Consider the following 72,089-nt stretch of genomic DNA (forward strand, 5'->3'; position numbering starts at 1 on the left):
CTCCTTAGGAGGTAATTTTCGGTTGTCCAGCGAATGTGTGGGGTGACCCTAGACCCATAAAATTCTTAGATATCGATTATCCTCTATTGGTTGATTATTTGTATGAACTTACTAAAAGCTTGTGTTCTATTCACCAACAGATACACGAGGCACTGCCTTCAATACCTGAGGGGCCTGGGCATACAATTCAGCCTGGTGACTAGACGTTAATACGAAGCTTTCAAAGAAAAGGTAGCTTGGAGCCAAGATGGATAGGTCCCTACCTGGCCCTCATCACAACGAGGATGGCAGTGAGGGTGGAAGGTCAGAAGAGCTGGATTCGTGCCTCTCATTGTAAGAGAGTGCAGTTACCTCTTACCTACGATTCCTGGGTGCGAGAGGGCATCGGGGACCACAAAACAGAGAGGGTCCCACAATTCCTCTCGTATTATGGGTTTGCAGAAACCTAGTGGGAAATATTGCAGTGTCCAAAACCTTAGGAAAATTAACAGCATAGTGATTCCATATTGTCACGTGGTATAGAATCCATCTGTGATTCCATTCCAGATTCCTTGTGATGATGAAGGGTTAACCATGATTGGTCTATGTCAGGCATTTTTCTCTGTAACCAAGTGCAGTACTTGGGCCATCAGATTGAAAAGGGCAAGAGGAAGGTGTCACCAGGAAGAATGGAGGTGATCAGGAAGATGAATCCGACTAGTAAAGCAAGATCAGAATGGTTTTGGAAATTGTCGGCTATTGTTGACATTGAATTGCCAACTTTTCACCGATGGCGAAATCTTTCCATGTGCTAACTCACAAGGATGTGTGTGATCCGGTGCCTTGGGATAACGATTGTCGACTGTCCTGCCTGGAGCTGAGAGAATGCCTGTGACACGCTCCAGCTTTAGGAATGCATGATTACAACTAAGTGTTTTCGCTGTTCTGCCATGAGAGGGAAGGTTGTTCTCCAGCTGTACTGACCCAGACACATGGAGGAACCCATAGACCAGTGGCCCATTACTCAGCTACTTAAGATCCTGTAGCTTCAGCATTGCCTGGATGTCTCAAATCCGTTGCTGCAACAGGTGTCAGTATTGAACGATGTGAGGGCATTATATTGGGTCATCCTCTTCCAGTGTATGTACCACACTCAGTTGAGCTTCTGATGATGAAAACCAAGACACAGCACTTGACAAATAGCAGATTGACAAGATACGGGCAGGTGCTTCTTGCCACTGAAAATTTAACCCTGAAGTTATGTTCTTTGTTAAATTCTGCTTTCTTGTCACCCATTCCAAGTGCTAATGGGAAAGAATGTGAAGACCATGACAGTCTGGATGTCACTGAACTATGTACGAAACCAAGACATGACATTGTTGATGAGCCATTGTCAGATCCCGATCAAGTCCTTTTTGTTGATGGCCCATGATTAAGAGACAATGAAGAAAATCCAAAAGCAGCATTTGCTGTCTGTACAATCTCTGGAGTGCTGGAAGTGGCTTGGTTACAGGAAGTATATTCTAAACAAAAATTGCCAAAATCATTGCCTTGAAACACGAATGTTGAGTTTCTGAACTTATCCAAGTCACGATCTTTATTGATAGCCAATATAGGTTCGGTGTGGTTTATGATTTTGGACAGCTATGGTCTCAGAGAGGGTTCTTGACATCCTCTGGTTCTCTTATAAGAAATGGGGACTATGTGAGACAACTGTTGGTAGCGTTACATTTGCCAACGGAAGTGGCTGTTGTCAAGTGCGCAGCCCATGGAAAGGGGAATGATTTTCTAACAACTTCAAATCGATATGCTGATGAAGTTGAACATTACTGTGCCTTTACTGCATGTGTCTTTAATGGAGAATATACTGGTGAGAGTGCACAGAAGACCAATCTCCAGCGACGGCCCGTGGAGGGAGTTACGGTGGGGCAGGAGGGCGGGGAGGGGGAGGGGCAGGACGGAGGTTGCTAAAAACCGGCATATGGATAATTGCAGGTAAGTAAACAATTTAATTAATAAAACGAATTTCGTAGTGCGCCTTGCATCGCAAAATGCAATGCAGTGCGAGCTACGAAATTCGTTTTATTAATTAAATTGTTTACTTACCTGCAATTATCCATATGCCGGTTTTTAGCAACCTCCGCCCTGCCCCTCCCCCTCCCCGCCCTCCTGCCCCACCGTAACTCCCTCCACGAGCCGTCGCTGCCAATCTCAATATAATGTTAGCAGCTTCAGACACTATGAATGACATGAGGCGTTTGGGGATGGAAGTTGCACAAGACAAAGAAGAGGGTTGGGTCAGAGCAGGCTGCGGGGAAGGAAATGATGACATTTGGGTGTCAACTGATGATAGGGCATTATTGTCGGATTGTTTGCTGCACCGAATGGCAAGGCAAATTCATGGAGAAGCTGACATCAGAAGGGATGCGATGATGAGATTGTTCAGGAAGACTTGTTTCAATTCAAGGTTTCGACTGATTGCAGAGGGAGTGTGTCATTGGTGCGTCATGTGTCAGAAAATGAAAGCAGAGAAAAGGACTGTTGTTGCCTTCAGCTATATAGGTAGGTCAGGGGGTCCATTGAATCGGATACAAATGGATCTTGTCAAGATGCCTGTGTAAAATAGTTTGAGGTACATTCTAGTAGTCATGTGCATCTTTCCTCTATGGGTCGAAGCTTACCCGACTAGGAGGTGTGATAGCCTTACAGTAGCAAAGTTATTGCTAAGGGAGCTCACACCTAGGTTTGGATTTCCAACTACTTTGGAGTCTGATTGAGGCACACATTTCCATAATGAAATCATTAAGTTACTGTTTGCAGCTCTGAATGTGGGTAAAAGACTACATTGTAGCTACATGCCAGCGGCATCTGAAATGATTAAACAAATTAATGGTACCCTGAAATCGAGGCTTGCAAAAGTGCGTGATTCAACATCTTTAAAGTGACCTGATGCTCCACCACTAGTGCTAATGACTTTGCACAACATCCCTGACAGGAGAACTGGGTTGGTGCCCCACAAAAATACTTATGGGGAGAGTTATGTGTTTGCCTGCCATGTCTGCCACAGCCCCTGTGAACATTTCAGATTTGGTTCATGACTACTGTAAAGGATAAGCTGACGTGGCTCGTTATGTGTCTCAGAAGGTTGATACAGCAACTGCACGGACATCAAAGGATCTCTCTAATGACCTGAACCCAGGGGATTGGGTTCTCATCAAAAGGCATGTCAGGAAAAACTGTCTTGGTCCCCGTTGGCGTAGCCCATATCAAGTGATACAGTGACTATGACTGTGATTAGTGTGACGGAGTGCCGAATTGGGTATAAGGGCCTCTTATCAGTCCATCTGATGAAAAAGCTCCTCACCCAGAAGAGATTCTAGCACTGACTGAAAGGTCATGGGAAGGGGGACAAGCCAGTCTGTAGAGGTACCTGAAGAGGCAGGATACTCACCAGGTCAACCTGATGAGTCAAGCGACACACAACCCTCGCATAGACTCTGAAATAGATGGTACCATTGCGAGTGATAAAGAGTATGACTCAGTGGGAGAGGCTGGTTTGTCAAGAAGTCATGTGCAGCAAAGAAAAAATGATCTGCAGGAAAATCTTGGCCTTTGAGACAGAGAAGGAAGAATCTGAGGCTTACATCTGAAAGAGAGCTTGCAACAATAAGAATCAGATTTGAGTGCGACTGAGCAAGACACAGAAGAGAAGAGGAGGTCCTGAGGAGCTTGAGTGCCTTGTCAAAGGTGTTCCTCTCCTGTGTGGACTTATCTGATAGCACATGCCGGGAAGAGAGAGGTCCGAAATCTCAGTGCTAGGGGTCGATATTTTGCGGAGAGCTCCTGGGCTTGAACTAAATGCAATTCTGTCATTGACTGTTCCTTTTCCACCAAGGCTAAGTGGCTTATGAACTTTAATTCTGGAAAATGTGGAATTTCTACATTTTGGAGCACCACAGTTTCCTCAAGAGATCGCAGCACTGAGAGGTGAACTGCTATAATGGGTTATTGAGAGATTATGTCTGATCTGATAAGGCATGTGGATTGAAATGTGGACTATAAATAATTTGTGTGAAGAAGATAACCTAGGCCCGAGTGGAAGAAGAATAAATTTAGGGATTCTATGTAAGACAAGACGATGAAAGCGGACTTGGAAAGTGATCTGAGCTGTTTGAATACTGTAAAGAAGAGACTGTTGAAAATAACTTTCCAAGGCTTCAAATGGTGCACTCAAATATTTTCATACGGGGAGATCAATAGAGAAAATAACTCCTTGAACTGTGATCTGAGGTACTGTATAATGGAGCCTGGAAATTCTAATTGTAGGCTCAAATGTTTTGTAGGTGCACTCATTATTGAGGTGATTGTAGTAATAGCTGTTGTCATCATAGAGTCAGATTTAAGTCCACACGAAAGAGAGGAGCATGAGTTGGGAGTACATGGGATATCCACACCTACTAATGCTTACCCAAAGGAGGGTACATTAGGATCTGAGAAAGGCTTAATGGAGCAAACTAGTCACTACTTCATGTAGATTTCTCTAAGGGAGATTATACATTGAATGCTTATGCTAAATTGTTGTATGAGTATATTGACTCTATAGAGATGAGCGATTGTTATGTGTGCATACAATTACCCGCGTCAGTTGAAGAGGGAATCACCTACCTTCACTTGCCTTTGACTTATGGCATTAGTTGTAGTTTAGTCCTTAGTATATTCTTTAAGGGTCATTATGTTATGTCATTTTATGTTATGTTAACTGGGATTTATAAAGCGCCTGTTCACCGACCGGTCTCTTAGCGCTGCAAGAGAGAGGCTAAACCCCACCCAAGATCAGATGCACAAGCTCCCGGTCTAATCCTAGGCTGTGCCCAGAGCCTCAATAAAGAGGAGAGTCTTATGTATTTTCCTAAAGGGAAGAAGGGCAAGTTCCGGGAGCAGGCTCTCTGTTAGCCTATTCAACATTTGAGGGATCACTACCAAAAAGTATTTTCCACCTTTTGCGGTAGTAAAGTGACCGGAGGGAACGCCATGGCACATAGTTCTTGATGAGCTCCTTGATGTAAACTGGGGCCTGGTCATGATTGGCTTTGTGGGCAATGCAGAGACCTAGCTCTCTGTTTAATGGGGAGCCAGTGTACCTGCTGCCGTAGAGGAGTAGCATGGCCCGTCTTGGGAGCCTAAAGATCAGTCTAGCTGCGTCATTCATGGCTACTTTTAGTTTAGTTAGCAATTTCTTGGGGAGACTAATGTGCAATGCGTTGCCATAGTCTAACCGCGACACAATCATTGCCGACACTACCACCTGTAGTGTGGCAAATAAAAGGAGAGGAGCCAATTTCAGCAGTTGTCTCAGTAAGCCCACGCAGATCCCAACCACAGTGGATACTTGGTTTGACATGGTGAGCTTGGCATCTTTTTTGATGTCAAGGCTTTTTACCACTGGAACTGGCGTGGGGGTGCTACCCAAATCACGTGACAAAAAGAGGTCACTCTAGGGGTTGTTTCCGGTACTGATGGCAAGAACCTTGGTCTTATTGGGATTGATTTTTAGTGAATTGGCTGTCATCCGTTAAACCGTAAAGTATGTTTTGCACACAGGCAGGTAAGAGAGGAATTGTCAATCTGGAGGATTAATCGTTTATCATCAACGTAATTGTATACTTGCCAATCCATGCAGACAAAGCAGACTCTAGCGGCTTGAGATAGATGTTGAAAAGAAGGGGGGATGTTGCTGAGCCCTGGGGGACTCCGCACATAAGTCGGCTAATATTGGACACCCAGTCAACCAGTTGTACCCTTTGTGACCAACCTAACAGGAAGGACTCAATCCATATATGTGCCAGCCCACGGATACCCAACTCTGAGATCCGGGACAGTAGTTGGCCATGATTGACCATGTTGAATGCCTCGATTATGTCCAGTAGAACCAGGGCGCACAGCTTCCTGCTGTCGACTGTGAGTATTACTGCCAGAATTACCAGCTCTGTGCTTTGGTGGGCCCTAAAACCTGCCTTCTGTATTGGAGCAGCTGTTGTTCCACGATGAAGAGTGACAAAGTTCTGAGGACATGCTTTTCCACTACTTTCGCCAGGAAAGGAAGTTCAGAGAAAGGCCTATAGTTCTGAAAGTTGGCTGTGTCTGCCCCTGTTAATTTTCAGTAGGGGATGACACTAGCTTCCTTGAAGTTAGAGGGGACACAACACATTTCCAGTGATCAATTGAGTTGGTCAAGGACCTCCCCCTCTACCCCAGGTTGGGCCATTCTGAGCACCCTTGGTTGGCAGGGGCCCTCTGGCGAGCCAGACTTGACACGTTCCATCAGATTGATCAGGGAGTCTTGGCCAAGCCTTGGAGGGGTGGTAAGAGGCTTGCCATGGGCTTAAGGTGCTGTGCCCGCCACCAGGGGCTCTGGTCAATGGGTGTAGTGTGTGTGTCAGTTAAGATGTCCCAGAATTTACGGAGGAAGGAGTGGAGAATGTTGCAGTCTTCTGAGCTAGCAGTGGATTTCTGCTGTTGTTTCTAACTGAGTTCTATTAGAATATGGAAGGTTTCTTTCTGCTTGTTATCGGCAGCCATAATCCTGGCATTGTAGTATTCAGCCTTCCTGGTGATCATATTTTTTTTTAACTAACTAACACAGCTTTGTATTCTACAAGCGCCAGGGGTCAAATAATTTGTGACAGGACCTCTCATGTTGGCACAAGATATGCTTCCTTTCGCTCAGGTCCTCATTGAACCAGGGGGCCGATTTGCCCTTGTTCCTAACTCTCTCCCTCCGACCAGGTGCCACCTTGTTTATGTCCTCTCTCAACCTGCAAATGAGGGACTCACTTTCCTGATTGAGGTTCTCCGTTGGGTGCCTTTTAGGGGAGATTCTGCACAGAGTATCCACTAAGTCTTCAGCATCAATTTTATTCCACCGTCGCACCACTCTCCATTCCTGGGGTGGTTGCGCCACTCGACTGGCAAGCGGGACCAGGCATCTGATTGAACAATGTTCGACCAAGCGCATGGATGGGTGTCCATCAGGATAGCTGGTGGCTGGGTGGTCCAGACGAGGTTGAGGGTGTGTCCCATGGCATGGGTTGGGGAATTAACAAGCTGTTGGAGCTCCATTGTGGTCATGGCCTCCTCTAGCTGCCTGGCATGGAGTTCTCTGGGCACCTGGTCCCAGTGATAGTTGAAGTCCCCCACCACCAGAAGTTGTTGGTAACATGAGCGCAGATCACTGACTAGTCCCACCAACAGCTCATTGAACTGGGGAGTCGATCGAGGGGGGCGGTACACCATTAGTAGTGCTCGGCAGGAAGATGTGGAGCAAAGTTTCCCCCCTAAAATTTCCAAGCCCTCCAGGCTCTCTGCAACTAGCTTATCTACTGCTATCCGTTTATTGTAGAATATAGCTACACCCCCTCCTCTTGTCTTTTCCTGCCAGTTATGCCAAATGGTATTGTATTCCAAAGGAAGGGCAGCTGCAATGTCCGTGGCTGAGGCATCCTCCAGCTAGGTTTCTGTTACCTCCAGGATGTGCATGGTACCCTCAATCCCTGGAGGTCTACTGGACTCACATCCTTAGGGGAAGGAGGCAGTGTGGCCAAACTCCACCTTTCAACTTGTTTCCCCAGGATGCCTTCAGACCTAAGTGTATCTTACACCAGTTTGTTCAATGTGTGGTTCCAGTGAGCTAATGCCCGCAGTTTCTCAGCTGGGTATGTAAAAAATTGGCCAGGGGTCCTGGCCCCTGGCCCCGTTCAGACACGGATGGGCACAGACAGGCTTGCCTTTGGCGGGCCAGCTGCACACGTCCACTCCAGTGTTGCACTTAAACAGTTCCCTCTGCCCACCCCACCATCCAGCCCTGCTAGACCGCGTCGCTGTAGCGGAAGTGCGAGTGCTGGTGCTGGTGTGTGCAATGTGGGCGATGAGCTTAGTGCACGTACAGGTAACACAAAATGTCAATATTAAATAGTCAAAGTATTAAAAAAAAGGTAAACATTACCGTGCAGAGTCCAAACCACCTTGTGAGGTTTAGTGTGTCTCTCTTTGGCTATGTGTCAACTCCAGAATGGCACTTAACCGGTTCACTCTGCCAGCCCCACCAATCAGCCCTGCTGTGCGGCAGCTGATCGCCCTGTGAGCACTAGACCTCGTCGCTGTAGTGGAAGTGCGAGTGCAGGTGTGAGTACTACTTCTCTAACTATGATGTGGTACTTTCTGAAATACCTGTATATAAACATATGAACAAGAATGATACCCAAAGAAGAATAGAAAAAAATGGAAAATGACTTTGCACCAATCATAACACTAGACACTGCTAATGCACATAGATATAATTTAACTTGCATGCTGACAGATAGAGAAAATAAAGGTATAGACCAGGTGGAAGATAGACATAGTGGATTAGTTAACAAAGTCGATCACACAGAGAAAGAATCTGATTGGACCAAGGAGGAATTGGCTCATAAGGCTAATGGAAGTTCTGGTCCGATAGCTTTAGATTAGCAACAGCAAGGGAAGATTTGCATATGACAGGCAGAAAGTAGTTACATTCTCTATTTGTAGGACAGAGTGTATGTAATTATATATTTTTGATCAATGGCCCTTGTAAGACATTTTTGCAGGAGTCAGTTCACATGGTACTGGGAGCATATTTTATGTGTGGAAAGAATGCATACGTATGTTTGCTGAGTAAATGGAATGGTACATTTTATTTTGGAGTTGTGTTTCCTTACCATGTGGATGATTTGGGGAGTCCTGACAAAAGGTAAAAAAACTGGGAAAATGTGGATTGGGTTCTGGTGACGTTGTGGGAGATATCTTTGGAGCAATAATACCCAGTCGGAGAGTGATAATTAATGATGTCAAGACTAGAAGGTTGTCTACCATAGTGGATACGTTGTCTGTTAACACAGCTGACTCTTTGCTACTCATTAATGGGTAGATGGTCCCAAAAATGACGAAGGTGATGCAGAATAGACTTGTATTTGATGTCTCACTCACAAAAGTGGACAACGTCTGCCGGATGCTGAATTTCCAAGAGTGTTACTCTTATATCCCTTATAAAAGTTAAGATGTGAAGGGATATATTAGTAAACATCACTGATATACACCAGGAGACATAATATTTAGCAGCCAAAGAAGTTTGGGATAAGCTTGGAAAATGTTTTGGCATAGTTGGGAAGTAGTTTACAAATCTGGGAAGTAGAATCTTTAGATATATCCTGAAAGCGACAATTATTATAATAATCTGTATCATTGGTTTGGTTGGAACAATGAAGGCATACAAATGTCTTGGAGCGAGTCAGTTGGAGAACTCATTAAGGGAAAGGGAAATGAGGATGGAGAGACTTCAAGATAGTTACTTTGGGAATTTTAAGTGATTGGAGGAGTTCAGGCAAAGAAGCTACTACAGCTGTTTAGGTCGGTCTACTCTACAGGGAATGTTGGAGGTTTTTATGATGACAACTTCATCAGAAGGGGGAACTGATAGAGTGGAAATGTTACATTTCATTTTACCCATTTGTAGGGGTGCATCATAATTGCATGTGGAGCGCACAGCATATACACACATCTTGTATACTTGTAAGTGTTAGAATTGTGAACAGTCTTAATGTATCTACGTGACATATTTTAATATATTGACAAGTAGTATGTATAGTTAACGTAGGAAATAAATGTAACAGACAAATTAATCAGTGGGCGGAGTCGTGACGAGCACAGCTCATCATGAGCACAGCTCCACTGTGACTCATGACGAGCTGGGCTTGTTACCAGCACTGCGGCGCCGTGCTCAACCCCCCGTTCCCCGCACCGTGGAGGAATTACCCCCGCAGCAAAGGGGTTAAGTCTTACCACTATTTTTTCACCCATTCACTATTGTGCGTTAATAACTATGTAGGCTGCATACTTTTTTGCCACCCCATTACAATTTACATCAGTGGTTCTTAACCTTTTGACTTTTATGGACCCCCACTTAATCATTACTGGAACCCAAGGACCCTCACTAGGGGCCCGATGTATGTAATTCCTATTTACCTACTCTTAAATACCGAATCATACCGATTCGGTATTTAAGAGTAGGTAAATAGGAAGGGGGCAGATGTAGGTAATTCTTATTTTAGAATTACCTCGGTATTTACCGATTCGGTAAATACCGTATCGGTATTTCCTATTGATTCCTATGGGCCTTGAAGCCCATAGGAATCAATGGGAAATACCGATTCGGTATTTACCGAATCGGTAAATACCGAATCCTGCAACGGTGAACGGGGTGTCACTTTGACACCCTGTAGCACCCCAATTCCAGGCTTGTGTGCCATGTGGCACACATACATACCCTAAGGGCATGTCTGTGTGTCACATGGCACAGGTGTACATGCACAGATGTGCATGTACACCTGAATTCGGTAATTTTACCACCCAATTGTACTGGGTGATAAAATACCGAAATCTGAAGGCCTGTAGCACTGTAAACAGTCACCGACGCCGACGCCGATCAGCACCGAAGACACTGTCCTCATGATGAACTCCGTCCACTCCGGATCTCCGACCGACCCCTGCCCTCACCACGTCTTCAACAAAGCCGACGCTGTCATCGCACCCCACCTGCGGGACATCATCAACACCTCCTTCGACACCGCCACCTTCCCCGAGAGCTGGAAGCACGCAGAACTCAGCGCTCTACTCAAGAAACCCACAGCAGACCCCACCGAACTCAAGAATTACCGCCCCATCTTGCTACTCCCGTTTCCAGCCAAAGTCATCGAGAAGACCGTCAACAAACAACTGGCCGCCTTCCTCGAGACGAACGGGTCCCTCGACCCCTCACAGTCCGGCTTCCGAGCCAACCACAGCACCGAGACCGCCCTCATCACCGCCACCGACGACATCCGAGCCCTGATGGACAACGGAGAGACAGCGGCCCTCATCCTCCTAGACCTCTCCGCAGCTTTCGACACGGTCTGCCACCGCACCCTAGTGCAGCGCCTCGGCAACGTCGGAATCCAGGAGAAGGCACTGGAATGGATCGTCTCCTTCCTCGACGGAAGAACGCAGAGAGTCCGCCTACCACCGTACAAGTCAGAGGCAACCGAAGTCATCTGCGGCGTCCCTCAAGGATCCTCGCTGAGCCCTACCCTCTTCAACGTCTACATGAGCCCCCTCGCGGCCATCGCACGTAAACACACCCTCAACATAATCTCCTACGCCGACGACACCCAGCTGATCCTCTCCCTGACCAACGACCCGCCGCCGCCAGAGCCAACCTGCACGAAGGGATGAAAGAGGTAGCCGAGTGGATGACGACCAGCCGCCTGAAACTGAACTCAGACAAGACGGAGGTCCTCATCCTGGGCTCCTCGCCCTCCGCCTGGGACGACTCCTGGTGGCCCCCCGCCCTGGGCACCGCACCCAAACCGACGAACCACGCACGCAACCTGGGCTTCATCCTGGACTCCTCCCTCTCCATGACCAAGCAAGTCAACGCCGTCTCCTCGACATGCTTCAACATCCTGTGCATGCTTCGGAAGATCTTCTGGTGGATCCCCACGGAGACCAGGAAGACCGTCACCCAGGCCCTCGTCACCAGCCGACTGGACTACGGCAACGCCCTCTACGCCGGAACCACCGCCAAGCTCCAGAAGAGACTCCAGCGGATCCAGAACACCTCAGCCAGACTCATCCTCGACATCCCACGAAACAGCCACATCTCCGGACACCTGAGAGACCTGCACTGGCTCCCCTTCAACAAAAGAATCACCTTCCGGCTCCTCACCCACGCACACAAAGCTCTACACGACCAAGGCCCGAGCTACCTCAACAACCGTATCAACTTCTACGCTCCCAAACGCCACCTACGATCAGCCAGCCACGCCCTCGCCGCCGTCCCACGCATCCGGAGAGCGACAACAGGAGGAAGGTCCTTCTCCTACCTGGCCGCCAAGACCTGGAACTCCCTCCCGGCCGACCTGCGCCTGACCCAAGACCACCTCTCCTTCAGGAAGAAGCTCAAGACCTGGCTGTTCGAGCAGTAACGGCACCCCCCCCCCCCCCAGCGCCTTGAGACCCTATGGGTAGGTAGTGCGCTCTTTAAATGTCTTTGATTGATTGATTGATTACCTACATCTGGGATTTCTGAATCGGTAAAATTACTGATTCGGTATTTTACAGAATCGGTGAATTTACCGATTCGGTAAATTTACTGATTCTGTAAAATAATGTCCCCTACATCTCAATCACCAAATACCGGTCGGTAACGGCCGAATTCGGCCGTTACCGACCGGTATTTGGTGACCTACATTGGGCCCTTAGGCACTATTAGCATTTGGGGACCCCACTGAATCATTACTGGAAGTCAATGACCTTTTTCTAAGCATTTTTGATTATTTTACCCACAAAACAATACACAAAAAATACAGAAACAAACATTCTTCAAACAACTACACAAATGATGAAATAGTTTCATTCAATCAAATGTATTCAATTAAAAAGAATTAGTCATAAATGTGCAAATAGTTTATTTTATTCACAAATATAAAAATTTAAATCAAAATGTTAATTTTAATGGTAAGATTGGAGCTATTCCTAATTCAATTGAGGCCACTCATCGTTCATACTATATTCTGTTTGATGTACTTGCACTGCTCTCACAAATCAATCTGAGAATATTAGCTTAATTATTTTAATCCTCAAATTTCAAATCCCTTCTCATTTACAGAATGTTTTAACATTAGAAATGTTACATTTTATTTCAATACTATATACTTCAGTACTCAGCTATATTTATTTCATTTACTAAGCAGTTGCAGTCTCCCTGAGTAGGCTTCTCAGACCTCAAGGGGTCCCGGGGTTCCTGGACGAAGGTTAAGGAACACTGAGTTTTTTTAAAATGTGTTTAAGATATCAAAGTTACCAAACTCTTTTTGCCATTTTCAACTTTCTTTTAAATATTTAAACCACATTTGCAGAGATTGCATTTGAACTACTTCTTCAGACATTTCAATCAAAACAGTATGAATACAGTTGTGACCAAATTCTTAGACGATATTGTTTTGTCTTACAACTCGAACAGGCTCTCTCTTGAAATACATGGTGCTGTAAAGTATATGATTACCTCTTATATAAGTAAGAATGAGACAGTGCAGTAGTCTTTCCTGGTGAAATAGCGGTGGAGAAAAATAAATTTGTTGCAGAAAATGGTTCCTATATCTGGTCACATCCAACCGTCTTTAGTCCAAATGCTTGAGGAAATATACTTTGAAATTCATCACTAAATACTATCATTGTGAAACTGGACTTGAGCAGGTATCTAGATTGTAGCCCTGTCCAAAGGTGTACTCCAGCATGGAATGTCTAATCTATTTGCTACTTTAACTTTAATGGGATTTTTCACTGCCCCTCTGATTTTGGTGAGGTAAAACTACTAACCAGGTGGCTAGACTGTTTAGATGTTGTGGTAAGATTCAGTGGCGGCCGCCACATACACAAAGTGTAGGGAAGGGAAGGGAGGGAACATGGGACAGAGCGTGGGAGGTGGCACGGGGAGAGGGGAACATAAAAAGAATAAGAATAAAACATTTAAAAAAATAAACTTACCTGATGCAGATTAGTCACAGACTCCCTGTCCAATCTTGGTCTGAGTGGGCTAGAAATCCACTCCACTCAGGTGAGGGAGCCTGTGGGCTTTCTCTAACTCAGCTGTTCATTACAGCCAGGTTAGAGAAACCAAAGTGCACATGTGAGTTTTAGTTGTCCTGAGAGAGCTGGCCAAACACGCATGAGCACTTAGGGAGTGCACTAGCACTCCTCCTCCCCCTCCTTAGCCCCACCCCTCCTTGCACACACTGGCTGCACCAGCGGCTTAAAAATAAAACTACACTGAAATATCATTGTATTTCTTTACTGCTGGCTCTGAGCCAGTGGGGCAATGCTTCTCCGCCATTGCTGAGAAGCCATCCCTGACTCCTTTTGTCTTCCTTTTTCCCATGTTGATACCGCCTTTTGAAAACAAAAATGAGACAAAAGCTGATATCATAACCCAGAAGTCTGCTTATCAATACTAAATTAACAGCATTGTAGGCCAGAGTATCAGGACGAGGGAGAACACCTGATTGCCTCATCGTGTTCGAGCTTTTGCCCTCACTCCCTCCTGCAAGATTGCAGTTTCACCCTGAGGTAAAATATAGATCTCACACTTTCAAAATGGAAATTTTAAATGAAGGTTTTCTTCTACAATGGCAGCAACTTCACTTAAAGCATATCGTCTGAAGGAGACATGGCAACAAAATTACCCGAGCTGAAGCTTAGCAGAAATAGTGACTCCAACTCCGCTTTGGAAAAGACAGGATAGTCAATGTATGATACCCAATGTACTTATTGGTATCCCCTGATATGTCCATGGATTATTTAGGGATAATCAATGCACTCTAAGATTGATAGCCACCTTCGATGATTGTAGCTACAGTCTAAGAGACTTTTGTAATATTTTTTATTACACTGTGATCATTGGAACCCCAACGGAAAGAGAGAGGAAGGAAATACGATAAAAGGTAAACTGCTGAGTCTCTGGCCTCCAAAAGAGACAATAATGAACATGAAAATCAAGTGACAATACAGCATTCACTTTATTAATGTTTTCCCGCAATTCGGCATTTATTTTATTCGTGTCCAGGTTTTCCCTTGCAAGGGGTTTACAGAATTGAAAGTCAATTTTGAACAATTTTTTGTTCTTAAACGTGTTCAATAACCTTTAAAACAAAATGATCTTAACCCAATTTCCTTAGTAGTCTAACACAATGTCTTTGTGCTTGAGCCCCTTCAGCCTCATGCCTCTCTCACTTCTTCAAATTTTGATTTTTAATGTGGAAAATAGCCCTTTTGATTTTATAAAGAAAAACTGCTGTTCCCTTTGTCTTCTTTAACAAAGGCTGCATTCAGCACCACTGTGTTTGAACTTAAATTAATTGCATTGCAGGTTCATGAATTTAACCAATCCTGTTTGATCGCTTGCTCCTTTTGAATGATGTATCTTTACATGCATTTTAGTCCTGGAATATGCATTGAAAGAGTTGCCATTTATCTCCTTCATACAATGATATGCATTCATACGTTCGAAATTCTATTCAAAATGCGCACTCGTTTTGCTTCTTTTACATCCTTTTCTTTTAAATAAAAACCATACGAAGTTAGGGGTCATATTTACAAGGAAATGGCAGAGCACGGCACTGCTACAATTTTCGCAGCACCGTGCTCCACCATTTCCAAAATGTACGTATATGACATATTTACAACAACATGGTGCATCCCTGTTTTTTCCCTAGTGCTGGTGCTAAAAATATCTACCTAGCACCAACACAAATACCCTTGTGCCATAGAGCAAGGGTGCCTGCATTGCACATAAAGGACACCTTGCTGCATATAAACCCAACTTCCTGCACATAAACAACAAATAATGGCGATTTATTACTTCTATTTGTGCTGCTTCTGCACCACACATAGAAGTAGCATATTTTCAATATTTAATGCTTCTTTATGTCGCGGAAACAATCATTAATTATGTTTTCCTCTTTCGACGTGTGCTGCAGAATGCAGCAGACATTAAAAAAAACAAGGAGAAATAAAGGTATTTCTCCTCATTGCACCATTCAAATCCTGGTATTAGATGGCATACGTTTATTGGGGCTGCCTCAGATTTACAGATCCTTGTAAATTTGGGGCTGCATAAAAAAAAAATAGGTGTTGCAGTGGATGGCCCACAGCAACACACATTGCACGCCCCTTTCACATAGAAAACTGCATGAAAGGGTACCAAATTTACAAAGTCACTTTTTGTGGCCTAACTCCACTTTGGAACTGTGGTGCAGGGCATTGCGCCACCAGAATGTCAGTAAAAGCAATGTTGCGGTGGTTCAATCCCGTTGTAAACATGCTCCTTGGTTCTTAAGTCTTTCTCTTCATGTCCTCTTTTTTTATTGTTGACTTGCTTTTTTGTTCTTCAAGTGTCTTGTTGTAGTGATTAGATGTTTTGGGTTGCTGGGCATGTAGTAGGTAAGTATCTTACATAAAGGTGCTGATCTGTTGAATCTTTTGCTCACACTGAAGTTCTCAATACACTGACATTCTTACTCTCGAGGCTGCAATCTAACGAAAAGGCTGCAACATAAACAAGCATTTGCAATGCAATAGGTCTCACATTTACGTGAATTTAAGCTATTGGCATTGTAAATGAAAATGCATTTTATTTATGTTTCAAAAACCAAAGCATAAATAAAAGGCATTGTCATTTACAATGCCAATAGCTCAAACTTGCGTAAATGTGAGACCTGTTGCATTGCAAATGCTTGTTGTTTGTAGTGTTGTGGCTGCATGTGGTGTAATAATTGCAAAGTAAGGAGAAAATAAATAAACTACAGGAAGGAAGAGGGATTGAAAGAGTAATGAAACAAAAAAAGTTGTTGAAAGAAATAACACAAATGGTGGAATGTGAGGATCGACAAACTATTATTGTTTTCTGGTGGAAAAGTAGTGACTCCTGCTTTTCTCAACATACCCCTGAACTTCAATTCCCTCATGATTTATTAGTTCACAGTCACTAGAGTTCAGCAAAAAACACCTGCGGGCTGCATAGAAAAGGATTAAGGTCCCAAAATGACAGAGAGCAAAAAGAAACAAAATAAGATATGCCTCAGCTGAGCTGCTTTTCTTACAACCGCAGAGTTGTATGTACTATTGCAGTTATTGGGCTGCAGACTTTCCAAGGAAGGGGGAGGGGCAGAAAGCAGTAGAGAGCTACAGGTCACTGAAGACCAGAAATTCCAGTGCGTATCGGACCACAGCATAACTTATCATGGCTGGGGACTAGATGTGCCGCTGTTGGGTTTCTTTTGAACTACCAACAGCACTCTGGGAGTTGTAGTTTTGTTTTGCGTCAATAGGACTAATTGTATTGAAAAATAATGGTTTGTGCCAGTAAAACTGAGGAATTTCAGAGCCGGACCCAAGTAGCTTGAGGAAGGCTCCTAGGGGAAAGCATTACCTGGTGTCATACTCATCCGTTTATAGACAAGGAAAGCAAATTATGGCTTGAAATCCGTAGTTGTAATTACATTTTTGGGCATAAGTTAAGCAGTATTTTGTTTATGTACAGATATAGCTTCGCACAACATCCTGGGTTCCAGTAGCAGGATTATTTTCACTAAGAATTTGTCACCCTTTACTTCACACGCCCCTCCCCCACAATTGATGTGTAATAAAATCCTTTGTCCTTCCTCCGCCCTCTTCTGGATTAAGCGTCTGCCAGTTTAAGGAAAACAAATTTGAGAAGAAAAGGAAACAACGACGGACAAGTAGTCTGGTGGATGTCTTTGCACTAATCTTGGAACAGACGTAACAAGTGCTAAAGTAAATAGTTGTAACCTGATTTCACAGGCTGATGCTCTTGCCCCAGCTGGGAATCAGCCTCCTACTATTAGGATCTCAGGCAGAAGGACAGCGAGCCGACTGGTGGCCATGGGTTGATATATTTATTATGAAGGGTGGTGCTGCCCACATGGGTCTCCCCATCTATCCCTGAAAGAACAGATGTGAGAGGTGGGCGTGCTTTTTCTCCCTCCCTGTAGTGTCTCATTAGAGAGGAAAGTCTCTTTGGAGTAGTGAGCATTTCCGAAAACATTGCAGACTGGAAAAGTTTACATGTGTGGGGAGAGCGAAGGGGAGAAAAAAAGTGCTGCTGCCACCACCCCACCTCACATATAAAGCCACAGCTGCATGTTCAAATAGAAAAATGTCTGATAACATTTGCTGCCAAAGTGTTGTTTTTGAATCCATTTCACAGGGGAACTAATCAGGGAAAAAGAGGGTGAGAGCGCTTTGTAGTAGTCATGGTTTTAGGCAAGTCAACCAAGGAGCAAATCGTGGTGATCAGCCACTGGAACAGAGGTGCTGCTCAAGTAAAGCGCAGCAATACCTTCCGGTCCGGTTAGCTACATCTGCAAAGTGCTAACAAGTCCAGCCACCCCTGCCTATTGATTCACACCTGACCTTCAAGTTTGACAGATTATCTTCTAACAAAGGGAGAATGGTCATCTGTAGTAAACAAACCTTCAGCCCCAATCCTCATGGCTGCAGGGGCTGTAGGGATCTTGGCACTTCATTTAGGTAAAACAACAGTGTCAATGCAGTCACATAGGAAAAGCGAGTGGAAATGTTAGAAGCCGCCGAACTGCTGTCAATGGATGCACAGGCGCAATTTTTGAAGTGCAGAAATTTGGTGTTGTTGAAAAAACAAGTAGTCCCTCAACATGACATACTTACAGTTGCAGCGAAATGAAACTGTAGTTGGTCAGTGCTGCTTCTGATAAGATCGAAAGTGATGAATCGGAGCAGCAACCAATAGGGAGGCCAGAAATCAGATTGAACCCAATTGAGAGAAGTAGGCAACCAGCAGGCAGGATTACTTTCGCTAAACGGATTACTGTATGTCTCGGAGAGACAGAGCATGCGCGCTGCCTAGGCGAGACCTAAAAAGGCAGGCACTGTCACTGTTATTACTGCCAATCAAAATTGTGTTTTTTTTCTGCCATTACTTTTTTGAAGTGCCTCATTATTCCACAAACAAGGAAGTCCAGTCCATTTGCTGACTTACCATTGAGATCAGGATAAGCCCCCCTGTAACAATAATAGAGGAAGGTTGTTGCCTCCCTGCTTCTTGTAATCACCTGCCACATCCTAAATGACATTTATAAGGTAGTGTCAGAGGTTTATGTACCATACATTCATGTTGGGTCTTACCTTGGACCAGACCAGATGCCTGTAGTGCTAGAGGCACTCTTGTGGTCTGTCACCCAGTGATGACCTTTAACTTCCATTAGTTTAATTGACTTTGGTGTGTTATTTTACCCTAGCCTGAATGTAGGATGTCCTGCACAACACTTGCTTCTCTTAAAAGTTTCTTTCTTGTAATCTTGTAGTCTTTCAGTGGGAGCTGTCACGGAGTAGGACAACCTTGCCAAGAACAGAACGTGTGGGATGTGCATTTGAAAGCATGAGAGAGAGGTGTGGAATGTACTTTTTGGTCTTGAAGTGCAGTGTCATGAGCAGTAGTTCACAAATGTGCTCTGTGGTCTACATTGAGAGATGAAGTATGTGATGCTATAAACAGTGTGTTCACAAATGTGCATTGTGTTGTACATTAATGAAAATTATGAGGTTCTTACTGTTGGCTTTGACATGGCCTCATGTCATTCTGTTTTCTGACTTGCTTCAGTTTTTCTGCGTGCACAGTAACGCTTGCAAGTTGATTGGCTTAATCACGTTCAAGGATTGTTTTGTGAGAGATTGTTTAATGTACCCTTGAAGGCTTTCGGGAGCTTTGTCAAGATAAAGGCTGGAACATGTGAGATTGGCGAGGGAATGAGGGAACTCCTTCCTGCCATTGGAATGCTTGATTGGAAGCTGGCCAGTTCTGGTGAGATTCAACAGGCGCGGGGGCAGGTTTCTCTTGAACCTTCTAGTGTGTTTTTAGATTTTAAAGCTGAGGTTTGTTGACTGAGAAACCAGGATTTAGGAATCCGAATGGAGACAGACGAGTCCACTTCTTCGGGATCTTGGTGGCTGAGGTTCTTATCCCCAGCGGTTTATCTCCCCCGGTCAGGAGTGGGCTAATATGCAGTGTTTGCACCAGGTGTTGAGTTTTGATTATTGCCATTGTGATGTTTGGGAAGTGGCTTTGATCATTTGAGGTGCTTGAGCTCTGACTATTGCCACTGTGATGTTTGGCCAGCGGCTTAAACCATTTGAGGTGTTTTCTTTGTGATGTGTGAGTGAGTTGAGGTGCACATCCAAAGTAATCATTTGATGTATCTAGTGTATATATATTTTTTGGATCACCTGCAGGAAATCAAGCAAATATTATATTTTCTTGAGTGTTATCTCATATTATTTGCTGCTTGTTTATTCAGTGTATTACTCATGCATTTACCTGTTGCATTCACCTAGTGTGTTATTATTGGTTGCATATAAACATATATATATATATATATATATATATATATCTTTATGTATTTGAATTTTGTGCACTTGGCATCTAGGAAACCTTTCTTTTTAGAGAGCATTGTGTAAAATAAAGCCCCAAGCCATATTTTAAAAGAGATAGTCTTTGCATTTTATTAAATAAAACCCTTTTCCAAAGGTGTTGTTTGCTTGATGTTAAATGTCTCCTGCTTCGTTGGGTTGAGCCACCGTGAGGCAGATTCTGTATTATCTGAAGAGCAAAGCAAGACCATGCCTGGCAAACAATTTCCATGTTTGAATTGGTGGCGGTACTTACCACACTATTTTCACATAGTCTTTTGCGGAGCATTCTTAGAAATATCGTGGGGGTAGTGTCCACTAGCTCTGGGCTGGTAGTAGTTTTTGTACTAACCTCTCCTTTCCTTCTATTTGCAAACAACAATAGCTTTGGGGAATCTTGGAGATTCTGGTATTAGAGCAGAATTATTTTACATGTAAGCAAATATGCTTAAAACTGCTTAGCTACCATGAGAAGCCTTCTTTCAGATATACTCTTGGGCCTCTACTACTAATAAAAACTATGGTACAATATGTCCTTTCCAAATTCAGACGTGAATCATGAAATGTTATTGAACATGAATACTAGTTTGCACAATAGTATATTATTAATTACAATAAATATGTAAGAAAGAGACATATGAGAGAATTAAAAGCACATCACTTGACTGTATTAGAAGTGCACCAAACCACTATTACATTAGACCCTGGAGTATGTACAGTGACAATCATAGCCATAACGACAGATGTGCAAGGATGGAAAAAGCAGGTTTTCTTTGATGGCAAGGAAAATGTCTTATTTATTTACGTATTTTTGTGTTTGCTTAGTTAATTATTTAGTTAAATAGTTGGTTTATTAGTTAGGTTGGGATTTATGTAGTTAGTTAGCTAAGAAACAAAACAGCATTGCATCTCTGCTATGAATACCTGTGTCTTGTATAGAAAAAACGAAGTACATACTTTTTGATAAATTACAGTCCAAAGTGGTGGTTTTGAGTAAGCAAAGCATGGCAACATACAATCAGATAAATACAGCGAAAGGACATGTACATTTGGTACAACAAAAGGGTAAACCTGGTAAAGATGCAGTATTAATTGTTGGTGTCAGACGGATTTCAGGAGAGTGTTAAGCTCAGAACATGACAGGCGGGTTCTCAGAAAATACTGAGTTTGAATGATGGAGGCATAGAATTTAAATCGCCCTCACCCTGTTGAAGTGTTGAAAAATAGAGGAGGGCAAGGGAATATATAAACCCAGCAAGAAAAAACTGGCAAGTAAAAGCTCAAATTTGTGATATACACAGGAACAGCTATGGCCCATGTGTCAAAATATTCAGAGGGCAGAATGTTCTAATTTGTTAAACAGAGGCCTTAAAGAGCTCACAGGAGTTGAAATCCCCTCAGGCTCCATGAGACCTTTGTTAAACTTTGGAAAGTTGATGCTCTGGGCTTGTACCAGCCATTAGAAACCTGGAGCACTCCATTGTTTTCAAAGATGTATAACTTATCTTTCAGAATTAAATTAAAGCTCCAATGAAGCACACTTATTTTGCTACCATTTATTTTCAATGCTAAATAAGACAAGAAACTACATTTTGACAAACTTGCAATAGTTTTGTTTTTGAAGGATACATTTTCAATGAGTGGAGCAGAAACATCATTGCCAGCTATGCTAAGCACTGTACAGCATAATACAGCTTTCGTATTTTCCAAGTAAAACCGAGACGCCATACAGGAGTACTGCCATTGGTTTGTCTCCATAACCAAAACAATAGTGGTTATTGATGAGGCAACCAAATTCCAAGGTTATAGTTTCAATGCATTTGATATTCCACTAGCTTTTATTTAAAGGCTAATGTGAAAGCATTTCTGATGTTATGTTATGTTAATGTTATGTTATGTTATGTTAATATTTTTTATTAGGCGCACAGCTGCTCCAGCGAAGGAGCGTCCTGGCGCCCGACAAGGTAAAACATAACACTACTAACAGGAAAGCAGAGAAGGAACAGCTAAAGGGGAATTAAAATAAAAAAGTTTTGATGGCTTTCCGAAATTGTAAAAGATCCTCCAGCATACGAATCTCAACCGGAAGAGAATTCCAAATGGCCGCAGCCTTCACACAAAAGGATCAGCCCCCGGCACGACACAACTTAAACCGAGGGACCACGGCAAGAGCCTGGCCCAAAGATCGAAGAGAGCGTGCCGGAACATAAAAAGACAGGAGATCAGAGAGGATCTGAGGGGAGGTACCTTTCAGGATTTTAAAAGCCAAACATAAAACCTTAAAATGAATACTCGTCTTCACCGGCAACCAGTGCAGGGAGCGAAGAACATTGGAAACGGAGCAGCATCTAGGCAAGTCTACTATTGCTCTAGCTGCAGCGTTTTGAACCCGCTGCAAACGGGTAATTTCTGCCTGATTAGCCCCCACCAGGAGAGAACTAGCGTAGTCAAGCCGGGAAACTACCGTTGCCTGAATCACCAGTTGCCTGGTCGGGGCATCAAAAAAATTTAGGACCGGTCTAAGGCCCCGGAGAACGCCGAAACAGCAGGCCGCAGTTTTTTTGGTGTGGGCAACAAAGTTAAGGCTACTGTCCAGCCATACTCCCAAGTTTTTTAATTCTGAGACCGGAGTAGGCGATGGTCCCAGGTCCGGGGGCCACCAACTGTCCCCCCAAAGCTCCGCTCTCTTTTCGACAATCATAACCTCGGTCTTTGATGCGTTAAGCTGGAGACAGTGCGCCGTCATCCAGATGGCCACCGCCTTCAGTCCATTCCGAAACCTGGGGGCATCAACCTCCGCATCCCCACTGAGAGTAACCGCCAGCTGAGTGTCATCGGCATACGAGACAATGATTAGGCCCCATTGCCTTGCGACCTCAGCCAGCGGTCTCACGTATAGATTAAATAACGTGGGACTCAGTGAGGAACCCTGCGGAACCCCCATGGCCAGAGGATGGAGTTTGGACTGAAAGGGAGGAATGGCCACGCAGAAGGAACGATTGTCGAGGAAGGAGCGGAACCACTGCAGGGCCTGTCCCCCAACACCAATCTCCTCCAGCCGGTGCAACAGAATGCTGTGAGAGACGGTGTCAAAGGCGGCGCTGAGGTCTAATAATACCAGCGCCGCCGTCTGACCAGCATCCAGCACCGTACGCAGGTGTTCCACCATTGCAAGAAGGGCCGTTTCCGTGCTGTGCCCAGCACGGAAGCCATTCTGCGTGGGATCTAGGACATCGACCCAAGCGAGATGTTCTGACAGGGCCAAGTTGACATGAGCCTCTGCCACCTTCGCCGGCCAAGGGAGTAATGAAATCGGGCGATAGCTCTCAGGTTTCACGGGATCCATCGAGGTTTTCTTCAAAATTGGAGATACCACCGCCTGCTTCCATTTGATAGGAACCACACCCGAGGTCAGCGAAAGGTTAGTCAAGGAACACACCGCGGATCGACCTAGAAAAGACTGGTCTCTAAAGAGAGCTGATCTTACCGGATCCGAGGGAGAGCCAGACTTAACTTGCAAGGCAAGTGTATTAAATCCCTCCGAAAGTAGCGGGGGAAAGGAGTGCAATGTAATGTGTCCTAGAGTACCATCATGAAATCCCGGATCGGGCCCAATACCCGGAAAAGCTTGGTAAATGCCACCTTTGTCCCCAAAAAACTAATTGCAGTTCCTAGACCGTTCTACAAGTGCAAGTATCTGTTTTCCTTCCCAGGATATCCTATATTAAAATACCACTATTTCTGATTTCTGTGGGTTGATAACATGCTTATTGTCTTGATTACAAATAGTCAATGTTGGTAACATGCATTGCAACTGAATTGTATTGTTGTAGAGCAGCACACTGTAATATATGTTTTGAAGGATCAGCAGTTTATAAGTTATGTTAAGCAGACAGGAGCACACTTTTATTAAACCAGAAACCATATCCACCGTGTATATATTGTATGACACAGGCACCAGTTATCACCTTGTTTAAAACCATGGTTAGTCAGTACTTTGAAGAGATTTCTCCTCAGTGTAACCTCAGCCATACTCATGGAGGCATTTATCTTCCTAGTAAGAGAGGGGAAGGAATGCCCAACCCAATTAATTAAGGTCATAGTAGATCCCCATCCACTCTATCAAATGCTACTTAAAGTCTAAAAAAAAAAAATGAGAGTTCTACCATACACTGCCATATATGTTAAATGTGAGAGGGTTGTATATGTTCTTGATTTTACATCCACCTGAGTTTGGGACCAACACCTGCATTCCCCTTTATATATCTCAGCTGCAGACAGCTTAATCTGTTTGTAGGGGGACCTGTTGCTTCTTTACTATACAAATACTTTGAATGACCTTTGGGTGAGTCCCTTGATTAGGAGCCAATGGGTTTATTATCTATTGCACTTCCCTCCTTCAGGTGCAATGACTTTCATTCCTATTCTTGTGTTTCTTCCATCCACGATCATTTCAGTCTCATAGTAGCTTAATTGGGTGAAAATGTTATACTTGTGATTGCAATGCATATGAAACACTATTGTCTCCTCTTTGTCTTTCTCAAGTCACTTCCATCCTTCATCCTTGATTGATTATTAATCTTCCTTCATCTCCTCCCATGCAAAAGCGACTTGCCCCAACTCCCTGAAGCCACTTGAGCTTTAAAGGCTTAAGGGATGAATGCTATGCTATAGTTGGGCGCCCAGCCTAAAATGGTTTGTTACCATTTTATCATGGCAACCTATGCATGTTTATAGGCATATTTGAATGTATTTTGTAAATTCTTTGGGAACATACAAAAAATGCATAAAAATGCCTGTCCTGGAAGTGCGTGCACCTGTAGTGACCATCTTTCAATGTATTTATTGTATAAAAATACTTTTCTCTTTGTCTGCAATGAGACAAAAAACACTGGACAATGGGAATCAGAAGACAAGGACTGGGCCTGCAGGTCACTAGTGACATGAGCATGAGCACATTTGATAGCTGGCGAATGGACGATTTATGCCCCAGGCGGAGGTTGAGGTAAATCTCAAAACTCAGCTGCACCCAAATGGATGGATCTTTGATTTAAATTGAAGCTTACCAGCAATAATTCAATTACACATTGTTGGACCTGGCTCCTTTTGCGGGTTTATCCCCAAATATTTTGCCATCTTCCTCCTATTTTTTCAGAACTATGAATGAATGAATAACTTTATTGTGTGGTTACTTAAAACCATTACATTAAAACCAAAGTATAAAATTGCAAAAGTTAAAACCAAAGGTGTTTCTGCAGGCAAGTTAACAAAGTTCAGAAGGACACACTCAGTCCGGGATCGGGGCGGGCCACCCGATGCCCCACAACAAAGTCTCTATTCCTGCTTGGCCTTGGCGGCCATCAACTCGGACCGAGTCTGTTGTATGAATTTTCCGAATGAGGCCATCTGTTTTACTATGCTCAAGGTATAAAGTTGATGGATTGCTTCCTTAGCTGTGCGTGACCCGGCGTCCCTAAGTATGGGCCTAAGGTAGAGGGTGCGGGGTACAGGTAGGGCAGGGCAGCAGAATAATAAGTGGGCCAATGATTCACGCTTATAATTACAGAGTCTGCATTCCCGAGATCCCGTGCCTGCTTTTCCCGGGTGATATAGTTCTTTGAGCGGCAGGGGGTGCAGTCTGTAGGCGAGAATCTTGTGGAGTGCTGGAAGGCCCACGGCCTGCGTGAGATGGTTTCGGGGGTTATGCGCGGTGTGCCGCAAGCATAGGGACTCGTGAAAGGCTCTTTTTGTGAGGGACTCCAGGTCCAGGTCCCGGGAGCATGCACGCACTTGCTTTTTTGTCACGTGTTTGATGGTCGTATAATTGACAAGATCTAGGTTCCACGACTCAATCGCCAGATTCAGTTGCGTTTTGGCTGTTTCAAGGGTGGCTGACCAGGGGTTCCCTGGTTCAATAAAGATGTATTTCAAGACGGCCTTCAGTGTGTTGTCGCGTGCCGCTGTTGTGAGGTAGTAATATTTACTTAGGGCTGCCATCTCTTCCAGCGTTTGTTGGTTAAGGGAGAATTCCAGGCAAATTAGAGTGTTTCTTGTGCATTTCGGTAGATGGTACAGTCTCTTGTATGCCCCGCAATGAATTTTTTCCATCTCCTTATTCAATTTGCCTGGATACGCCTGTTGTGCGTAGTTTAGGGCCGGGATTAACTTGGCCTTGAGGACTCTTTGGATGGCAATTGCTGATGGGCTGTGTAGGGAGGCTTGTAGTTTGCATAGGGCAAAGGTGATGGTCTTCCCTTTACCCTGGATTTTCTTTAAATGGGAGCCGCACAGTCCCGATTCATGGAAGGAGACCCCTAGGTACACGTATTTCTGGATGCTGTCCAAAGTCAGGTGGCCGAGGCTCCATTTTGCTCTTTTTTTTTGGGATAGTGCCCGAAGATGACTATTTTTGACTTGGTCAGGTTTGCTACCAGCCTGTTTTTGTTGTTATATATTGCCAGAGAGGTAAGTGCCTTTTGAAGTCCTATTTTTGTGTGATCCAGGATTACGAGATCATCCGCGTTCTGCATGATATGTATTTTGATTGCCCCGATCTTTGGCGTTGCTAAGGCGGCCCCAGTCAAGGCCATCTCCATGTCTGCTGTATATAAATTGAACAGCAGGGGCGCCAACACGCACCCTTGTTTTAAGCCACGGTTCGTGTCTATCTTGTCGGTTGCAGAGTCGTTTGAGAGTTTGATTCTTACCCAGGTGTTTTGGTACAGGGATTGTATCGCTCTTAGCAAAGAGGGGTCGATGTTCCAATGGACCAACTTTCTCCATAAGATGGTACAGTCTACTCCATCGAACGCAGCTGAGTAATCGATGAAGCAGGCGAATAATGGGAGGCTTTTGCGTAGCCGTGCTCGATTAACTAGGTAAGAGAGTGCTGTGATGTTATCTACAGTCGAGGAACCTGGTCTGAAGCCGGTTTGACAGAATGGCAAAAGATTTTCTTCACTTGCCCAGTCTGTAAGATCCTTCAAGATACCACTTGCGTAGGCTTTGCCCTCGATGTCCAACAGGGCGATCATGCGGTACGGTAGTTTGATGGATCCGATTTGGTCCCTTTCTTATGAATTGGGTGCAGGAGTGAGCCTCACCATGAGTCGGGCACGGCCCCCGATAGCCAGCAGTCATAGAACAAGTAGGTCAGATTTTTGGACCAGAATTCAATATTTGATTTGAACAAGTGGCCTGGGAGGCCGTTGGGGCCCGGTGCGCCGTTTGCTCTGATTTTTTTTTGTATTTTGGACACTAGAGGTTTTCCGGGGGGGGGGGCATTAGGTCGGTAATTGTGACTGGATTCGCTTTTGGTGGAGGCATGTTGTGTGGCTGGGTGGTTGGTCCTTCTTCATAGTAGAGCCCTTTTACATGAGAGGCCCAGACCGATGCCTCAAGGGAGTTTTCTCTATGGTTTGTGCCTCGACCAAGATGGCTTATGTAACTCCAGAACTCTTGTGATTTACCAGGGCTCAACAGTTCGAAAATTTTCAGCCACTGTGCCTCGCAGTGATTACGCTTTGCAGCCCACACTTTTTGGAGTGGCTCTTTGCGGCCTCCTGCAGTTGAATTTTGTTTTCGGTTGTGCGGTTTTTACTGTGGGCTTTTCGTTTTTTGTTTAAGTCCTTAGCACTTGTTTTAATTTCTACGTTGAATCCGAAGGCCGTCGGAGGGTGCCAGTGAATTGCCCTAGGTTTGTCCCCGCGTCCCCGGAGTTCTACCGCTAGGGTCAGGGTGGTTCCTTCCCATGTTGCTATTGCCTCCTGATTGTATTTGCGCGGGGGCCAGCCTGCCCACGTGTTTGCCCAGTTGTTAAAAGTTGCGGTGGCTACCTGTCCCCATTTGATTCTTCTAGGCAGCTTTATTAATTCTTGGCCGTCCGATGCCCCGATGCATGCGGGATTGTAGCGTAATTTCACTGATAGGTTCATAGTGATTGTTAGAGCTGCGTGGTCGCTGTCGTTGCGATGGTGAACCGTTTGTCATTTTGTCTTGCAATTTGTCGCTTAAGATGATATAATCGATCGTCGTTTTATTGTTGTACGTGTGACCGATCAAGGCTCCCGGGGTGTTCTTTAAGAGCAATGTGTGGGCCGTCGCCAGTTTGTAAGATTTTAAAAGATCATTTAATGCTTTAGTCACCCCACGCTGTTGATTTTGCTCAGTAAACACCCCTATGTTGTGGATGTTGAAGTCACCGAGGATAATGCTGTCTAATGATGAGTGGCGTAGGAGAAGGGTTTCGAGATGGTTTGTGAGTGAGAGCGGGTTAGATGTGTTCTCCTGTGGGTTATGGTAGATATTGATTAGTAGTATGGGGGCAATACCATTGGTGGAGTGGGGGAATTTCAGGATGCCCGCCTGAAAGGTGTCTGGTTGATTATGGAGTTCCATGAATTCGGTGTTCAGAGAGTGTTTTATGTAGATGCAAGTCCCCCCTGAGGGTCTTCCGAGTATATTGGTCTTTTTTGCTGCTTTGCTATATTCTGCGTATCCTCTTAGCGACAGCGGTTGGATCAGCCAAGTTTCCTGTGTGCATATAATATCTGCTTCCTCCAAGAATTTCACCGCAACTGGGTTTAGTAGCAGCTTTTTGAGTCCTGAGACGTTCCACGTCAATATTTTTAAACTCTCGGTAGATTTCTTTTTTTAAAAGTTTTTACTCGCTCACTGGCAGTGTGTTGAAGAGTTCCGTCTAAGTTTACGGGGCAAAGTGTATTAGGAGCTGGAATTTAGTGCTGATGACAGCCAAGACCAGTCGTTGCTTTCGTGACCCCTAGTTATGCACAGACGTTTCCCTTGACTAGGGTTGGTTGTGATCTTGACTGGGGTTCCAATAATTGAGCTGTTGTTTGTGCTGCCTTTGCACCCCTGAAGGACGGACGCGGCTTTTGGCCGATGGGTGGAAGGAGCGTTTATGCATGTAAAGTCAGCCACTCCCTGTACCTGGTTGTCCGGCTTAAAGTGTGGATTGAAGGTTTTTAAGATTGAGGGGTATTTTTGTGCCGGCTTTGCCTTTATCTTTATACCCTAGCTTTCCAGTAGGGAATGTTGGTTCCTCAGTGCCTCCGCCTGGTCTAGGCTGTTGAAGGTTAGTTCCGTAGTTTAGTTTTTTTCCTCCGCATTCGGGGGCAGGAAGGAGATGGTTTCGATGTCTGTGGTATTTATACCTTCCAGTCCCGGGATGTTTGCGCAGAGTGTATGGGCCCAGTCTATGTGCTCGCTGAATATTGAATGTAGAAGTAGGAAGGTCCAGAAATTTTGGCAAAAAAGATTGAAAAAAATTCGGTTGGGTTGGTACCTTCTGTATGTTCAGGAAGACCATAAATGTGGAGATTATTCCTGCGATTACGATTTTCCAAATCTTCTGCCTGCCTCTTCAGAAGTGAAATGTCTTTTTCCAGAGTAGTGATCCGAGAGCACGAAGTCTGAAAGGACTCCGAAGATTTTTCCACAAGGAGAATACGAGATTCTAAAGAGGACCATTTATCGTGTAAAAATTGTAAAGTTTTAGTAGTTTCAGTCATAAAAGGTTTCAGTGCACGAATTTCCTCCAGAATAAGGTCCATGGAAGCAGAATTTGAGGAAGCGCCTGGAGATAGAGGGTCTAACCGCTTAACTGATGCAGGCTGCGGTAATTTGCTTGAAGACTGTGATTTTGGGATTGCCCCATGTGACATATCAGGCTTCTGTGACGCAGTTTCTTCCATGTCTGGAGGAGTAGAGTCGGAGTCTGAGCAGGTAGGAGGATGAGCAGAGGTTGAGAGTTTAAGGTTGCGCAGTTTCCCCATAGAGAATGTGAAAAGATGATGAAAAAGTGACAAAGCCTCACAAAACTCGCAAAGCATGATGAAAAATATGCAACAAGTATGTCCAAAAGTAATATATTCATCAAGAGCGTGGAATGTGCAGCGGAAAAACTGATAGTGAAGTAAAGAGTCAGTCACAGAATGCAAAAGCTTTGTTTTCCTCACTGAGCAGCAAAATGGCGGTATTGAGGACCATGGAGAAATAATGAAAGTGCAAAAACACATTAGGCTACATTCAACTGAAAGATTTCCATGCCAAATAAGGAGAAAAGGGCACCATTTGAGCAACAGAAACAATTGGAGACATTGCGCTATAAAAAATCGATAATAGCGCGAGTAAGAAAAAATCGGAATGGCGGCTGCGTCCAAAATGATGCTGGCGAGGTTACCCCAGTCCTCATTTTCACTCAGACCCAAATATACTTTCGTCAGATGATCTATCCATTTTTAATTCTATGTCAGGACAGGAGGCTCTGATTATGCTATCTCATTTCTTTATTAGAAATGGCCAGCAGCCAATAAAACAGTAAAAAACTACAGTACCCATGAACACCAGGGTAACAACCATAGAGACCATAGTATAAAAGGTCAGGTAGACAGTCTCTCATCCTCTTTCTTTGCTGCTCCCCAGCTAGTTAAGTGCTTTTCTCCTATTACCTATTGCATTGCATTGTATTTATGTATATTTTGACTTACATGCTTTGTTTGCTTCGCGTTCAGTATTGCGTGTTCACTCAGGACTTTCACACGCTGTGTTTCTTTGTTTCTCGGCTCGTTATTGTTGCCGTGTACTGTTCTCTTGCCGCTTTGTCTGCGCCGGAGCTGGGAGCGTGTGTTTACCTCATGTTTGACGGGGTGCTTTGTGCCAGCGTCTTTCTAGTTGTGGAGCGGGAGACCGGGGTGTTGGAGACTCGCGCGTGAGGTGCACGAGCTCCATTTGCATTGTTGTGGGGCGGCCGTTACCGCGCATGCGCGGCGGCTATTTCTGGCATATTTCTGTGTTTACACGGCGTCAGAAGATTGAAAAGGTCGTTTGTTGCGCCATTGCCCACTGCCTCACAATTTTCACCCCAATTTACGTCTTTTGCACACTGACTGGCATTGGGCTGTATAATAAATCATAGGCTTTGCCTAGAGTGCATTCTTTTTTAGTTTAGCAGCAAGCCCTCCCTATAAAATATATTTTTTCTGTGTGCAGGTTTTGCCTGTGCTGCTGGCTTGCCGTTGGGGTTTTTGACACTCCCCCGGCATTGTGCCTTTGGCCACAGTTATTTACAGTCATCAGGTGGGCTAATACTGTTACACGCTGTGTGACCATGGAGGAGTATTATGATGACGATGAATACTATTATGACGAGGACGCCTCTGGCCCTTTGGAGCATGACTTAGTTGAGGCCTTGGATCAGGGTGTGCAACACTCCATGAACAAAGCACTTGTGCGTGCCATTAACCCCTTAAAGGGCCATTTGAATCAGTATGCACAACAGCAGGGCTGGTTGCCTGTCTCGCGGAAGTCCTCTACGTCCCCTGTAAATCCTCATAAATCTGATTTTCAGAAATTAGCCAAGAGTTTGGCCTCAAACAAATCCAAGTCCACTGTCAGTGCTTCTTCAACAGCCCCTCCTACTACTGATACCGACGATACGCATTCTTCTACTTCCTCTGATCATGATGATCCTCCCCCTAGGAAAAAGGTGTGTAAGGAACATTTCATGGATGCACCAACACATCCTCCTGTGCTAACTTTTGATCCTTCAGATATTATCCATCCTCATTCCACCTCCTGGCTTCCCTCCCCTGCGGTGGCAGAGTATGTCCAGATGCACATCCGCCAACCTTTTGAAAAGGATGTACAGGCTCGACTTCGGTCCGAATGCCCTAGGCCGGATCTTGCTGACCATTTGGCAGAGACTCCAGAGGTTGACCCAACGATGGTCACCTATCTCAAGAAGTACGCCAAAGATCCGAAGAAGGGTCTGGACAGATCTTGGCATTCCTGTCAAGACAAGGTGCTTGACTTATTGGGTCATCTTCCGAAAATTCTGGATCTTGGGTTTCTGGCCAAGGAATCTGCAGCTCTAGTGGACCCGGATGAACTTATTGAATGTGCGCAAAGAGCTATTTGCCAGTTGGGTAATGCCAACTGTGCCATTTCATGTGAGAGACGCCGGTCTATACTTCTTAAACTGGATCCGAAGTTGGCAGAGCTCTCCTCCTCAGAATCTGGTCCAGCTGCTCAGGGTCTGTTATTTGGACAACCCTTTTTGAAGTAACTCACGAAATTTGTGGCCACCTTCAGTGGCCTGGATAAGGTTCAGGCTTCGCTGCGGCGAGCGTTTTGTCCGGTTTTTGCCAGGGCCGGACGACACAGGGGACACACGTTCGGCCGTGGCTTTCAGCAACCTTCCCAGAGGGGTTACCAGTCCCAAAGAGGCGGTGGTCACGATGCCGGATACAATACCCGATCAAATTTCTACCCCTCTCGCAAAGGGAGAGGACAATATAAGAAAGGACGTTCTGGAGGAAACCAAGGTGGCTACCAGGATTCCAACACTTCAGGTGAGCCTGATTCCTGCTTGTGATGTGGTTCTGGGGAGCAGGATACAATATTTTCTAAACAATTGGCGTCTAATCTCCAATGATGGCTGGGTGCTGGAAACTGTTCAAGGTTACAGAATCAAGTTTTACCCGCCCCAGCATCAGACCCACCCTCCCAAGCCTCTGTGCTTCTCCATTCAAGATCAGGAGTTCATTTCAGCGGAAATAAACTCACTCCTAAAAAAGGGGCAAATAATTCCAACCGTCCGTCCTCCCAAGGGGTTCGTCAGCACGGTGTTTCTTGTCGAGAAGAAAGGGGGCGGATCCCGCTTAGTTCTCAATTTGAAGGACTTCAACGGAGGGGTAGTTTACAAGCATTTCAAGATGAATGGTATCCATCTGTTGCGCGACCTTCTTCAAGAGGGGGATTGGATGGTTCGTCTAGATCTCAAAGACGCGTACTTGTCGATTCCCATCTACAGTCCTCATCGTCGGTTCCTTCAATTCCATTGGCAGGGGACTTCGTTCGAGTACAAGGTTCTCCCGTTCGGCCTCTCGTCAGCACCTTGGTGCTTCACGAAACGTCTGAGGCCTGTCGTGGAGTGCTTGCGCGCTCGGGGTATTCGCCTGATTATTTACTTGGACGACATTCTGATAATGGCAGACTGCCCTCTCAAACTCCTGACTCATCTGGAGTGGGCTATGGACCTCTTGCAGTCTCGGGTTTCTGGTGAACATTCAGAAATCTGTCTTGACTCCATCACAAGTGATAGAATTTCTGGGCTTCATGGTCAATTCACTTTCGTGTCTACTTCTCTTGCCCAATCAGAATATTCGGTACATCAAGAGGGAATTGACTTCGGTTATTTCCAAACAGACTGTGTCATTGAGATCATTAGCACGAGTTGTAGGTCTGTTGGTGTCCTCCATTCAGGCGATCTTCCAGGGCCCCCTGCATTACAGGGCACTTCAGCGTTTGAAGATTTGTCATCTCCAAAAAGGCCTTCGCTATTCCAATCTAATTCCTCTTTCAGAGGAAGCGAGGTGGGAGATGCAATGGTGGTTAGACCACATGGATGCCTGGAATGGACGAGGCCTGTTTGGTGCATCACCAGAACTAGTGATAGAATCCGATGGCAGCCTGTGGGGTTGGGGAGCCGGTGCGGTCCTATCTCGACAGGAGGTCGATCGTCTCCCCAGGAGTTGTCTCTCCACATCAATTGCCTAGAACTCCTGGCAGGGTCGTTTGCGATCGGTTGTTTCTCCCCTCTTCAGTCCAATTGCTGCATTCTTCCCTGCATGGACAACATTTCGGCAGTTTGCTATGTCAACAAGTTGGGTGGAACGAAGTCCAAGATATTGGCGGAGATACCAAAGATTTTTGGCATTTTTGTCTGCAACAGAAGATCACTGTTATTGCAGAATATTTTCCCAGCCGCAACCATCAGATTACAGATTGGAATTTGTGTCATCTTCGGGACTTCAGCGATTGGAGGCTTCATCCTCGCGTTTTCCGTTCTCTCCTCTGGATCTGGGGCCAGTGTCAGATCGACCTGTTCGCCTCTCGCCTCAACACTCAGCTCCCGCTGTTCTTCAGTTGGAGGCCGAATCCGGAAGCCATGGCCACGGATGCTTTCCTGCAGACTTGGCTGTCGGGTCTGTGCTATGCCTTTCCCCCGTTCATGATGATTCCCAGAGTCTTGGCGTGCATGAAACGTAATCGGTCCGAATTGATTCTGATTGCTCCTCTGTGAAGGGCTCAAGCGTGGTTCCCAGTTCTCCTGGAGTTGTGTTGTGCAGTGCTGCTCCTTCTTCCCCAGAAGTGGAATCTCTTGCTGGATCCTCTCGGCTATCCGTATCCCCTGATTCTATCAGCTGGCATGGCAAATTTCGGGGATCGCTGGACGGTCCCGGGCCTTTCTAGCGACGCTTCCAAATTTATCAGTGAAGCCTGGTCACCCAATACCCACAAATGCTACAGGGGTTCCTGGAAGCGATGGTGTGACTGGTGTATTCAACGGGAGGTTGATCCCGCTTCGGCGGATGTCTCCATGATTATTAATTTTTTGGCTTCTCTTGCTTCCTACGGGTTGACTTATCGGACTGTCAACAGTTTCCGTTCCGCCATTTCGGCAGGCCGTATTCATATTGCTGGTAAGCCTGCGGGTGAACATCCTCTTATTGCAAAGTTGCTGAAGCATATCCATCTGGTGAAGCCTCCATGTCCTAAGTATGTCTCTTTATGGGATGTTTCCGTTGTGTTATGATTTTTAGAGGCTTGGCCTCCTTATTCATTGTTATCCCGTAAGCAGCTGTCAGCCAAACTGACTATGTTCTTATGTCTAGTCTCCGGCAAACGGGTATCTGATGTCTGCGCTTTGGATCTGGCAGGTCGCAGTTTTACACCAGAAGGTGTCACATTTCTCCTTTCCAGGCATACAAAAACGAATATTACTTTGGTTACTTATCCTTCTTTTCCTACTCATCCCAACCTTTGTGTGTTCAATGTGTCAAGGATTATGAACTGCTTCTTTACGTTCAGATATGCAAGGACAATTGTTGATTGCTTTGCAGAAGCCTTTTCGCCCTGTTACCCCAGCTACTTTAGCTCGCTGGGTTAGATGGCTCATGCCAGAGGCTGGCATTGATGTTTCAATTTTTGGTGCACATTCTGCACGTTGGGCGATGGCTTCTAAAGCATTCTCGATGGGTGTCACTTTACTTGACATTATGAAGCCCGCAGATTGGTCTTCGGATTCAATGTTCAAAACGTTTTATTACAAACCTTTTGATCATATTGCTTCTGTTGTGGTGGATCAGCTTTAAACAAGCATAATCAGAGCCTCCTGATTATTCAAAATGTGTGTACATACGTGACAAGAATTTTCAATTCTATTAAGGACAAGGAGGCGAGGATTATCCCACCCGTTGTTTTGTTTTTCTGCATATACTGCTACTATGAACATGTTTGAATATTTGCATATGGATTTCTTCAAATCCCTTGTTTTCTTCCCCCCTTATTTCTACTTACAACATATGCACTGGATGTGTATTACGGCTCTATGTCTATTTTCAGGTTCTGACCCGAAGTAGAGGTTTTCTGTTACACCTGACTTCTCTCGCCTTTCGATGGTCTTATGGTTCCAGTGTTCTATGCTTACCTGCATCTTCGTTCAACTTGGACTTCTGCTGCTGTTGATGACTTATTTCCTGGTGTTCTGCGTTTTGGATTTCCTGTTTTACTCTGAACTGTTTCCTCACCAAAGAAAGAGGAAGAGAGACTGTCTACCTGACCTTTTATACTATGGTCTCTATGGTTGTTACCCTGGTGTTCATGGGTACTGTAGTTTTGTACTGTTTTATTGGCATAATCCTCGCCTCCTTGTCCTTAATAGAATTGAACATTCTTGTCGTGTATGTTCGCAAATTTTGAATTGTACAGCATTCTTGGAACTGGGAACAAAGTACTCTGTGCTTGCCATTATATTTCACTGTAGTGCGTCTTTTATCTTCATAGCCTTGCACTAAAGGAGCACTTTGAATCATTTAATTGATCTTGCTCTTTTGTTTAGGACATGGTTTATGATCTTGTGTGTACTTTGAGCTGCTTATATCTTATTAAACGGAAACCAATGAGCCTACATTATATTTAGTGAACTACATTTGTGTGTTGTTTCAGAATGATCCTTATATTATTGTTCATAAATAACTTAGTATCGGGAGAACATGGCGGCAGTGAGTTGAGTGGTCATATGCTGGTGCCGGCAGCTCTCCTACTCTACCTTATGTAGCACGCTGTAATTAATATACAGGGGGCCTGGTTAGCTTTTCTGCTATAAATCTCTGACTAAAGTCTTTTATATGGGATGTGTTTGGAGTTCCTGCTGGGTTGCTTCTCGGCCGCTCTGGAACTGGGAAGAGGCCGGGGGTTGCGGCGCGCGGTCTCCTCCAAGGCGGTCCCTCCCGAAGTGGATCCGGGAGAACGGCAGGCAGAGACAGCACAAGGGAGTGGCTGCTGCCATGGTGTGCACGCTGGAGAAGGAGGCTGAAACCAAGGAAGCAGAGAAGACAAGGGCTACAGAAGGAGAATCCGTCATGGTGAAAAGCAGACAGAGCTTGGCTAGTATCGAAGAGGAGAACCGAGTCTATGAGGTATTGGGGCCCGGGCATTTCTAAGCTCTGTAAGTCCTCTCCACTGTATTATTTAAGGCATGCAAGCCGGATAGGCGACTTTTAACAGCCAAGTCTATTGTGCTTACGCTGCCTATACTGCCTACTCTGCCTACCCTGCCTCGTAGAGATATACAAGAGGTCAAAATGAAAGAAGCAGGGAAAATAATTAAAAGACTCCTAAAATCATTCAAAAGAAATCAGCTAAAAAAGGCAGGAAACGTAGGGTAGTGCAAGATCCTGGATTTCAAGAACCCAAAGTTCAGGAGTGTACAGCAGGGAATATAGATACAAACAAAGTATATCTGGATATAAAAGATATACCAATCCAAGGCTCTCAGGGTGGTAGTGGGAAAAACTCCTCGCCCTATTGGGAATATAAAAGGAAAAGCGCTAAAAATTCCAGAAAGAGAGGTGGGCCTTCAGATGTTAAAGTTAGAGTAACTCCCTCATTGAGATCGTATTTTAAAGTTCTCTCTCAGGTGTTAGACGTAGTGAAATAGGGAAAAACTCTTAGGGAAGTTTCTGAGCAGTCAGGGTTAGTAAAGCAGCCTCCTCTATATTTTGGCATGGATTCAGGAGTCCCTTTGCCTTTGCCCTCTGTTTGACCTCTGTTCCCTTGCTTTATCCCTTGCTCAATTCTAACTCCTTCTCCGACCCTCCTTTAAGTCCCCTAAGTTAGCTGAGAAGCAAGCTGAGCAACTTAACTCATTAAAGGAGGTTGAAAACTTGAATATTCCAGAGGATACTCCAGAGGATAACATGGCAATGGCAATGAGCTTAGGGGAGTCAGCAAAACACAGTGGAGGGATTAATGCGGTGGTAGTGGAAGTAGGAAATGTCTGCAGTGGAAATAATAAGGGACGGGAAATCCCGGAGGGAGAATACCCTTCAGAAGGACCTTTGGAGTCTCTTTTCTTCACAATAGAATCAGATATTAAAAAAGGGTTTGCTGTCTCGGAATCAAACAAGGGCGAGATTAGACATTTTTGTGACTCACTTGAGAAGAAACTGGACATCTTAATCTTAAGGATGGTAGTCTTGTAGAATTTGGTGGAAGAACTTAAAGAAAACCTGGGAGCAGTTAAAGCAGATATTTCCATGCTTAAAAAAGATGAAGCTGCCCTCCACGATAGAGTAGAATTGTTGGAGAATAATTCTAGATGTAACAACTTGCGCCTCTTAAATATTCTAGAAGGGAAAGAGGGTGAGGATCTTAAATCTTTTATTGTGACCCTCATTAAAGATACAGTTCAGATTGAAGAATCAGAAGATAAACTGAAGAGGGACATACAAAGAATTCATAGAGACCCTTTTAGGAAACACCCTAACCGAACAAAACCCAGGATAATGTAAATCAATTTTTTGACAATTTCCCTGAAAGAGAAAGTTCTAACAGCGGCCCTCAAACTGAAGTCATTAACATTAAGAGATTTTTCGTTTAAAATTAGGTCAGACCTCTGACGCACCACTTTAGATCGACAGTGAGAGCTGAGAAAAAAAGGAAGAGTTTAAGAAACTACGGGCAACCGTCCAATTAAAATTCCCAACACAATTAAAAATCATGTTTAATAACAAAATGTACTTTGTAGAATCAGTGCAGGAAACCAACGAGCTCCTGGGAAACCTAAGATCATTATCTCAGCACCCTTTCGTACCCCTTATAGTATAATAAAATATAGGCCTTTTAGCTTAGCTGACTAAGCACTTTTATGAATGATATGAATGTATATATACAGCTTTAGAAATAACAGTAAAAAGTAAATATGGAGCAGATCAGAGCATACCGGCAGGCAGAATCTGGACTTGTCAAGTTAAATGGGGGTAGGGTTCTCCAGGGTGCAGCGGGTGGGTGTCAGAGGGGTAGGGGGAGCACGGGTGAGGTAGCAGAGGGGTAAAAAAAAAACATTCACCTTTTAACTTAGCTGTTGCTTATTCGCTACTGTTTTTGGTTTGGTGTTGAGACTTTGTAGGATGGGGTAAAGTTAAAACCCAGTTGTTTAATCCTACATGAGAACACCACAATGTTTGTCTTGGAATGTAAATGGCCTTCGAGTTAAAAGTAGGAGGAGAAAATTCTCCAATATCTGAAAGATTTATCCGCAAAGATAATTATCTTACAGGAAACTCACCTCCTCTAAGAAAAAATCAGTGAGATCTGTAGGAATATTAGGTGGGTGGAATACTTTATCTGCTCTTGTCAGACAGCTAATGTCAGGGGGTTGCGATTTTAGTAAAAAAAATAAGCGAACGGCTGCCTCCAGGAATTAAGAACAGACATAAGTGGTAGGTGGGTTCTAGCCAAGATGTCTGTGGAAAATACTCTCATCACAGTAGGAGGCTACTATGGTAATAATCAGGACAATCTGTCAACTTTAAAAACCATCTTTTTAAATCTTTTGGAGTTTCCTGATACGACTATCCTAGAAGAAGACTTCAATATAGTTTTGAATCCAAAATTAAATAATCCCCAAAATCCCCAAAAAGCAGGGCCAACATCTAATCTAAATCTAGAGTATATTTAAAAATGATGATGAAGCAAAATGCTATATGCGATATATGGAAAGAAAGATCGGGCTCTCAGTTGGGAGCATCATTTTATAATAAAAAACACAAGGATTGATTATCTCTTAATCAGTAATGACTTAAGAGGTAACATCAAAAATATAGGTTATTTGACTCCCCATTTATCAGGTCATGCAGTTGTCTGGATAGATTTAGATCTAGTTGGGATAGAAAAGCAGAGGGTATGGACATTCAATAGCACACTCCTCTTAGATGATGCTGTAACTGGGTATCTTAGTCAGGAAATAACATCTTTTTTGGATATCAATATAATAATAGTAGATACTATGGTAGTATGGGATGCCCTGAAATCCTTTTTGAGGGGCCTAGTTACAAATAAAAACGTCTTATAAAAATAGGCAGTACAGGGAGGAATTTGCATCCATTGAGCATCAAATGAAGGAGTTGGAGAAGAGGATTATTAACAAAACTGATCAAGATCAAGAACTTTGTCGGACATTAGTAGTAAAAATTGAATCCTTAAAAGTCCTATTGTATAATTTAATTCAGGCCGGAATTTCCAATAGGTGGGAAGTGAGCAAGCTCGACCATTTTGAATATGGAGAGGGGGCCGGAAGATTATTGGCCTGGAAGGCCAAAACAGATAGAGTTTGGAACCATATTAAACAAATACATAACGCACATACTAATTTACCAACAATTAAGGAAGAGGAGATAGGAGAAGCCTTCCATGCTTACTTTAAGGAGCTACATGATGAGGATAATGATGCAGCTAGAACATCTATTCAGGATTGGCTAGACCCGATTCAGTTAACTACCTTAGGAACTATCCAACGAGAAAACTTATAAGTTGAAATAACACATCAAGAAGTTAGGAAGGCACTCCTCGAATGTGAAAAAGGTAAAGCTGCAGGGCCAGACGGCCTCCCTGCTGAACTATACAAAAATCTGGGTGATGCGATAATTCCTTTTATGACTGATATATATAATAAAATTCTAGTTGACGGAATCCAACCACCTACTACATGGGGGGAAGCTAACCACTTTAATCTTAAAACCAGGACAAACCCCCTACAAAATGTGAGTCAAATATACCCATTTCTTTGTTAAAATCAGACTACAAGGTATGTTCCAAGATATTGGCTAACAGACTAGGGGTAGTAGTGGGGAATCTACTTCACACCGACCAAAAGGGCTGTGTAAAAGGCAGGAATCTTTTTGACCTAACGCATGATTTTATGGGTGCGATCGACTTCGCTTCTAGTTTTTCTCTTCTTTTCGCAGCAATGACGTTAGATGCAACCAAAGCATTTGACAGGGCTAGTTAGAATTACCTTACAGCAGTTCTTGAGAAGTATAATTTTGGGCCAAGATACCGTCGAACCATCTGCCTTATATATAGTGATCCTTGGGCTAGGTTGGTGGAAAACAGTAGATTGATCCGTCCGTTTAAAATTAAAAGAGGATCTAGACGGGGCTGCCCCCTCTCCCCCCTCCTCTTTGACTTGTATATAGAGCCTTTTGCTCAGTGTCTCAGGGACGAGACAGCTATTTTATCATTTAAGAGTGGCACATGGGAGAGGAAGGTAGCCCTGTATGCTGTGACATTCTTATTCTTTCGTAAGATTTAGAATCTTCTTTTCCTTAGGTCATTAATTTAGCAAGAGATTTCGGTCGAGTCTCTGGCTATGAGGTCAATGCAGACAAGACCGAGATTAAGACTTGGAACCTGCCGGAGTGCCGACACCAAACCGAAAATGAGATGCGGTACTTAGGAGTTAAAATTGTCCCAGAGATAGATTTGATAGCTAAAGTAAACCTCTTGAATATCTCAAAAGAGAGTCAAAAACTCATGAAATCCTGGGTTCATCTTCCACTGTCTATCTTGGGAAGAGTTATTCAGATAAAAATGACAATCCTACCAAAGTAACATTTTTTTTAACACGATCCCATTACATTTTGAGAAAGCAATAATTGATAAGTTTCAGCAATCTATCAATTTGTTTGTGTGGGTTTTTAAAGCTTCTAGAATATCTTGGAAAAAAGTAAGACGGAGAAGAGAAAAACGTGGTCTTGCACTCCAGGATATTCAATATTATGCTTGGGCTTGTCAGTTAACACCACTCTAGAATGTTGTTAAACTCCCCAGATTCTTCAGGGAGAGGAATAATGTTTTCAGCCATGTTACAACAATTGGGGCTTCCACACAAAGGTTTTCTTTTTAAATATGGGGACAAAAAAATCTTTAAGAAGGTAAGACTGAAAGTCCTATGGGGTGCAACTCAAATATGGGCTAGGATTAAAAAACTAACGGGTCTCGAATACTACTCAAGGTTAGCTCCATTTTGAGATAGCCCAGGAACACCAAGCTGCCTTAAAGATTTGTTGGCTGTTTCTTTAAAAACAGCTGGGCTAACAGTATGGGGGGACTTAGCGGTGGAAGGATTGCTCTTGCCTTGGGTTACATTAAATGATAAATTGGAGGAAGGTATGTCTAGGTAGAAATATCTGCAATTAAAGAGCTGGTCCCAGAATCTTAATAATCTGTTAGGGCAGGGGAACACCATGGAAGAACATCTGGTTAATAAGACAGCAGGGAAGAAAGAGATATCATTCTTTTATTGGGCAATTGAAGAGGCCATAGACAGGGATTTTAGACTAGCCGGTGAGTTGTGGGGGGAATCCATCCCAGAGAGACTGGGTGGAATTGTGTCAAACCTCTTATAACATTCTGTTTTCAGTCGTCAAACCAGCTTGGCTGAGAAGAAAACACTATTTTACCACACATATGGCTTATCTTTCCCCGGTGAAGCTCTCTAAAATGTCTAAAAGTCCACCTGCTAGATGCAAAAAATGCAATATGGAAAGTGTCCCAAATATACATATGTTTTGGGCTTGCCCATCTCTCTCCGAATTCTGAGAAAAAGGTGGAAATTCCTTAGCGTCTATTTTGGGACAAACAGTACAAGTTTCCCTCAGGTTTATTATTTTTGGCATACTAAGTGATATCACTGGCTTTACAATAGGTTTTTTATTTTTTGCCATACTATTAGCCAGACAGGAAATATGCAAGAGATGGGTCGAGCCTCTACTCCCACACATTCGGACTGGCTAACCGCCTTATATAAAAAAACTTCAAAGACCGACTTGGCTAGACTGAAGAATTAAAAGAAGAGAGCCATTTGGGATTGTTTGTTAAATTGGACTTAGGTTTAAATAGCCTTCTTTTTTGCTTTTTGTTTTTTGATCAGATTATATATGTATTTCTTTTTAACCTATGATTAAGCCTCAGTGGAGCTCTCAGACTGTGCTGGGTCATGCTATCACCTTATGGGCCCCAGTTCTCTATCTAAGGTAGGCCATCAGCAACAGCCTTCGGTTCTAAGAAACTTGAAGAGAGCATGACCACCCTCTCAACGACAACGGGAGGTCAGCAACTGGAAGGAAGTTGGTATGCTACTGGTAGGCGGGTGACGAAGGGCGAGAAGGACTACCCTAAGGCCTACTTCTCTTAAGTGAGCAACAGTAGCAACCTTCTGATCTCTAAGTTAGCTGTGGTTGGAGGCGAATGAGGAAAAAAATAATAAATACATAAATAAATAAATATCTTAGCATTGTATGTGTAGGGGTATTAGAAAGTGGGTTATTAGTGGTGGTAAATATGTATCCACTGGAGAACATCCATTACGACGCGGTGTTTACACCACACTACCATTAAAACTCTGGTTTTACAAGGCAAGTCGTTACCACGACTTGAGCTGGAGGGCGCTCTAGGCTAAGGAAAAGTAGATTTACTATTCCAACACCTTCCCTACTGTACATAGGTTGGTGTTTGAATAGTAAATCTTACTATTCCTAAGTCCAGCACCCTACAGCGCAAGTCATGGTAACGACTTGCATTGTAAAACCAGCGTTGTAATGTTAGTGCGGTGTAAACACTGCATTGTATTGACATACAACCGTATCCACCACTGGCAATAATACCACTAATGAAATATAGGGCTCAGAATAGGTCTTTAAAAATTAACCCCATGCTCTACCCTTGGTAGCTTGGCTGCCAGCAGGCAGGCTTAAGCTCAAAGACAAGTATGTAAAGCATTTAAAAACACCAATTCAGTAAAGAGTTAAGACACAACACACAATAAAAATCCAACACCAATTTATAAAAATAGGAACTATTTTTATCTTTAAATGACATCAAAATGGAGAAAAACCCAATGTTGGGAACCGGAGATCTGATTTTTAAAATAGATTTAGCACTATATAGCATATAGAAACATAGCGAGCCTATTGGGATATCTGGTCATGCTACCCAGGTCATAGTCAAAGGTTCAGGCCAACCGCGATGGGACCCTGCGCAACTACCCCTCATGGTAGGTCTCGGTCAAAGTTTGTACCTTCGTCCCTCAAAGCTCTCAGCCAGTCCAGATTTGATGAGGGTTCACCGGCTTGCCTTGCAATGAGCTCCCGGACAAACTTGTGGAAGTCTGACCTCTGAAGCTTTCCAGTGGTATGAACCAGGGAACCAGGCTGGGTCGCAGTTGAAGGTAGGCAGCTTGACTCTGGCAGTTGATCCCAGTCACCTCTCCTACGTTCGGACTTAGAAACCTTTATGTAGGTTTTTCTTAAGGGTCCCTCACTGTTCTTCACCAGGCCGGCTTTGGTGAGTGTTAGCTGGCTTGGGTTTCAGCTTACTCCTAGTCAAACTATGGAAGTCGGATCTCCAGAGCTTTTCAGCGGGTGAACCTGGACAGCAGGCCAGCTGGCGGTTGAGGGTTGACCGCTTTTTTCTAAAGTTGCTCCAAACTTCTCCAAACTTCTGGAACTTCTTCTGGAAGTTACTTGGAGGATCCAAAGTGTCCAAAACATACTCCAAGGGTCTAGAAGCTCCAAGATGGCCCTTGAAAGTTTGGGACTTCAATTTCCACAATCTACTTGGACAAACCATTACAAATCTACTGGTCGCACTCCAATTTGGGGATTCTTGATGGTGATGGTCCATGTGAGCTCTATTAACCTATAACGTGCAGGGAATTCACACTTTAGTACTTTTGAAGCAAGGTAGATCCACAGGGATGTAGTTCCAAATTGTGCAGAAGGCGCAGTCAGTCAGAGTGCCCGGGCCTGGTTAATATCAAGCAGGCTTCTCAGCATGGACATTTCCCCCTTATCTTGTTTCAAGCAGCATATCTGAGAGGCTCTGCCCCTCTTAGATACTTATTCCAAGTTCTTTGTGTCAAGCAGAAGGGCACCCCTGTGCAACAAGGTGCAGGGCAAGACCCCAGAGTAAGACCACAGCCTCCAAAGTGTGGAACTTTTGTCTCCCAGAGAGTGTAATTTCTCAAAAATTCAACATGACTGATTTTCCAACAGAGATAGAAGAGCTGGATAAACACACCTCCAGGATGGTTAATCACTATATAACACTCCCCCTTTGCATCTCGCTCATTCCTTCCTTAATCCTACCATCTGGCTGGGTTTAAAGAGTGGGAGTGTAAATTAAACTGGTCTCTCCAGCCTATCCCCATCCTTCTATTGAGGAATATTGTTTACAACCCCTTCCCCATCTCTGGCAATCTTATATAGCACAAGCCTACCCTCCCTGAAGGGCTTATTAACCTCAAGGGGCTACATATTACCTTATCAAAAGAGCCTAGCTAATCCACGTAACTCTTGTGAATCAGGACAGACCACTGCAAGGCTGAATTTTGGCTTATAAATAAGAAAGTCTTATAACTTCTTGTCTGTACATTTTAGGTTAAATTTAACAATAGCAAATTGTTGGATTTATCAATACCATTTTGGTGGTCCTTCACTGATATTTTTATGACCTCCCTACCATTAGTTAATATTTAATAACTTCATGCCATGTTAACCTATGTAGTTGTGGATTTGCAATGGGAAAACAACTTTGGCAATTTTCCAAACACCAGGGATTATAAAACATCTTTAATCAGGACCCTGCCAAACCATGTCTACAGGACCCCATGCCCCTGAGACAAATAGGGGAGACTTTAGGGGTTCAGAATATGTAAAAATGTTGCAGATCCTCACTCCACAGTGCTCCTAGCACAAGCGTCGTTTTGGGAAGACTTTACTGCAATGTGGGGAGTTAAATGTGCAATTTCACTAAACGCCAAAGCATATAAAACTCATTTTTATGACGGACCTTCTTATACATACCTGACTCCCCCACCCCTGGCAGACCTATGGGAGACAATAAGGTTACCTAATATACCAAAACATTTTAGTTTATTAATTTTTATGTGCTACAAACAGCAAAGTCGAACTTTGGGACAATTTTCATTTTAAAAGCAGTCCTGCAACACAGGGCTGCTTTTAAACTTACCTCAGGCTCCAGCAGTGCACATATGCACATGCAGAAAGGGCTGATGGCCTCTAAACTGTCATGACCGATTATATACCAGGGACTTACAGGTAGTTTCAATCCCCCTGCACTATTATGTATCAGGGCCTTACAGGAGAGGTCATGCCGGGCTTAAGGGTACCCTAACCCATGGTGTACCCTAGTGTATGTCGGAGTTTTCACTGCAATTTAAGTGTGTCTTCAGCACACCACTGGTCCTGGGCTAAGTCCAGGGTCAGTCAGAGCCAGTTATCACCAGTACCAGTCAGCAAAAAAATTGGGGATGCCCAGGGCACTAGATGACTTTTAAACAGGGGACATGGCCTGTCACTGTCACATTAAAATATCCAACAACAGTTAGAAGGTCCCAGAGCGAGGTTACCCGTGATGCAATCTTCATCTTCTCTATTTGTCCTATCATAATATCCCACATATTTCGGATCTGATTTTTCAAGGGTCTCACCCAATTTTCTGTGCTTACACCAATGTTTGTTTATGAATTTCTTAAGCTGATTACCAGCTGTTTTGAAAGTAGTTACAAAGCTCAGTGTGTATACAACTCCTTTTCATTTCAAGAGCACATCTCAAGGTCACTACAAAGCATGTTTGTGGGCCTGTTTCAGTAGTCCCTTAGGGTATGCTCTGCTTGAGTAACGAAAACATTTCAGATTTGTTAAAGCAGTGTATAAAAGCTGGTAATTTTGCTCAAATGGGAGATTGTCTCCCAAGTTCCAAATGGTTGACTGAATGACTGGTTTATGTCAAATGGGAATTGTGATCTGTCATAAAGATATGTTGGCTTGACATTCATGAGAATTATTATCTTGAAATATTAGAAAAAAACGTATTATTTTCAATAAGTGTGCATAAGTGTTGCAAATGGTATAGTTGAAATGTCCTATCGAGCTGAAGGTAAATGTTAGGACAACTAAGTTGCAAATACAATTAAGAACAATTAACGTCTAAAGGGTCATTTTAATAAGGTTTTATGTCGGTGCATGTGTGGTGCAAAATGTAATGCAAAGCAGTGTGTCAATTTACTACCCAGGTTTAGTGCAAAACTGTGCATTGCCACATGATTGATCATCCACATAGCTCCTAATAAAACAAAGCCAGACTATAAGTAAGAAAGAAGACTTGCTAACCTAATAAACTATCACTAATATCATGCATGGAAATAGCTAAAAAGCTTTAAAAGAAATGTGAAAAAGACATACCTGTGCTAAACATGGAAGGACTTATTGAATCGACTAAGGGCCCGATTATGATTTTGGTGGTAACACGGCCACTGTTGAAATGGTGTCGGAATCACCACAGCCGAGTTGGCGACTGATTGCCCTATTACAATGCATGCACTCCCATAGACAAAAAACTGCAGTGGTAACGCCACCACCACCAGTAAGTCCTGACCACATCAGAAGTGGGATAGGCCAATACATCTGTCTGAGGGTGGACCGCCAGTTTCCCTGCCCACCCAATCACGATGTGCCTTAACACCAACGTAACTGTGGCCGTTAAGCTTCTACAACTAAGCTGGCAGAAAGGAAAGCATGTAAGGTACAAACTCACTTTTGCTCACCTTCACACATCCCATGTCACTGTGGAGCCAGCCCTCAATGTCCTGCTGCTGCTGCTTGATGACGACAAACACCAACATTGTCATGGACACAACCAATGGTAGGCCATTTGGCTGCCCATTCCCAATGGCTCCTCAGCAATAGTTGGTCCGGCATGGATATTTGAAGGTGTATGGGGTCCCTGGCTTAAACATGTCATGTGGCCCCTGTTCCCAGTAAATCAGAAAGTATGATAGAGCACGGCTTCATGAGGCCCTCTTTGAGCAGGTCACTTCCACTGCACAGGCCCACATCACCAATTTGAACATGTATAAAAGAAAGAATCAGGGATTCTAATGTGTTCATTGATTGGTGTAACATAACAGCACCTTCTCATCAATATCCCAGATATTCATTTCTCACTCCCCTCACATTTACCACATGCTAGATCTATACTAGACTCTCCCATCACCCACATAAAAAGTAAACGTGATGTCAATCGGATGTCAAATAATCAATGAGAGAAGCATACAAAGGTCACAAATGTAGGAAGCTGGGTTTGTGTTGTAGTAACCCCGCACACTTTTTGCTAGGTTTCTGATGCACTTTGACTTGATTGCACTGGGTCCCTGCCAATCAGGTTCCCGGGGCCTGTGTTTGTTTCCTAAAACTGTACATTGTACCCACCAATTGGCACCTCTCTGGCCACACATAAGTCCCCTGTAATAGGTACCATGGGTACCAAGGGCACTATGACCAGGGGAGGCCTCCAAGGGCTGCAGCACATATTGTGCCACCCTTAGAGGTCCTGTACCTTAACACACACACACTGCCATGACAGGCTACATGTTTCGGTGCAGAGACAAATGAAGAGTCCACATAGCACACATACATGTGTGCCATGCCTGCAACCAACTGCCTATGGTATAGGCAAGACACCCCTCTAGCTTGGTGCACTATACCACTGGTAAGAGTACAGTTGCATGAGAACAATACCCCTACAGTGTCTAAGTTCATCCTAAGACACTGTAAGTGTAGAAAGCCATACAAGAGTATATGGTCTGGGAGTTTGTCATTATGATCTCCACAGCACCATAATGGCTTTACTGATTTCTTGGTATCAAACATCTCAGCATAATAAACCCACACTGATTCTAGTGTGGGATTTATTATGCAATACGCTCAGAGGGCATCTTATAGATGCCCCCTGAAAATCTACTAGCCTCTGTTAGGTTCCCTGACCGGTAAACACCAGCATGCCACCACAAGACATGTTCCTGGACCCCTGGGGTGGGAGCCTTCTCTCCCTGAGCCCAGAAACAAAACCTTTCCTAGGGGGAGGTGTTCACACCTCTCCCAGGTCAGGAAGAGCCATCTGTGGAAGGGGAGAGTCAAAGGCCTTGCCGCCTTTGTAACGTGACCCCAAGCCTCTCCTGCTATCAGTAGCATGCCCCCTTCCTGTCTCATCTCCTTTTTGGCAGGAAGACAGACGGGAAAATTAGCACAGTCCAGAAGGTGTGCCCACCTCTGCCAACCCCACCCCTCAGGTGGGGGAGGCAAGGGGTAGCCCAATCTTCAGTTCCCGTCATCATGCAGATGGCAGGCACTCTTCAATCATGATTAGGGATTGTGCCCACTCTCCCACATGGGGTCTTTACACCAAGGGTGTTGTCACACTAAGGTCTTTCGCCCATTGGCTACTGACCTCGAGACCCCTAAAATTCCCCTTAAAGAACAAGTTACTTACCTTCGTTAATGCTTTTTCTGGTGGATGCAATATCTGCCTGTGGATTCCTCACCTTTTGAATAACCACTGCACCAAAAATTTTTCCTAGCTCTCACGCGTCGACAAGGATGTCACAATAGGCAGGCTCCGCTCGAGGCACTGTATGACGTAATCGGAGCCTCAAAAGAACCTTGTTGGTGTGCTGACATCAGTTCCACCCATTTTTTCCGTTCCACCAAGACAAACGTACGGACCAACACATTTTCAAATATATACATAGCATGTCAAATATATACACATACATAAATCACAAATTCATAATCAATAAAAGCATAGAAATATAGCAATGAAAAAGCATTTCTCATTATTAAAATATAAACATGAGTAAAATAAATACAAAATTGGTAAAAACAGGTGGACAACGGGGAGGTGGGCAGGACAGTGAGGAATCCACAGGCAGATATTGTATCCACCAGAAAAGTGTTACCGAAGGAAAGTAACTTGTTCTTCTAATGGATACTTCTGCCTGTGGATTCCTCACCTTTTGAATAGACTCCCAAAGCCGTACCTCTGCTGGAGAAGGGTGTCCACTTGACTCAACCAAAAAATCCACCAAAACAGAACCAGCAAAATGGCCATCGCTCCTAACCTCAGAGTCCAAGCAGTAATGCTTTGCAAAGGCGCAGAGGAGGCCCAAGTTGCTGCTTTATAGATATCAAGAACAGGAACACTCCTAGCCAAAGCAGAAGAAGTAGACTTAGCTCTGGTGGAATGAGCTCTAATACCTTCAGCAGGGTCCTTCTTGGCCAGGGCGTAGCAAATCTTGATGCAAAAGATAATCCACCTGGAAAGAGTCCTGTTGTGCACAGCCTTGCATTTCATCTTCCCAACATAGCCCACAAAAAAATGATCGTCCAGCCTCAGATCTCTTGTCAGATCCAAATAAAAGCTGACAGCTCTCCTAGGGTCCAAACGATGCACTCTCTCCTCCTCCTTGGAAGGGTGACGGGGAGGATAGAAGGTGGGTAAAGTAATGGACTGTCCCATATGAAAAGGGGTAACCACCTTTGGAAGGAAAGCAGCCCTGGTCTTTAGAACCAACTTATCCACAAGAATGGTCAGGAAAGGAGGTTTCGAACTAAGAGCCTGAAGCTTACTTACCCTCCTAGCCGAGGTATTTGCAATCAAGAAAACAGTTTTAAAAGAAAGTAGCCTCAACCGACAAGTATGAAGAGGCTCAAACGGAGAACCCATTAAAAAGGCAAGAACGAGATTCACATCCCACTGTGGCATAATGAAAGGTGTGGGAAGAAACTTATTTGTAAGGCCCTTAATAAACCTCATGACAATGGGGGACTTAAATAAAGAAGGCTGGACCGGCAAACACAGAAAGGCAGACAAAGCCGATAAATAGCCCTTAACAGTAACTACAGCACAACCTTGCTGTGCCAAAGAAAGTGAAAACTCCAGAATATGAGACAAACGGGCTTCAGAGTGTCAATGTCTCTCTCTGAGCACCACTTAACAAATCTGGACCATCTGGAAGAGTAAACAGACTTATTGGAGTGTTACCTGGAGAGAGAAAGAACTCAGGGTGCCAGTTCAATCTCCAGGCATGAAGGTGCAGGCTCTGGAGGTGGGGTTGTAGAACCTGCCCCTGCGACTGCGAGACGAGGTCTGCCCTGAGAGGGAGACAGAGCGGAGGTAGCGATGAAAGGTGAAGTAGATTCCTGTACCACACCCTTCTTGGCCAATCCGGAGCGATCAATATAACTTGGGCCTGGTCTTGGCGAATCTTCCTCAGGACTTGAGGAATCAAGAGTATGGGAGGAAAGGGGTAAAGGAATTGCGAGCTCAAATCCAATTGAAACGCGTCCTCCAGCACTCCCTGCATCAAAACTGGAGACTGCAAAACAACGGGAAGTGCGTGTTCTCGTGAGTGGCAAACAGGTCCAACCGAGGAGACCCCCACATCTGAATGATGCAGCAGACCACCTCCGGATGAAGCCGCCACTTGTGATTGGCCAAGCAAATGCCGACTGAGACTGTCTGCACGTACATTCAGCACACCGGCCAGATGATTTGCAAACACACAAATCTGATGGTTCTGAACCCAGGACCAGAGCCGCAGAGCATCAAGACAAAGACGAAACAACCCTGGACCTCCCTGTTTGTTGATGTACCACATCGCGGTAGTATTGTCCATCAGGACATGAACCGACTGACCATGAAGAGAAGGGAGGAAAGCCTTTAGTGGCAAACGAATCACCAGAAATTCCAGAAGGCTGATGTGAAGCAACCTTTCCTCTGGAGACCTTTGACCTTTGACCTCCAGATCCCTCAGATAAGCACCCCACCCTAGAGTGGAGGCATCCGTGATTACTGTGGCCACCGGTGGAGGAGGCTGAAAAGGCTTTCCCTGAGACAGGTTGCTCTGCTGCAGCTTCTCTGAGATTCCTATTGACTTCTTGAGATCTCTGTTGTGTTGGTGCCACTACCTGCAGAAGCACCACTGGAGTGCCCTCATGTGCCAGCGTGCATGGTTGACCAGCAGAATGCAGGAAGCAAACACACCAAGCAGGTGAAGAACTTTCAGGACTGGAACAACCACTCCATCGGAACTATTTCCTGAATGTTGAGAATCCTCTGCGGAGGAGGGAAAGCTTGACACACAGAAGTGTCCAGTATTACCCCTATGAACAGGCTGCGCTGAGAAGGCACCAGGTGAGATTTGGGTATATTTATCGGAAAACCCAATTTGAACAACAGATTAGCTGTTACCTGCAAGTGGCGCACATCCAACTCTGGAGACTCTGCTTTGAGCAGCCAGTCATCCAGGTAGGGGAAAACAGGAACCCCTGACCTTTGGAAATGATTGTCTACCACCGCCATCATCTTTGTAAACACTTGAAGTGGAGAAGTAAGACCGAACAGAAGAACTGCAAACTGATAATGTTACGACCCTACAATGAACTATAAATACTTCTGATGCGACTTCAGGAAAGGAAGATGAAAGTATGCATCCTGTAGATCGATGGACACCATCCAGTCTTCCTGTTGCAGCGCAAGAAGAACCTGAGCCAAAGTCAACTTTTTGAACTTCTCTTGTCTGAGGTAAAGGTTCAAAATCCTGAGGTTCAAGATTGGTCTTAAGCGACCATCCTTTTTGGGGATCAGGAAATACCGGGAGTAGCACCCCATGCCCCTTTCCTGCTCCAGCACCACCTATATCGCACCTTTCTGTAGCAAAGCTGTAAGTGGTCCTCTGAGCACTAACCCTGGCGAGGAAGTTAAGGAGGAGGAAACTCCAAAAAGGGAAGGGCTTACCCATTCTCTTCAAGATTCCGACATGATCAGTCTCCAATCTTGTAAAAAGTGGGACACCCGTCCGCCAACAGGACCAACATGTTCTATGATGGGGGATCTAGAACTGCTTTCCTGAAGTACTAATGGTGGCGGGAGGGGAGGTAGAAGAAGAGGAGGAGGATTGTTGTTGAGCTGCTCCCATGAGGCCTCTTTCATTCTTCCCTCTGTAAAACTTGTACAAGGGATTCTGCTGTTGCTAACTCTGTTGAGATTGCTGGTGGCCACGAAAGGAAGCAGACCTCCTAAATTCATGATACCTCTCGTAGCTGTATCCTCTAGATTGCACCTGGAGACCCAGAGACCTTGCAGTAGCCCTGCTGTCTTTAAAACGCTCTAAGGCTGAAACTGCCTTTGAACCAAAGAGTTTTGACCCATCAAAGAGAAAATCCAGCAAAGTCGCCTGAACATCAGAAGAGAAACCAGATGATCGAAGCCATGCCTGTCTTATTGCAGCCACAGAAGAACCCATCACACGAGCTACAGAGTCAGCAGTATCCATGCCCGACTGAATCACCGACGTGCCGCAGCCTTGGAATCAGAAAGGACATCTAAAAAATTAGCATGATTTTCTTTAGCCAACTTCGGAGCTAGTTGCACGACTAAGTCCATCAAAGCATAGATATATCTCCCAAGAAGGCAAGTTGCATTAGTGGATTTAAGAGCCATACTTGCAAAAGAGAACACTTTTTTTGCCGCTTGCTCCATCTTTTTAGCATCCCTATCACCAAGAATAGTCGGGAAATAACCAGAAGACTGCTTCGAACAAGGAGCCTGGACAACCAAACTTTCCGGCATAGGATGTGATGATAAAAAAGCTGGATCACCAGGAGAGGGCCTGTACCTTCTTGAGATGGAACAAGAAACCACAGGAGCAGACAAAGGCTTCTGCCACACCTCCAGTATTGGTTCCGTCAAAGCATCTGTAAAAGGAAGCAATGGTTGAGAAGTTGAAGAAGATGTATTTAGGACTTCTGTTAAAATATTAGATTTCTCCTCAGCTGAAGGAAGCTGAAGACTAAGTATATCTGCCACCTTTCTTGCAACTACATGATATGGAGCAATGTCTTGTACAACCCCTGCATTTTTCAGATGGAAGATTATACTCAGGAGAAGTATCAAGGCAACTAGCCTCATGAAGGCCTTCAAACTCATCCATAGAGTCAACAACCTCTCCTTCCTCCTGATTCTTTGCATATTCCTCCTCTTCAAGAAGCTTCTGCGCCTCTCTTCTAGAGCGTTGTTTTGGAATCGGCATCGGCGGAGCCACAGCGGCACCGGTGAAGACATCAACGACGTTGACAGAGGAGCCTCAGCTTCGAACCTTGACATCGATCGAACTCGAGGCGGCGCCGACTCAGCAGCAGAAGGAGTCTGAAGAGCGGGAATGGAGGACATCGGAGCCGGGAAATGTCAAGCCGGAGTTGACGGCAAGAATGGCATGAAAGGTGCCTGGGGATAGAATTGAGGAACACCAAGGTTAAAGGCCGGAGGACACACAAGGCCCAAAGGTGCACCGGATGGAGCAGAGGCCCTGGCAAACATGCCAAACATCGCATTGAGAAAATGCGAAGAATCTGACCCAGGAGCAAGAAAAGGAGGATATGGATCCATAATTTCCTGTAGAGGAGTCACCTGAGGTCGAACTGGAGGTTGTGGAGCTGGGGCGGCGCCCACACAGGTGAAGCCACCCGACCTGGGGAGGATTCCATGGGCCCTGGAGACATCTCTGAAGCCGGTGAATCTTTATGCTGGGAAGATTCTTACGAAGCCGGCGACCCTGGAACTGGAGATGGAACCAGCATCACCCGAGGAGAAGGAGATGGAGAGACAAAGTATTTTCTTCAAGGTTGCTCAGCTGGAGTCGATGACCTGGAACTCAAAGCCCTGGCCTTCGAAGAATGATGTCGAGAGGCATGTCTTCTTTTAGACTTCTTATGTTTCTTTGACTTTGAAGTATGGGAAGATGAAGACTTTGCCCTCTTTAGACCCTCTTCTCCTTCTTGGTTTTGTCCATGAACAGCTTGGCTTCACGCTCCTTAATAACCTTGGGATTCATCTTCTTGCAGCTTAGACATTCTTAGATGTCATGGTCCGAAGATAAGCACCAGAGACAGTCATCATGCGGGTCCGTGATTGACATATGCCCGCCACACTCTCTGCAGGGTTTAAATCCTGTCTTCCTAAAAGTAGCCATCAGAAACAAACAAGAGATACAAAGTTTTCTTAGTAGAAAATGGAGAGCCCCTAGAAAAATTGTTAAGCGTCGATGGTGCAGAAAAAAGGGAACTGACGTCAGCACCCCGACAAGGTCCTTTTGTGGCTCCAATGACGTCATACGGTGCCGTGAGCGGTGTTATGTATAATTTTAGGACCCTATTGTAAGTTTCCCGATTCATGCCCTTATATAGGTATAAATCACCATATCCTTATATAGGCATAGAAATCATAACCATATTTAGGCATAGCTCATGCAGTCCAAATACGGCAGGGATACTTCCACTAGTTCCAAAAATCCACAACGATTTCTTGGAAAACTCAGCTTCAGCAGCCGGGGACTTCCCCTTGCTTGAATATTGATTTGTCCAAGAACTTGTGGAGTTTTCAAAGAATTGAGACTCTTTGATGATGTTATTATGTCCAACTGTACGTCAAACTCTGCACCTTCACGGTATAAATATGCCCACTCTCGCCCAATGTGAGAAGTTGGCCTGATATGTGATATTTCCAATTCTGGAACCACCTTGTATCAGTCCAAACAATCCCTCATGGTGTCTTGTTGTAAGTCAACCTTATAGACAAGCTATCCTATTGGTAGCATGGACTAAGCAGCCTTAAAGGCTAAACTCAAGAGGTCGTGCTAAGCGAGCTGTTTTACCAATCACAATCCTGTAATACCAAATGAAAGGACATCACACAAGTTATATATAAAAATATATGTATTTATTTCTAAAATAATCCTCTGTACTCTTTGTGAGTGCAGAGGCACAAGTGTTAAAACAAAAGCACAGTTAAACATATGAAAGTTGCACAATTATGGATGTGGCCGGAGGGCCACGCAAACCATATATTAAAAAAGTGGTATAAGAGATACCAATAGAACAGTGGTTAGGCCTAGGGCCTAGGGAATAGCTGGGAGCAGTCGGGACTAGCAATGCTGAAGTCGGGAAAAGCCCGCGGGATTCGGGTGCAGCGCTTAGAGCACACGCACGCACAAATGTAAAGTCTATGGTGCGTAAAAGTTATAAAGTTATAGTTTAAGGAGACTTCCGCTTAACCTAGCAAGATGAAACTTTAGACACATACACTAGAGGTGTTTACCAGTGTGGGAACACTGGTGTTGATGAGTTACCTCACCCACAGGAAGCGGGTGCACAGGTGCGAAGTAGTGTCGGGTTTTGTCACGCTGGTTGATGGTGCTTGGAGCTGAAGATGCTGCAGGTGTCGTGAACGAGAAGTGTCCGGTGTGATCCAAGGGTGGATCGGAGTTGTAGAGTACCTGAAAGCAGAGGGGAATGAGTCTGGGTCACTCAACAGTGACCAGGGTGGAACCAGGACGGAACCAGGCAATGTCGGGCGCAATCAGGTGGTTGTCAAGGAGCTTCTCTCCGCTGCCACGTGGACTCTAGGGCATCTGCGATGTCCAGGAGCAGATCACAAGCTGTCCCACAAAGGCTGTCGCCATCGGCGGTGTCGGCTTCAGGATTGGAGCAACCAACACTTGGCAAGAGTAATCCACGCAGAACTGGAAGATTGCTTCGAACTCGGACCAGGAGGGTCAGAGCGGGTGCTCCTTTTCAGAGGAGCAAGTGCAAGTCTGGAGCAACCAGAATCACAAGTTAGATTTTGTAGTTCGTTGGCACAGGGGCCACAAGCCAACGGGCAAGTGACCGGGCCAACACGTTGAGCCAAAAGATGCAGAAGGGCCCCACGCAGCAATCGAAGAGTGTAGAGGGGTGAGCTTTGGTGCAAGAGCGGCTCAGGGCTGGAGCTTCTCAAACCCCGATGTACAGCTTTGAGGGTCACTCGTGCGCTGCACGGTCAGCGTCTCATGGTTTTACCAAGATGGCGGGCCCCACGCTTCCGGTCGCCTCCACGGGTCTCAGCTCTGCAGAGACTGTGGATCGGGCTGTTAGAAGGCAGGCTCGCTGGATCTTGTTGATCTTTGTCGCTTGAGTTCCGGTGGGAACTGCAACAAAGCAAACGTCAAGGTGCTGGATGGTGCCTGTTTGCACAGGGTGGTCACTCCTTGACCACAAGGGAGATTCTTCAGTCTTCTACATCGAGTAGGATGTCGAAGGGTCCAGAGTTTTGTTTCATAAGTTTCAGTCAGGATAATCTGAATGCTTTTGCACTACTCCCATTATTATACCAATCTAGGGGACTTGATTACCTGCTAGGTCCCCTCCTATGGGGGAACCCAAGAAGGGGGTGGTTACACCCCTTTCCCTTTGTCCAGGTCGTGCTGGGACTGGGGGTGGTGTGCCCCAGAACCGGTTTGACCGGATTATGCAACGGGAAGCCCTGTGCTCCTCAGGCAGTGTCTGGTTTCTTTCAAACCTCCCTGCTACAATCCACTATCTCCTGTCTGGGGTGGTGTGACACCTCCCCGCGACAGGAAAGCCTTTGTCCAGGCCTCCTGTGCTGAGTTTGGTCGGCAGCAGGAGGTCAGACTTGTGTCTGTGGCAGAAGCGTCCATTTTGTGATGCTGAGGCTCTTTTAAAATCAACCGCGTTTTAGCAAAGTAACATGTCTTCTCCCTCTAGAGGGGTGGAATGCTATCCCCGTCGACAGGACTGTCGAGGGGATAGTATTCCAAATCGTATGACACCTTACACGACATGCTACAATCCACTATCTCCTGTCTGGGGTGGTGTGACACCTTCCCGCGACAGGAAAGCCTTTGTCCAGGCCTCCTGTGCTGAGTTTTGGTCGGCAGCAGGAGGTCAGACTTGTGTCTGTGGCAGAAGCGTCCATTTTGTGATGCTGAGGCTCTTTTAAAATCAACAGCGTTTAAGCAAAGTAACATGTCTTCTCCCTCTAGAGGGGTGGAATGCTATCCCCATCGACAGGACTGTCGAGGGGATAGTATTCCAAATCGTATGACACCTTACACGACATGTTTTGATAAAGCCAAACCAAAGTTAACATATAACCACGAGGATTATAATGCACTTAATAGTATATGGTATGGCATTATCCCGGAACAGCTTAGGGAGTTGTTCCCGACCGCTGCAGACAGGCTCAGCTCATGCTCGAGCTCCATCTCACACTAAACCACGCACTCTGCTTCCAGGATTGATAAGGCCTTCAATAGGAGTGACTCACAGGTTTATATGTGTCCAGATATAGGTTTAGATATAGGTATACTATATCTAAGCAAGGGGTGATTACACTAACTTGCCCCAGCTGAGTGATCAGCCAGTTTTGTCAATTTAAGAACCAGCCAGGGGTGGCAAAAGCTATGCTGCAGCCCCTGGTAGGCCTTGGTGGCACCTATGCCCTGATCACCTATAGTGCATGGTACAGGGGCTGACAAGGAGTCCAGTTCCAATTGGGTTATGTACCTATAGTACATGTATGTGAATTTAGAGAGAGAACAGCAGGCTGGGGGTCTGATTAGCAGGACCACAGCCTCAGTAAGTCGAAAACCAGTAAGCAAAATGCTAAAATTGTGGTGCCCATAGGATAGCAGACACTACTTTCCTACACAACCCCCCCCCCCCCAACGCATGGACATTAAACGTAACCTTGACCAGATAAGTCTTCATGTTCTAAGTTGAAGTACCTGGAGAGACCATCTGCATTACCATGGTCAGTCCCTGGGCGGTGCTCCACTGTAAAGTCCATCCCCTGTAGGGAAATGCACCACATGAGTAGTTTGGGGTTTTCACCCTTCATCTGATTTAGCCACAAGAGGGGCTTATGGTCTGTCAGAATCAGAAAGTGAGTTCCAAACAAGTATGGCCTCAACTTCTTCAGGGCCCAAACCGCAGCAAAGGCCTCCCTCTCAATAGCTGACCAACGTTTCTCCCTGGGGGTCAGCCTTCTGCTAATAAAAGCAATGGGCTGGTCATGACCATCTGTATTCAGTTGTGAAAGCACAGCTCCCACTCCCAACTCAGAAGCATCTGTCTGTACAATGAACTGTTTGGAGTAGTCAGGACTATTCAGGATAGGTGCAGACCACATGGCCTTCTACAGGTCATCAAATGCCTTTTGACAGCTAACTGTCCACTGAACATTTTTTGGCATCTTCTTGGATGTCAAGTCATTTAATGGTGTCACAATGGACCCACAGTTCTTCACAAACCTTCTGTAATACCCAGTCAGGCCCAAGAAGGCTCTGACTTGTGTCTGGGTAGTAGGAGGAGCCCAGTCCTGTATGGTCTGGATTTTGCTCTCCAATGGTTGAACCTGACCCCCACCTACTAGGTGGCCCAGGTACACAACCTTGCTCTGCCCTATCTGGCACTTAGTAGCCTTGATAGTCAGGCCTGCCTTTTGCAGGGCCTCCAGAACCTTCTTCAGGTAGATTAGGTGATCCTACCACGTGGAGCTAAAGACAGCAATATCATCTAGATATGCTGCACAAAAGTCATCCAACCCAGCAAGGACTTGATTCACCAAACTTTGGAAGGTGGCAGGTGCATTCTTCAAACCAAAGGGCATTACCACAAACTGATAATGTCCACTAGGGGTAGAGGATGCTGTTTTGGCTTTTGACTCTTCAGCTAACCTGATCTGCCAGTAGCCAGCTGCCAAATCAAATGTGCTCAGAAACTTGGCAGTAGCCAATTTATCAATGAGCTCATCTGCTCTTGGAATGGGATGTGCATCTGTCCTAGTGACAGCATTGAGACCTCTGTAGTCCACACAAAACCTAATTTCTCTCTTTGCATCTTTGGTATGGGGGTTTGGCACAAGGACTACTGGGCTAGCCCATGGGCTCTCAGATGGCTCAATCACTCCAAGCTCAAGCATCTTTTGCACCTCAGCCTTTATACAATCCCTGACGTGGTCAGGTTGCCTGTAGGCTTTATTCTTCACAGGCAGACTGTCACCAGAGTCCACCTCATGGGTGCACCATTTAGTTTGACTGGGTGTGAGTGAAAACATATGCCTGTGGGCCTGCAACACCTATCTGCAGTCCACCTGTTGCTGCTCAGTGAGGCTGCCTGCCAAGGCTACTCCATCAACTGAACCCTCATCAGGGTTCTGGGAAAGCAGGTCTGGGAGAGGGTCACTCTCTTCCTCCTGGTCCCCATCTGTGGCCATAAACAGGCTCATGTCCTCCCTGTCAACAAATGCTTTCAAACGATTTACATGGAGCACCCTGTGGGGGCTCCTAGGGGTTCCAAAGTCAACCACATAGGTGACTTCTCCCTTTTTCTCAACAATGGGGTAGGGTCCAGTACATTTGTCCTGGAGTGCTGCTTGGGCCATTGGCTCCAACACCCACACCATCTGCCCTGGCTTGTACTCAACCAGAACAGCCTTTTGGTCATGCCAAGCTTTCTGTAATTCTTGACTGGCCTCCAGGTTTTTGGATGCTCTCTCAATGTATTCAGCCATCCGGGAGCGGAAACCAAGTACATAGTTCACAACATCTGGCTTAGGCTTTTTGAGAGGTAACTCCCATTCTTCCTTCACCAAACATAGTGGACTCCTCACAGGATGGCCAAACAAAAGTTCAAAAGGGCTGTAGCCAACCCTCTCCGTGGGACCTCTCTGTAAGCAAAGAGCAAGCAGGGTAAAAGGATGTCCCATTTCCGCCTAAGCTTCTCTGGTAATCCTTTTATCATTCCCTTGAGGGTCTTGTTGAATCTCTCCACAAGCCCATTGCACTGTGGGTGATAGGGTGTGGTAAACTTGTAGGTTACTCCACACTCCTTCCACATTGCTTTTAAGTATCCAGACATGAAGTTGGTACCTCTGTCTGAAAGAACCTCCTTTGGAAAACCCACTCTTAAGAAAACTGCGAGAAGGGCCTTTGCCACAACAGGTGCTATTGTGGTCCTCTGGGGAATTGCCTCTGGATACCTGGTGGCATGATCCTCCACCACCAGTATAAATCTGTGCCCAGATGCTGTTTGAGGATCCATGGGACCCACAATGTCTATTCCAACTCTTTCAAAGGGTACCCCCACCACAGGTAGTGGTATCAGGGGGGCCTTTGTTGTGCCACCTGACTTACCACTGGCTTGGCAAGTGACACGGGAGCGACAAAACTCCTTGACATTTTCTGACATATGAGGCCAGTGAAAGTGAGGGACAAGCCTGTCCCAAGTCTTGTTCTGGCCTAAGTGTCCTGCAAGGGGAATATCATGGGCCAAGGTAAGAAGGAAGCCCCTAAATTTCAAAGGTATGACCAGCCTCCTGGTGGCACCAGGCTTGGGGTCTCTAGCCTCTGAATAAAGGAGCCCATCATCCCAATACACTTTATGGGTACCTTGAGCATTCCCTGCAGCCTCAGCAGCAGCTTTCTGTCTGAGGGGTTCAAGAGAAGGGCAATCTAATTGGGCCTGCCCCAGGTCTGCCCTTGAGGGTCCCCCGTCCCCAGAAACTCAACCTGATCAGGTTCAAGTTCCTCAGAGACAGTCTCCTCTTGGACTGCAGAATCAGCTCCCTGTGGAGTCTGATCCTCAACCTGGGGAAAGTGGGAAGGCACAGCCTGAACCCTCTTGCTCTTTCTCTTGGGTTGTGGTTGGTCTATTGTTTCAAGATCCACCACAGGTTCAGGAAGGCACTTCTTAGCCTGAGTCCTTGTCACTGAAAGGACATGTGCTGAAATCCCTAGCATTTCTGCATGAGTCCTGTATTACACTTATGACCAAACTGAGCTTTCAAGATCATTGCCTAACAGACAGTCTACTGGGAGGTCTGCACTCACAACAACTTTCTTTAGGCCATTTACCCCTCCCCAGGAGAAGTTCACAACAGCCACACTATGTGTAGCAGTGGTGTTGCTTGCATTGGTCACTAGGTAATTCTCACCTAGTACAATCTGTCCAGGGTCCAAAAAGTCATGTGTCACCATAGTGACACTGGCACAAGTGTCCCTGTAGGCCTGAGCCAGTTTCTCATTTATCAAAGGCGTCTGCCTATACTTGCCCAGGTTACTTGGACTCACAGTAGTGGTCAAAGATAAGTCCACATCATAAAGCAGAACTGCCTGAGTAGGGACTCTGACTAGTCCAGATTCCATCTCAGTACCCATGGTTAACCCTACTATGCCCTTAGGTTGTGTACTACCACTGCTGACTGTACTAGGGGGTGCAGGTGCTTTAGGAGCTGCAGTGGTAGGAACTGGATTTTTCTTGGTGCATTCACTCCCCCAATAGGAAATGGACTCACAGGTATTGCACCAAGGTTTATTTGGGCCATCATTCTTCTTCTTTTTGTTACCATTTTGGGAACCACCCTCCTTATTAGACTTTTGGGGGCCTGAAGAAGACTTCTGGTCTTTTTCTTTATCTTTTTTATCCCCACCCTTCTGGTCTGTTTTCTTCTGGTCACCACCATGGTTCTGGGGTTTCTGCTTAATCCTTGTTCTGACCCATTTGTCCGCCTTCTTTCCCAATTCTTGGGGAGAGGTCAGATCAGGGTCAATAAGGTATTGATGCAACAGCTGGTTCTGACAGTTATTAAGGATCTGCTCTCTCATTATAAGATTGTACAATCCTGTATAGTCTGAGACTTTACTTCCCTGCAGCCAACCCTCCAGAGCCTTAGTGGCACAATCAACAAAATCAGTCCAGTCCTGAGTCTTTGCTTTTTGGGTGTCTCTGAACAACAACCTGTATTGCTCAATGTTTAGGCCAAACCCTTCAATAAGAGCACTCTTCAGGACAGAGTAGTTTTTGGCATCCTCAGGTCTAACTGTGAGGAGCATATCCCTCCCTTTCTCAGAAAAGGAGTACCATAAAATTGCAGCCCACTGGTCCTGAGGAACTTGCTGTACCATGCAGGCTCTCTCAAGAGCAGTCATCCATTTGTGGATGTCATCCCCTTCCTTGTAGGGGGGCACAATTTTTGTCAGGTTTCTATTATCATAGCCCCTGTCTTTCTCTCTAGGAATATTGCTGCCACCAGTGGAATCTAATCCACACAACTTTTGTTCTCTTGTTAAAGCAAGTTTAGCTTGAGCCAAGGCTATCTCTTCCCTCTCTATCTGGAGTTGGACAGCCCTCATTATGGCCCTATGCTCTTTTCTCTGGGGGGAAGTCATTCCCCTTTGAGATTCCCTTGAGACACTAGAAATATGAGAGTCCCCTGAGGGAGATCTCAACCTTCTATTGCCTGAGGGAACTATGTTATAGGATCTGGGGAGGTGCTGGCCCTCTCCATTCCCATGTAGGTCTAAGTTGGTCTGGTTAAGCCAGCCAACTACAACCTGGTTACCCCTCTGATTCTGATCAGACTCATCTACCTCTGAGTCTTCCTCCTCTTCTTCATCCACCTCTGGGGTGGCCTCAGTCTCAGGGGTGTTCACTCCATCTCCTGCATCTAAGGGAACTACAATCTCCTTATCTAAGTCATCCTTTTCCAGGATGGCTATCAGGGAAGGAATGGTGGGGTTGTGACCCCTTTTTAGCCCTCTTCAAATGCATAAGGCACTCAAGCCTTTATGGCTAAGTTTGTCATAGCTGGAAGTTGCCTTGGTAAGGTCAACTGTCACAGGTGCAGAGCCTGTAGCTCCTCCTGTGCCAGACATGACTGCTAGTGAGGTGCAAGTGGTGCACTTACGTACACTAAGTGTTTTCCTACTGTACCTTGCTAGTGAGTTGTAGGCAGGGTGTGCTAATCCCTTTAACCACTTCCCTGCTCATGACGAGCTCAGCTCGTCATGCAGTACACTGGTCGTGTGCTTATGACGAGCTGAGCTCGTCATGAACACCCCCATTGCTGTTTGTGTTCAGCACAAGAGAAAAATCTCCCTAGCAGCCAAGGTGCTAATCTACAACTACTAAGTTCAGTAGAACTTAAATATGCTAAGCTTTTGTTTATATGTACCTAAGGTACTTGATGTGATCTTTCAATTTGATAAAAAGATTGCAATGTTAAAATAACAGCAAGCTCAAATCTGCACCGCTGCAAACCAATGTGAGAAGTTGGCCTGATATGTGATGTTTTCAATTCTGGAACCATCTTGTATCATTCCAAACAATCCCATATGGTGTCTGGTTGTAAGTCAACCTTATAGACAAGCTATCCTAGTGGTAGCATGGACTAAGCAGCCTTAAAGGCTAAACTCAAGAGGTCGTGTTAAGCGAGCTGTTTTACCAATCACAATCCTGTAATACCAAATGAAAGGACACCACAGCAGTTATATATAAAAATATATGTATTTATTTCTAAAATAATCCTCTGTACTCTTTATGAGTGCAGAGGCACAAGCGTTAAAACAAAAGCACAGTTAAACATATGAAAGTTGCACAATTATGGATGAGGCCGGGGGGCCATACAAACCATATATTAAAAAAGTGGTATAAGAGATACCAATCGAACACTGGTTAGGCCTAGGGCCTAGGGAATCGCTGGGAGCAGTTGGGACTAGCAATGCTGATGTCGGGAAAAGCCCGCGGGATTCAGGTGCAGCGCTTAAAGCACACGCACACACCAATGCAAAGTCTATGATGCGTAAAAGTTATAAAGTTATAGTTTAAGGAGACTTCCGCTTAACCTAGCAAGATGAAACTTTAGACACATACACTAGAGGTGTGTACCAGTGTGGGAACACTGGCGTTGATGAGTTACCTCACCCACAGGAAGTGGGTGCACAGGTGCGAACTAGTGTCGGGTTTTGTCACGTTGGTTGATGGTGCTTGGAGCTGAAGATGCTGCAGGCGTCGTGAAGAAGAAGTGTCCAGTGTGATCCAAGGGTGGATCGAAGTTGTAGAGTATCTAAAAACAGAGGGGACAGAGTCTGGGTCACTCAGCAGTGACCAGGACGGAACCAGACAATGTCGGGCGCAATCAGGTGGTTGTCTAAGAGCTTCTCTCTGCTGTCACATGGACTCTAGGACATCTGCGACGTCCAGAAGCAGATCACGAGCTGTCCCACAAAGGTTCTCGCCGTCGGCGGTGTCGGCTTTAGGATTGGAGCAAACAACACTTAGCGAGAGCAATCCGCGCAGGACTAGAAGATTTCTTCTCACTTGGACCAGGAGGGTCAGAGCGGGTGCTCCTTTTCAGAAGAGCGAGTGCAAGTCTGGAGCAACCAGAATCACAAGTTAGATTTTGTAGTTTGTCGGCACAGGGGCCACAAGCCAACGGGCAAGTGACTGGGCCAATGTGTTGAGCCAAAAGATGTAGAAGGGCCCCACGCAGCACTCGGTGAGTGTAGATGGGTGAGCTTCGGTGCAAAAGTGGCTCAGGGCTGGGTCTTCTCAAACCTCGATGTACAGCTTCGAGGGTCACTCTTGGGCTGCACGGTCAGCGTCTCATGGTTTTTCCAAGATGGCGGGCCCTACCCTTCCGGTCGCCTCCACGGGTCTCAGCTCTGCAGGGACCGTGGATCGGGCTGTTAGAAGGCAGGCTCGCTGGGTCTTGTTGATCTCTGTTGCTCGAGTTCCAGCGGGAACTGCAACAAAGCAAGCGTTGAGGTGCTGGATGGTGCCTGTTTGCACAGGGTGTATTTACAACAAGGGAGATTCTTCAGTCTTCTGCGTCGAGTAGGATGTCGAAGGGTCCAGAGTTTTGTTTCATAAGTTTCAGTCAGGATAATCTGAGTGCTTTTGCACTGCTCCCATTCTTATACCAATCTAGGGGGCTGGAGTACCTGCTAGGTCCCCTCCTATGGGGGGGACCCAGGAAGGGGGTGGTTACACCCCTTTCCCTTTGTCCAGGTCGCGCTGGGACTGGGGCTGGTGTGCCCCAGAACCGGTTTGACCGGATTATGCAAGGGGAAGCCTTGTGCTCCCCAGGCAGTGTCTGGTTTCTTTCAAACCTCCCTGCTACAATCAACTATCTCCTGTCTGGGGTGGTGTGACACCTCCCCGCGACAGGAAAGCCTTTGTCCAGGCCTCCTGTGCTGAGTTTCGGTCGGCAGCAGGAGGTCAGACTTGTGTCTGTGGCAGAAGCATCCATTTTGTGATGCTGAGGCTCTTTTAAAATCAACCGCGTTTTAGCAAAGTAACATGTCTTCTCCCTCTAGAAGGGTGGAATGCTATCCCTGTCGACAGGACTGTCGAGGGGATAGTATTCCAAATCATATGTCACCTTACACGACATGTTTTGATAAAGCCAAACCAAAGTTAACATATAACCGCGAGGATTATAATGCACTTAATAGTATATGGTATGGCATTATCCCGGAACAGCTTAGGGAGTTGTTCCCGACAGCTGCAGACAGGCTTAGCTCATGCTCGAGCTCCATCTCACAGTAAACCACGCACTCTGCCTTCAGGATTAATAAGGCCTTCCATAGGAGTGACTCACAGGTTTATATGTGTCTAGATATAGGTTTAGATATAGGTATACTACATCTAAGCAAGGGGCGATTACACCAACTTGCCCCAGCTGAGTGATCAGCCAGTTGTGTCAATTTAAGAACCAGCCAGGGGTGGCAAAAGCTATGCTGCAGCCCCTGGAAGGCCTTGGTGGCACCTATGCCCTGAGCACCTATAGTGCATGGTACAGGGGTTGACAAGGAGTCCAGTTCCAATTGGGTTATGTACCTATAGTACATGTGTGTGAATTTAGAGAGAGAACAGCAGGCTGGGGGTCTGATTAGCAGGCCCACAGCCTCAGTAAGTCGAAAACCAGTGAAGCAAAAAGCAAAAATTGGGGTGACCATAGGATAGCAGACCCTACTCTACTACACCCAAGCAAACACACGGTGGTTTGGAGCAGTTTGACTATCTACTTTTCCAACGCGCCCTGCTATAGTAAGTGCTGAAGGAAGCGACCCTCCAGCAGACGCACTGAGAGAGACGCTGTCTTTTCTCCTGCCAAGAAATCCAGCTCCAGTGTTTCAAAGCTACCCTTGCGGGTTGTTGGGAAATCGAGTCCTGAGACTGACCTTCTCCATTCTAAACTAAGGTACGGAGCTGATTAGACCCGTAGAGAAATCTTGGGCAGATTCTTGGCAAAAGAATACTACATTTATGCTACACCTCACTTACTTATTCCCTCGTACTAAGCTTAGGTTAGGTACACCAGGGTAGGCGTATTTTAGAAGCACCAGTTGAGTACTTTTAGCCTCTGCTATTTATGTATGTATTTATATATGGTTTAGGAACCATACAATGCTCTTACAGTATTATTTTATTCTAATATTTATACTGTATGCATTATATTTTGCAAACAGTTTTACGATTGTAGCAGTTAATTTCTTATGCTTGAGAAAGAACACTGTTCAATAAAACCTTTTATTGAAAACGCCTGTCTTTCTACTTTCTCTGCACCTCTAGTGAAATGAAGCATGCACGATTGACTGGGGTGAAATATCTATCGATTGTTTCCACGACTCTGAAGATACATTTTATCTTGGGGAAACAAAGTTGTCATGTTGATGCGGTTGTCAGAGACTAATCCCTTCTTGTGAATTCGAGAAAGTTTCTAGTGACCTCTGAGGTAGCTGGCACACACAATTAAGTCTAGTACATTCGATAGAGACCTAGTCGACCTCAGTCCTACGTCTAATCTATAGGATATACTATTCCAATCCGCAGCGCCTATTGGGAATATAGGAACTACACTACAGCGGAGCCTACCTATTGTGACGTCCTCGTCGACGTGGGAGAGCTAGAAAAAAATTCCAGCGGAATGCTGGTGCAGGGGGAATTTAAAAGGTGAGTAATCCACAGGCAGAAATATCCATCAGAATGCAGTATTTAGGGGGCAGTCCTGAACTCAGAAGACAGATTCCCACAACCTACGAACAAGAAGGATGAAAGAATTTGCACAGCAGAGGAGACTGCAGAGAAGAACTGACTTGGCCCCAGCCCTACCAGCCTGTCTGCAGTTTCCAGAGATCATGTGCCAAAAGTCACCTTGTCCTTCAGCCAGTCACCTCCAGAACCCATGGAAGGACTAACTGCATTCCACAGAGACCAGATCGCCTGTGAATAGCAGCTCTGTTCGAAAGAATCTCCTAAGCAAGACTTCGAGCCTGCTGAAGACAAAGAAATCCGAAGCCTAGAACCACCACTGCACTCTTCGCCTACGGCCTGAGTTGAGTAGGCCACTGGGCCCAGCAAGGTCCGCCAGCACTCCAGAGTCCGATACTACCGTGGTCTGACCCCTCCAGAACTCCCAGATGACACCTGCAGCCTTTGCATGGAGACTCCTCCCAACCGCAAATGGCCCGGTGAAGTGAAATATGACCTCAAAAGACACCCCTGCATCCGGCCGCCCTGCACCCTGAAGAAGAAGACCTGAGGTGCACCTACATCCCGAGCCTGCTAACTTACCTGCCCAGATGTTGGTTCCTCCCAGAAGGCTTCCTGGACCGAGCCTGCAGCCAAAATCCCAAACCGGCAACTCCCTTTCAAAACAAGAGGGCTCATTTGTCATAGTTACTATATATGACATTAACATGTAGTGTAAGTATGAACCTAGGGTGTTAGCATATCACAGGACCCATTTGTATTGAGTAACACAATTGACTTGGAATACTGAAGGAAATTTTTAACATAATCTCCGTTCTAACCTGCAGAGCTCTCCCTGATACATTTGGCCACTCATTTAATGAATCTTCAAACATGAACATGTGCACCTCAGATTACTTATTAATCTCAGAATTATGCCTTGCAAAATCAGAAATTGTCACATTAGTGAAAGTCTACCTTTAATGGCATTCATATTTTCACCATTTGGACATTCGCTTAGAAGTATGAGTATTGGCTCAGGGTATGACTCACACACTCACCAATGTGTACACAGTTCTAGTTGTGGTAAAACATTGACTGTTTAAGTAACATGAGTAACTCACAAAGTTATGTCAGTGGCCTACACACACATATGTCTGATTGACTCAGATATCAACCTTAAAATGTATTTTCATCATATAGAACACAAGATTGCTAATGACACAACTACAGAAACAGGTTCCCAGGCCAGCATGTAGGCAGTATAACTGATTTCACCAGTGATGATGGAACACTTATGTTATCGTACATACCCAACTTACCAATGGGACGTGTTGTCCAGTCACTGCATCAAAGGTGCATGTCATACTATGTCACATGTGATAGGCCTACTATCACATGACGCACAGATGTGAGTGACCAGCACTAATTCCACAATGTAGACAAATGGACTGGTGGAGGCAGTGGTCAGCCGGGTTATTCAACAACATGAGATAAATCATCACTTGAGTCAGCCATGTGACAGCCCATGCCAGGTTCCTGGATAGTCGACTGGTTACTTCTGTGTAGCAGGTTGATACAGAACAGAAGCAACGGACATAATTATTTGCCCGTCAGACCTACACATTTGTGCATTTCAATTGGGGTCCGCCTCAGTTCAGATGGTGACATGCATGCCAGTGAGCTGATAAAATGTTATGACCCCTTGTACAACTCTGGTCATGTCTTATCCCCTTGTCGCTGCTGTTGGGCCATCAACTGCCCATCAAACCCAGGATACGCCACTGCAAGTATGCAGGCTATTAGGGGGGTCAGGGTGCAACGTGCACCCAGCACACGTTTGGAGGGCATCCCCAGCTGGACCTCCTTGATCCTTCGTGTCCAGTGTCTCCGGTCCTCCCACTTCTTGCACCCATGGATGCTACATCGCCTGTAGGCCCCCAGGGTCTGCACCTTCTTTGCAATGACCTTCCAAATGACACACTTCTGATGGGCTTTGACCTGCATAGATACTAGAGAGGAAGGAAACATAATGTAATTGAAAGTTCATGTAAATCTGTTTTGATGTAAAAAAAGTATAGTGCATCTGCCACAAACTGACACCTATAGTGGGCACACAACATGTGTATATTACACATACTGAGGTATACCCAGGAGATGATATCCTCTGTCTCCTTGGTGTGTGTTTCCAGGAGAGATTCTCTGTTATTATTGAGCGCTCTCTTCACTGATTGTTTTAGTAGTCTTGTCGGGTAGTTTAATCACTCCTTCACGCTCACTACTTCACTTTTTAGGCCCCTCACACGCACTCAACCGACGGCCAGGAACAAAAGAACTCCACTAAAGTGTAGCACCCTGTGCTACCCGTCAGGCATTGCAGCGCCAGCCTGTCGTTGGAGCAGGAGGCCGATGATGAGACAAAACAACCATCTGGCAGGATGACAACAGTCGTCCAGCTATTTAGTTGTGTGAGGCATCCTAAGTTCCGATAAGGGATTACTTTTATTCCCTGACGATCAGGGTATGACCCACAGACCTTCACTTATCCCACTATGACAGACCTATAATTTTCGTGGGTGAGAGGTTGCTCACTAGGGTGGCATGGACATTTCTACTTCTTGATACTAGAAAATACTACAGTTCATTGAGTATGCATGCCTTGTACTAGCCCCACAGGACACCCTTTGATATATGTGAGACTGTCACTGCGATGCCATCAACATACCACAATAAGTACACCCTGGCTTGGTTGAATGTATTACAGAGCCAGATTCACCTAACCAACATCTCATCTTAATTAAGCAATGATCTGTACTGTGAGTGTGTGAAATGTTTAATTGGGAATGTACTGTGTATTCATCAGTTGTTACATACTGTTAACAGATCACTGGTAGTAATGAGCCTGTGTTTGTGAAATTGCATGGTTGAACACCAGCTGCACTGGACAGGAGTATCAGGTCAAGGGATTACCTCACTCACCATGCAAAAGTTTGTCCATGTGAGACCGAGCACAGGTAGAGTGCGGGAGGGCACAACTTAATTTGTCATTACACATTAAAAAAGAGAACTATAGGGATATAGCTCTTTGCATCAGTTGTATTGTAACAGACACCCTTTCCCAGCCTGGGCCATGCTTCTGACTGGCCACAGCTCATTGTCAGAACATGTTCAAAGCAGGCTGTGCATACAGATGTTCCGTGTCCAGCACATTACCAACATATCCCAATCACAAAAGTCAGGTTGTGTACATCCATTAAACAAACTCAATGGCACCCTGAAGGGGTCTGTGATGTGTTGCCACCTCCCAGACAATGTGTTTGAGAGCCCAACTATAGGCTGAGTGATATGTGTGGCTAGACAATTGCTGAAATCATCCTCATCAGCTCTTGTCAGAGTACATCTAGTCCTCATGCTGATAAGGCTATGCACCTGTTTTCATATTTGGCATCATCAGAGTTGTAACAATATCACAAGTACCATTAAATATATGAATGCATAGACGGCTAAATACACCCAACATGGACTATAGGACTTTTCTTATTTTCCCCAAACAATGGTGATGCTACATCCACAATATATAGTGCTCAACAGTCACTAACATGATTGTCCTATGTCTTAAGCTACAAATGATACAACACCTTATAGACCTATGTTTGTGACTTAGGGCATAATGTAGCATGTGGACATAGCAAAGTATGAGGTACACATAGTTATATACATTGTTAGTAACTCACCGGCTCCTCTGGTGAGCCATAGAGCTAGCCATACTGGGAGAGGACTTTGTCTGCTTACCTGTCCAGTTGTTCTGCAATGTAGGCAGTGGCCCTCTCCACTATTTGGCCTGTCATGAATGCTACCAGAAGCGGCAAATATCAGCTGTAGTGGAGGAGGTGTGGGTCGCAGAAGTGTCTGTAGGCTAGTGAGCTATTTTTGAAACTGCGGTGTACATGTACATGACGTACGAGGTAATCAGCAGGGATGGACAAAGCCATTGGCCTACTACTGTCACAATTAACAACGCTATCCTTTGGCTGTATCTGTTGTGGGCTGAACAGTGTAGGACTTCTTCTGGTGGCATCATAGTCAGATTGTCCCACAAGTGAGGCCAGACAGCCACTATGTCAACTGTTTAAAGTAATGGATTGTTTTTACTTAAACGCATCACCACCACTCATATGAAGGGGTTACATATTGACATAATAAGTCATAAATAGCCATGTAATTTCCTCAAAACTCAGCCTCTGTGTTTTCTGTTACAAAGCATTATCGCTGGATTAGTGTAGTGCATTGTATACCGTTCTTGGCAGTATTTTGCTAAAAAATTATCCCCCAAAAATTAAAAAGGTACAAATATCATCTTTGTGAGGAAATATTTGCACATAAATGCTACAAACACATGTAAAGTGCACAATGGGGATTATTGAGGGAAGTTGGCTATAAGAGAACTAACATGCTACATATGTAAAGGAAATAGTTCAGATCTGAGTGCTCTGCACCACTGCTGCACTGACGATCTATACCTTCCACATTACGAGTTGCGCTGTCTAAAACACTGACCATGGCGGTCTAGCAGGCAGGACCACAGTGGTCTGTAATGCCGGTGGTGCATCCACTGAAGCCACCAGGTCCACGGCCACCCACCGAGCGTATTACATCTACATAGTCATACTTGCTGTCTCCTAGCAGTGCTCAAACAAACGGTGGTTACCCAACAGCAGTTGACCGGCACGATATGCACCAAAAAAGACAACATAGCAGTGGATGGATTTAAAAAATACACACCTGATGTGCTTTGACCGGTGGGCACTACTGAAAATCACACTATAAAACTCCCCATCCCTGACCAGCATTCTGCACTTCATAACAGCAGCAGAGCAAGACAGACAACCCCATTGACTTCAGTTGTAGAAAAGGCACCCCTTTTTTCATTTTCCCATTTCATCTACACCACCTGTAATTTTTGGTTTGCACTTTTTTCCCTCTATCCCTTATTTGTTTTGTATTTAGAAACTCACTCACATTTTGTTCACTATGCCTGGTATAAAAAAGCAAACTTGTCTGAGAAAGAGATGATAATCATGGTGGATGAAATCATTAGAATAGAGTCACACATTTTTGGAGCCCAAGTCCAGCAGACTCCTCTCTTTAGGAAAATAGTAATGTTGG

The sequence above is a fragment of the Lissotriton vulgaris genome, chromosome 4_1 (genome assembly GCF_964263255.1).
Source record: "Lissotriton vulgaris chromosome 4_1, aLisVul1.2, whole genome shotgun sequence".
Lineage (NCBI taxonomy): Eukaryota > Metazoa > Chordata > Amphibia > Caudata > Salamandridae > Lissotriton > Lissotriton vulgaris.